The following is a 72,089-nucleotide window of genomic DNA, read 5'->3' as shown; positions in this document are numbered from 1 at the left end:
TTGGATGTGGGGTATCTCTTCACGGCTGCTCCAGCAAAGCGCAGCCAATGCTGCTTACCTTGGATGTGGGGTATCCCCTCACGGCTGCTGCCACTGACTCTTTATGTGGGGTAGCTACTCTCGGCCGCCACCCTTGATCCTGGGCATGGGAGAAACACTGGGCTGGATAAAGCACAAGCTGTAATCAAGATTTCCTGGAGAAATATTAATAACCTCAGATATGCAGATGACAATACCCTTGTGGCAGAAAGTGAAGAAAAAGTAAAGAGCCTCTTGATGAAAGTGAAAGAGGAGAGTGAAAACATTGGTTTAAAGCTCAATATTCAGAAAAGTAAGATCATGGCATCCGGTCCTATCACTTCACAGCAAAAAGATGGGGAAACAGTGGCTGACTTTATTTTTCTGGGCTCCAAAATCACTGAAGATGGTGATTGAAGCCATGAAATTAAAAGATGCTTACTCCTTAGAAGGAAAGTTATGACCAACCTGGACAGCATATTAAAAAGCTGAGACATCACTTTGTTGACAAAGGCCTGGTAGTCAAAGCTATGGTTTTTCCAGCAATCATGTATGGATATGAGAGTTGGATTATAAAGAAAGCTGAGCACTAAAGAATTGATGCTTTTGAACTGTGGTGTTGGAGAAGACTCTTGCAAGTCCTTTGGACTGCAAGAAGATCCAACCAGTCCATCCAAAGGAGATCAGTCCTGGGTGTTCATTGGAAGGACTGATGCTGAAGCTGAAACTCCAATACTTTGGCCACCTCATGCAAAGAGCTGACTCATTTGAAAAAACCCTGATGCTGGGAAAGATTGAGGGCAGGAGGAGAAGGGGATGACAGAGGATGAGATGGTTGGATGGCATCACTGACTCAATGGACATGAGTTTGGGTGGACTCCAGGAGTTGGTGATGGACAGGGAGGCCTGGCGTGCTGCAGTTCATGGGATCACAAAGAGTTGGACATGACTGAGCAACTGAACTGAACTGAACTGTATATTGTGGAGAGAACAGCATCAGGCCTAAAATGAACAATAGAAAATCAATATCTTTTCAGAGTCTAATTTTGCTGAGAGTTTAGTACTGGAATTAGTAATGTTATCTCTCCTTGTTCTCATAGTATTAATGTCATTAACAGTTTGCTTTTGGAGATTTTTTTATTGAATTTCTGCCTATAAAGATTGGTCTCCCAGAACTATCTTTGTTGTTGTCCAGTGCCAACAGCATATTCTTATCTTTGCAATTTTATTTTTATAAATTTATTTTTTTATATTATTATTATTTTTTACACACCGAGGAAACCAGTGCACCCCAATGTTCATCGCAGCACTGTTTATAATAGCCAGGACATGGAAGCAACCTAGGTGCCCATCAGCAGACTAATGGATGAGGAAGCTGTGGTACATATACACCATGGAATATTACTCAGCCATTAAAAAGAATTCATTTGACTCAGTTCTAATGAGATGGATGAAACTGGAGCCCATTATACAGAGCGAAGTAAGCCAGAAAGATATTTTTATAAATTTAAAACACACATTCTTCTCAAATTAAAGAGACCTTTTCTTTTCCACCCTCTTACTCTCTGAAAGAATAAAGAGAAGGATAATGAAATTAATTAATATGTAATGGAAAAATGTGTCAGTCTCATCTGCAAGCATATCTAATATCTCTATGGTTAGGCATGATTTTTGAAGCTTGTACAAATAACTTTCATTCACTACCTCCAAACACAGATAATAAAATGCATGCAAATGTTTAGATAACATGCCAATGCTGGCCATCCAACCATACTAGGAATAAGTATGTGTTCATGCTGAGGAACATGAGAACATGTACTGTTTCCACTAATTTAAAAATGAAATGATGCTTTCATGAACAAAATTCCCTCCTAGTATATTAAAATATTTTAGACATGTCAGCCTTATCCATAACTGTCAGTGAAGTAATACATACAGAAAACAAGTTCTTTAAGAAAAATCTGCTTGAGATAGATGTAGCAATGAGCTCAGTCTCAAGGCAACCAGTGGTGCCCCAAGGCTCTTTGCATAGCCTCAGAAAATTGAAATATATGCTAAATACAGAAGAATTTGATGTATCTTTATGATGCTCTGGAGTTTCTGGGCTGTCAAAAGGCTGGTGTTAAAATACCAGAGCCTATCAAGTTTAGAGAATAAGTTCAAGCATTTGCATTAACGACCTCATCAATGCATCTGCATTGTTTACTTTTCCTGTCTTTCTTTTCTCTCTATTTACATGCAAACATTGCATTTTTATTCCAGGAGAGAAGATACGAATATTAAGGATACAGAATACAACTCATGGGAGTTTATGACACGTGCTACTAGTTTCTCCCTGAAAATCTAAGAGTCACATTTCAAACCTTTGCATTTGAGATGCAAGCAGAATAAAATTCTAATAGCAAAGGAATTCCTAACTGTATGATGTGGAAATACATACAGTGCTATGCTTTAAGGGCTCATTGCCTGCATTATAGTTTTCTTTGCTTAATTATCATCACCATAAAATTTTTGATAGTGCAAGATTTTAATGTATATTTTGCATCTTGGTGTGTGAAGCTTTAATTGTTTGGCTTGATTTTTTGTTGACAATACTAATCTCATTATTTAGTAGCATCGGCATGTGATTTTAAAGACAAATAGTTGTGAAATCATTGTTACCATCCTATCACAATCTTTGACTTCAATCCAGCTGAGTCAGTCTGCGGTCAGAGTATCTTGTGTTTTTTTTTTTTTTTTTTTGAAACACATTAAAGTGTGTAGTCATATTTTGAAGCATCTGGGTCAAATTTTTCTTTTAAATTAATACATTGCAGTTTTTAGAAAAAAATTTAGGTTTACAGAAAATTCAGCAGATGGTACAGAGAGATAAGATACACTTTCTTTTACTCCCACCATTTCTCCTATTATTAACATCTTCTATTAGCATGGTATATTTGTAACAATTGGCAAACTAATATTACTTACATTAGTGTTAACTGATACATTAGTATTAACTGAAGTTGAAAGTTTAATAGTAGAGATCACTCATATTGGACAATTAGTTCTATAGATGTTAACAAACGCACTATGTCACTTAACCAGCAGTAGGGTTAAGAATGGCTTCACTGCACTTCTACCCCTCTACTGTCATCCATCTTCTTTCCTTCTTCCCACTAAGTTCCTGGCAACCACTGATCATTTACAGTCTTCATAATTTTGCCTTTCTGGAATGTCATCTAGTTGGAATAACACAGTATGCCACAGTCTTTTCTTTCACTTAGAAATAAGGTTTCTCTACATCTTTTCATGGCTTGATAACAAATTTCTTTTTATCACTGAATTGCAGCTCATTCCATGAATATTGTCACAGTTCTTTAGCCATTCACTTTTCAAAGGACATCTTGGTCACTGTCAGTTTTTGACAATTATAAATAAAGCTGCTGTAAACTTTTATGTGTAGGTTTTCGTGGAGACATAAGGTTTCAGCTCATCTGGGTAAATACTTAGGAGTGTAATTGCCGAATGACATGGTAAGACTATATTTAATTATGCAAGAAACTGTCACACTGTCTTCCAAAGTGGCTGTAACCATTTTGTATTCCCACAAGCAATGAATGGGTTTCTGTTGCCCCACATCCCCACTGGCATTTGGTATAGTTTTAATCAAAATTTTGAATATATAGTTAAAATTTTGAATTTTAACTGTTCAATAGGTATATAATGATATCTCATTTAATTTTGAATTCCTCAGTGACTTACAATGTTGAGCACATTTTCATATGCTTAGTTCCCATCAGTACATTTCTCTTCAGTAAGGTGTCTACTCAGATCTTTTGTATAATTTAAAAATGGAAAAAAATAAAAAATAAAAATGTGTTACTTGTTTTCTTATTATTGTCTTAAGCATTTGTTGTATATTTTGGATACAAGTCCTTTATCAGAAATGTGTTTTATAAGTATTTTTTCCTAGCCTATGATTTATCTTATATTATTTTTTAAAAAATATCTTTCACAGAAATTTTTAATTTTAGTAAAATTTGACATCAATTTTTCTCTCATGGAGTATGTTTTGTATTATATCTAAAAATTCTCCACTAAATCATCTAGATTTTCTATTTTTCTATGAATTTTATAGTTATGTTTTAGTCAGGTCTTTTATTTATATGCACCTTGAGTTAATTTTTATGAAATGTGTAAGACCAGTGCCAGTATTTATTGTTTTTCAGGTACTGTCCAGTTTCATTTATTGAAAAGACTACCTTTTCCCCATTGAACTGTCACTGCTTTGTTGTCAAAAATCATTGACTGTATTTGTGTGCATCTATTTTTAAACCTTTATTCTGCTCCATTGATTTGCTTGTCTATTCTGTTGCCAGTACCATGCTTTCTGGATGACTGCAGCTCTATAGTAAGTCTTGAAGCCAGGCAATGTCAGTCCTGCTACCTTGTTCTTCTTAAGTAGAATGTTGACTTGAGCCACCCTTTTTGTCATTTGTACTGCACTTCCCTAGGTGTAGGTTAACCTACTTATCAGAAAAAAATCTGACATTGACACAACAGAAATGGAAACCTGAACCATCTCATGATATGACTTTGTCATCAAAAATAGCAATAGAAAGATATATTTATTTTTTATCTACTATGTGCCAGGACCTGGGCAAATAACTTTTGGAAACATGTGTAAAAACAGTCTAAAGAGGACTGTCCACAAATTGTTCACTGTCAGACAAGTGCCTAATAGTTTGGCAGTAGGGTTATATGCACACTCAGATCTGTCATGAGCTCAGACTTTAAGCTAAAAGCTGCTTTTCTGATCAAAAGTTTTCAAAGCCTATATCTTCCAGCAACAAAAATGACTATATTCAAATTAATGTTGATGAGATAATTTAGGTAAGAAAGAAATATTTCTACAAGATTTAACATTTAAAGATGTTTTTAAGCCCTAAAAGCTTCTGGGGAAAAAGCAGCTGACCAACCTAGAGATAAGATTTGTTCTGGCTTTGAACATTTTCTCCACAATTCTATATGCCAACAATCATTTGGGAAATATGTCTACAAAGTACTGAGTCAATAGAAAGAGTATGTAATGTTTGTATTTCTCCCATGTTTGCATAGCTGTATAAAAAGTCTTCTCTTATAACTTCAATTTCCTCCACATCACTTGTTTTATTCCTTAGAGAAAGACAAATATTGTATGACATCGCTTATCTGTGGAATCTAAAAAATGGTAAAAACAAACATATTTACAAAACAGAAATACAGTCACAGACATATAAAACAAACTTGTGGTTACCAAAAGAGAACCGGGGTGGAGGGGGGGAGGATAAACTGGGAATTGAGACATACACACTACTATATACAAAGTGGAAAACTAATAAAAATCTACTGTTATAGCTCCGGGGACTCTACTCAACATTCTTTAATAGCCTACATGGGAAAATAATCTAAGAAAGAGTGAATACATGCATATGCATAACTGACTCACTTTACTGTACAGCAGAACTTAACACAAATTAACTAAACTCCAATAAAATTAATCTTAAAATATTCTTTCTTTGTCTAATAGTTTTTTGTGTCATTAGTCAATTTTCTAACTGGGTACTCCTGCCTTTCTTCCATATATATGATCTGCATAAATATTAAGGATACAATTATCCTGTTTCTTTTTTTGCTTGTTTTTCTTTCCAAATTGTAACTTCTCAAAAGCTATATTACAGAAATTTTATATTTCCATGTATTTTATCTATTGATTACTTTCCTGTATAATTGTTTATTTCTGTTCCTTTATGCTTAATTTTTCCACCAGTTTTTTCTTTTTTCCCACATAATTGTCTAATCCACAATTTAATTGTCTAATATTCATTGATTCATGGTGAACAGTGAATATGCAACCACCTTTCAATAAAATTGCAATTATTGATTGAATAATTTCACTTTCCCAGTTGCTTGTTCATATTGCCTTTATCATATATTATTTTTTATACACACTTGAGTACTTTCTGCAACATTCATTATGTTCCACTTATCTTCCTGTCAATATTTGGACCCAAACTACCTTATTTTAAATATCATGCTTTCATTATCTGGGAGGTTAACTCTCCATTCATTACTCTTTAAATATTTTCTTTGGCTATTTTCCCTCATTCCTTCTCCAAAATTAAGCTTAAAGTAATTTGGCAAAATTCCAAAACACAAACATAAAACAAACAAACAAACAAACAAAAAACCCAAACAATAGCTAGGATATGTTTGAAAATGTACAGCTTTGGGAAGGACTTTCCCCTTTATAAAAAGTCATTCTGAAACATGGTATGCTTTCCTATGATTAATTTTCTTTTGTCCCTTCAGTATTTTTTTTTTTCCTTTCAAGTTTGCTTCATTTAGCTTTGGTATCTTTGTGGATATTGTTACTCTTGATTTGTGTCTGTTCACAAGGTGAATGCATTTCTTTTCCACTATGTTTTTCTAGCTGGCATAGAGCAAAGTTCATGCTGTCCAAGTATGTTAACATGCATCTATTATATTATGGTTAATCACTAGCCCTAAGCTCAGATAGTTCAGTCAGTAGAACATCAGATGTTTAATCTGAGGGTCCAGGGTTCACGTCTCTGTTTGGGTGCTCTGGTTTTGGGGCTTCCCTGGTGGCTCAGATGGTAAAGAATCTACCTGCAATGCAGGAGACCCAGGTTCAATCCCTGGGTCAGGAAGATCCCCTGAAGAAGGGAAATGGCAACCCACTCCAGTATTCCAGCCAGAAAGACCCTAGCAGATGGCAGTCCAAGGGGTCAGAAAGAGTCAGACATGACTGAGCAACTAGGCATGCACTAGCCCCAAAATATATCAGTATACCCTCTTATGGTTTTTCAGCAGATAATTATTTACCTGAAAATTATATGTAGTATTCTTTCCATTTTTTGTTTCTTATTTTCATATCATCAAAAATTATACAAAATTAGCGGTTCAATTTCACAATTTTTTTTAAAGAATTTTGAACTTCATTAAATATTTATCATCTGTAGAGGTGATCATTATTTTCTTAGATATACTATAATCTTATATTACATTGCCTTATTTCATCTTATATTAACACATACTCTTGGGTTCAGTGACTGGGGCTTCCACACAAAAAGACTGTTCTGGCTGCCACTCTGCCAAGGGCCCAACTTGCCTATAGTAGAAACCAGTGTTGAACCCCTGACATGGCACTATTTCCAGGAAAATCTAAACAGTAGTAGGCTGATTACACTGGATTCTTTCCATTACAGAAAGGATACCATTCATTCTGTGTAGAATATACTAGCATTCTGTCCATGGGTTTTCTTCCTTTGGCACTATCATCCCAACACTGACTTTGATTAAGGAATCATTCCACAGCAGAAGTGTGCCAAGGGATATACACCCATAGAATTCACCAATGTTACTACACACCTCATCACCAAGAAACAACTTAACTAGAGAAAGACAGGGTCTATTGAAGACTCAGTTATACCGCAATTGGTATCAATGTGTGCATGCTCAGTTGCTCAGTCATGTTGGACTCTTTGGGATCCCATGGACTGCAGCCCACCAGGCTCCTCTGTCCATGGGATTCTCCAGGCAAGAATATTGGAGTGGGTTGCCATTTCCTCCTCCAGGGGATCTTCCTGACCCAGGAACCGAACCCAAGTCTCTTGTATCTCCTGCACTGGCAGGTGGATTGTTTACCACCAAGCCACCTGGGAAACTCAGTAGGTATCAATACCCAGAAAAATAATGTATGGTTTGAATCAACATCTGATGCATGATGTTAATTTTCCAAAGCCAGATTATGTGGGTCCAGGAGCCAAGGCTGGAAGTGAAAGTGGTTGCTCATACTGTTATACATAATTACCCACTGACAAAAGTTTTGTTTTCTGTCCCTTTCCACATCTGTTCATTTGGCAATTTTGGTTCTTCAGGGAAGTATGCCTCCATCAGTTGACAGACAGTGCTTTCCTTGAATTGGAGGTTGAGGTTACCAGTCATCAGCTGGAATTTTTTATGCCTCTGAACCTACTATGGATTATCATTTACATATATGTTATAGTCTTGGATTATTTTTAATGTCTTACTTTTTGTTATAAATCTTAAGATTTTATTTTCTTCCAGGTTTTTCGAATCTGTCAAACTTTCTATCTGTTCTTTAAATTATTTTTACTACACTATTAATTATTTTTGTGTTTATCTTGTTTATTTCTTCTAATCTTTTGTGGTTTATTCAAATAGTAATTTTCACCTTCTTAGGCTGAGGATATACTTTATTCAATTTCTTGTTTTATAATAAAATATTTAAGAATATCCATTTTTCTCAAATTCAGATTTAAGTTTACAAAGTATTGGTCTTGCTATCATTTTCTTCTACTTTAGTGAGATTCAGCATTTTCATGTATATTTGCTATTTATATTGCTTCTCTTGAAAAATTTCAAAACAATTTTGAACTATTTTTCCTTTGCTTACTGAGTTAAGATGAAAGACATGGAAATAATATTGATTTGTGCATGTCATATAAGTTGAAGTCTTTTTTCCCTTCTTTCTTCTTTTGAGTTTCTACCTACATAAATTTTGTTTTATATTGCCCTTAATTTATTATTTCCTCACTTTAATTTGCTTGAAATTTTGTCCAAAGAGTTGATCAGTTATTCCAAGATTGTTTATAGAACTTTCCCCAGTTGATTAGGAAGGTTGTTCTTATCATCTATGTATTCATAATATATGTAAAACATGCATATATACAATTTTTATTGTCAAGGATCTGCTGTTGGATATTTCAAGTCAAATTTTGTATATTCTCTATATATCTTAAAAGAAGAGGATTTTCTGGAAAAATTATTCAAAGTCAAATTTAAAGTTTTTTTTGTTTATGGGGAACTAATTCTTCAGGACACTATAACATGGGTTGATAGAGGATTGATGGCATGTCATAAATAGGGATACTAAGGGTGTGACATTTTTATGCAGTTATTTGTACCTTTCAGACCTTCTTAGATATTGTCTTACTTCTGCTTAATGGAACTATTGTGGTGTCCTGGACTTTATAGAAACCACTAAGTCCTGATAGACAGTTTAACTGCTTGGTGTTCCAACTTTCTTTAATCTCTACTAGGGAACAGTGGTAAATGGTTTCTTAAAAGCAGTGACTTGCCGCAGAAAGGATGGCTTTCTTACAAAATTCTGATGGCATTAATAATAATTCTCCTAGAAAGATTTTTAGCAGGCCCCAAAGAGCGTCCTGAAACTAATGAGACACTTAAAACACTCTGGGCCCTACGAGGCTATAAGGGGCAGTGGGTAAAGCTACTTCTATCATGGCCTGGACCAGGTAAATGGTACAGTCTTCCTCTGGCTTACACTTAAACCTGGCGAACTTTCAGGTCACTGAATAAGTTAATCAGAGCACACCAGACTGTAGAGTGTGTTGTTTTCAAAATCCAAACAGGACCATGAAACATGGGCTCTTTCTTAGTGTTGGGAGGGACAAAGTGTGACAAATCTCTCCATTCTGGAGGAAATGTTCCAGCACATTTCAGACAGTGATTCACCTTTACTTATTCTTGAATTTTGTATGAATAGAATCCTGCTGTATGTATCCCCTTATGTCTTCAATCAATCAAGTATCAATTACTGCTTTAAGATTCACCCATAACGCTGTAAATAGCCCTGGTTGATTTATTAGTTGTCCAGTGCATCCTTTTATGGGGCTTCCCAGGTGGTGCAGTGGTAGAGAATCCACTTGCCAATGTAGGAGACACAAGAGAGGCGGATTCGATCCCTGGATCGGGAAGATTCCCTGGAGTAGGAAATGGCGAACCACTCCAGTATTCTTGCCTGTAAAATTCCATAGACAAAGGAACCTGGCAGGTTACAGCCAGTCCATGGGGTCACAAGGGTTGGACACAACTGAACACACACCCACTATATCCTTTCATGAACATACCATTTATTTATATATTCTGTTATTAGTGGTCTTTTGTGTTCTTTCCAATTGTGGATCGTTAAAATGCTTCTAAGAACAGTCTTGTCTGGTAGATATATATCAGCTTCCCATTTCCAACTATAAAGGGAAACTATTCAGGGTCATAATTGAGTATGGTGTTTGCTACAAAGATTTTGAAAATACTCATTATTAGGGTAAGGAAGGACTGATTTATTCCTAGTGTTCTGAGAGTTTTAAATAATGAACAGATGTTGAATTTCGTCAAATGCCTTTCTTTCATCTACTGAGATAAATGCATCTTTTCTCTTTTTCTGCTACTGCTGCAGCAGGAGCTGGTGTGGTCCACATCAGATGAACCTCAGCACTTCAGTGTATTCAAGCATATGTCTCATTGCCAGTACTTGCAGTCCTTTTCCTGAAGATTGTGATGAAAGGTGCAGAGGCTGTTCTGCTTGTGCACAAAGCAGGCTCCAATGAACCCCACTGGGAATGAACCCCATTACCCTCTTTCTCCACTAGGGACAGCCACACTCAACTGATTGCTGGCAGGTCTGGTATTTATTCCAGCGTCTCCTTTGCATGAGGGTAACTCTGAGGTGTGTCTCATACCACTTGCTTCGTTTCCCCATCGGATTGACCTCTGGTTCCCACCGTGGTAGCTGACTTGCTGACATAGACTGCCTTCCCTTCTTTGTCTTACCTCCTCCTTCTCTAATCATGATCCAAGAGTACCCCAGACAAATCAATTAGACCTGAATCCTGGTCTTACTTACGTTTCTGGAGACAGCAATCCAAGACCACTGGTCGCTTTTCCAACTTTGCATTCCTAATATAAGCTATGTTCATTCCATATGATGTATTATATATTACACATTGATGAATTTGTTTTTATTCTATGGGTGACTTTTGAATCCACATTCACTAGAGCCTGTAATGGCCCTTTCTCTCACTGTCACTGTTGGGTTTTCTAGGAAGGTAATGCTTGTCTTATTTAATGAGTTGAGAGCAAGCTATATTTTTCCATTTTACTGAAATACTTTGTGGAAGATTGAGATTATTACTTCCTTGCATGTTTGAAGCCATCGTTGCCCTACTTTTTTTTTTTTTTTTTATAGAGTTTATCTTTCACCCTATAGGATATATTATTAAGGCCTCCAGGGTGCTGTTTCTTCCTGAGCTCCAAATTGCATCACATGCTGCCTTCACAGTAGCACAGCCAACAGGATATCTGAGGGGCTGGTGAGGGGCTAGCTGAGGCCCAGACCTGGAGAATCAATGTAACTTTGAGGCAAGGCAGTAAAGGAGTATTTTCATCCCTTTCATGTTTAAAAAAAAAAAAAAAATCCCTTTATTCTAATTGCAGTAAAGTAGAAAATTACTACATTTTTTAACTGGAGCTCTGCCAATTTGTTTTCCAGTAAGTGCTCAAGAAGGCTGTCCTTCTGGTTCCCTCCTGGAGATCTCACAATCAACCAACTATCCAAAACCAGGTTAGATGGTTCTCATCATCTTCCTGGAGTTGCTTCTTATCTTTGTCACCGCACATGCCTTTCCTCTAGTGGTTAAATACCACTGCTGGCATGTTCTCTGTCATTCCCTTCATCTCTGGGGATGACTGGGAGGGGATTTCCATGTGCTAGCATGCCACTCTCCAAGGTACTTCTCAGCTTTGAAGAAGGAAATGTCTCCTGGAGGACCACAGCAGTTGTAACTTGGAGTGGGGGATATCTCAAATATAGGAGGGGGTTTCAGATGATGATAAACCAGAAAAGAAAAAGACAGGAACCTAAAACAGAACAGGAAGACCACAGACACAACAGCCTAATCACTCTCCTGTCCCCAAAGTGATTCATGCCATGCTACTTTTTTTTTTTCCCTTGGATCACCTCTTAACATTTTTTTTTTTTTAAGTATAATAAGAGTTCAGAAACTCAATTTATTGTTTCACAGTATTTACTGTCATTTAATTAGCTCATCATTTGTATTAAATTTTGGAATAAAGTACACCTGTGATCCTGTTTTCTTCAAACTTTGTATTGTAAAATCAATTTAATATTTTATGGCATGTGCTAACAAAACAGAAACAGAAAAACACAGAAAATACTAGCGTGCATTTCATTACATGCACAAAATAAGGATAAATACTGTTTTGTGAAATTTTTGTTTCATCCACATACAGTGAAATGCAATAAAATACGCAATGATTCTTTGGATTTAACACTTTCAACACTCATATGGTAGACAGCTTATATTTATTTATTTTTAAATTTATATTGTTTTTTTGCCTACTTATTTTTAACATCATATTTGATTCCTATCTTGGTTGGAGAATTCAAGAGTACATATATGCTATTTTTCTCTGACCCTTGACTATTTCAGAAAATTTTATTCCTTTAACAATGAAAATAAAATTTAAGTATAAAGTTATTTTGTTACAATATTTTCACCATTATACTCTTTAATCCATTGTCTTCTGAGATTTGTATTATAGAGAATTATAAACTCCTATTTTCTATTTTTTTTTTCCTAATTTTTTGATCACTCTTTTATTTTTGGTGCACATGTAGATTTTCCACCTCTCTCTACTGTTTTACCATAAAATTACAATATTTTACCAAGTGCTTAGGAGTGAGTCTCGTTTCTTTCAATCTGTCTGCACTTTCAATTTATATACACATGCTTTTAATTCAAATAACATTTGTAATTATTGTTATTATCAGTGCTACACAAAAAGCAGTCCCGATCCTCGTTCAATCTTTATTTCCTCCTCAAAATCCTCAATTTTAAATTAGCATTAAATTGTTGAGTTCAATTTTGTCATGCTTAATATAACCCTGCAGCTTCTATACAAAAGTATAACTTAACTGACTACTTGAAAGACTCAGTTTTGTTCCCAAGGAAGTCTTGCTTACAAGCTAAAATCAACACCAAAAGAAGTGGGCTCCAGAGAGCAGAATAAAACCTCACACTGGGATTTTCTGACCTCCTGCCACTGTCCCCTGACTTCCCACACTCCAACCCTCCCTCCAGCCCACAAGCCTGGATGCACTCACAGCAGGAATTTTGCACAAGTAGTCCCCTCTCTCTGAAGCCTCTTCTTCCAGATCCTCTCTTGGCTGGCCTGTCATCATTCAACTTTTGCACAAATGTCACCTCCTCAGAACAATCTCCCTTGACCACACCTAGTCAAACTCCTTAAGAAAAACCTACTGGGCTTTTCTTCTTAGAATTTTCCAATGTCTTATATTTTCTTGATTATGAATGTTTATTGTCTCTCTAGCAGATACAGGAAAGGATCTTATCTATTTCATCCCTGAAACTCTGAGGTCTACAACACTTCCTGATTAATAGACTGCTTTCCTCATAAATAAGCAGTTCTAAAATTAAAGTTATTTGGGTTTAATATTTGAAATCATGTACCTACACATTTTGTAGCTTCACAGACTTAATTCGAAGATGCAGTCATCAGAATTTGTTATCTAAGACAGACTGCATTTGCCCTTCCCAATTATTTTTCTCATAGAAATTACCATTAATTTAATATTTTGCCTTTTATAAAGGATCAATGCCAGAACCCCACATATTTGAATAGTATCTTTTGTGTATATTTTGTAAAGTTATATTTTAAGATTTTAACGTTGATCCTAAAAATTCAACAGATATCATGCCATAGCTATTCATCCATGCTGTGTATCATAAATTTGATAAAAATTTCCTGGTCTTAAAAATGTATGTTTTCTTTGCCAATACAGATGTACTATTTCCCTTAACATGTCCTGCTTCCAAGAACTTTAAGGTAAACTAGTTCAAAATTATAATAAGGCCCTTTCAGGGGCTTCCCTGGTGGTTCAGCAGTAAAGAGTCTGCCTGCAATGAAGGAATCAGAGACATGGGTTTGATCCTGGGGTTGGGAAGATCCCCTGGAGGAAGGCATGGCAACCCACTCCAGTATTCTTACCTGGAGAATCCTATGGACAAAGAAGCCTGGCAGGCTACAGTCCATTATGTCACAAAGAGTCAGATATGATTTAGCACACATGCATGCAGGTCCTTTTAGGTGCTCAGAAGTATCTAACCTTACTTTGAGGTCAGCAAATCATAATCTAATCACTTTCAGAATCAATGAATGTGAAGGACAACCTCCATTAAACAAATACACATGTGGAAAAATATGCGTATGATTTCAGTGGGTTCATGGACTCTAATTTTATTTACTAACTCAGATTAAGAGCTCCTGCCTTATATGATTTTTGTTTATTTTATGTTCTAGCATTTTCATTTGCACTTCCTCATTTGTAAGCAGTTTGTAAATTTTTAAGAAAGAACTCAAGAATTTGACTTAAATTCATGTAAGCAATTTGAGCTTTTTGTGACTTGTTCTTATAAAAATATTTATCATATAACCTTGGAAGTCAAGGTCGAGAAAGTCAAATAACTTATTTCTCAATCTTTATTTGCTTCTATAGTCATAGTTACATACCAAGTAATTAGTCTCAGAGAGACACGATATATGGTGAAACTAGATATCTCTTTGTTATAGTTTTTGTTCCAATATTTAAGATTCACATTAAAATTTCCAGCTTGGAGAAATAGATTCTATGCCATGTTCTTTCTCAAAGAAGTCAGTAAGTCAGATTCTTGGTAGCACACTGACAAAAAACTCTGTCATTTTGTACCTGATGCAATGAGTGTAATGAGAGTTCTTTCCAACCAGCATAATGTTCTTTATTACAAGGAGCATGGTAAACATCACTGATACAGATACATATCCATCTTGCCTTAGAACTGACCAATCTCATGACCTGAACTTTGTGTAAAAGTAAATTACATGGTGGATTTTCCCAGTCTGACTGAATTTGAAAATGTATACTTATTTATGCTTGAATGTATACAAACTTTAGAGTCCAGATAGACTTAACAAATAATATTTATCTTGTCATTTTATTCATTTTAAGCATTAATCTTGAAAGAAAATAAATTTCTAAGTTAATAAAATAGTGCAACCAAATCTTTTATTTATTTTTTCTCATTAGACTGAAATAATAAGCCAAGTGAACAAAAAATGTCAATAAAAGATTTAGCATGAAACATAATTTCTCAGAAGATAATGTTAAGGATATTATGGAAATATCACATTGCTTGTAACTGAATTGCAGAAAATCAATGCATTTACCTTTGAAAAGCAGAGGTATTCATTGCTTCAAGCTCCAGTTTAGGACCTTAGGCTTGGTGTTGCTGGTCCTATAGAGATGATCTTCTGGTTTATTATGAATGAAAATGGAAGAATCCCTCTGGAAGGAAAACTCAGGTAATTTCTATCTCAACCATATCTATTCCATAGTGTATATGGAACACAATGCTAGTTCTGCCTATCATTCTTTGCCAGAGTAAAACACAGGTTCCAAATAAAACAGTCATAAAGCCCAAAATAAGAATGAAATATTTAAAATTATAATTCACTTAACTAGTGAAAACTGAACACATTATCTTCTTTAGTTGGGGATTTGTAGTCATCTTTTGCATACTATATTTAGCCAACAACCAAATTTTAATTTTAATTAGCAGACATTAAAATATAATTAGCAAGTAACAGGGTAACAAAGCTACAAAAATTCATACAGATCAAAGGAAGCAACATTTTTTTAGCCATAGCAAAAGGTGTTCTTTCATGAATTTAGGGACTCATGATGACCACTTTCCCTTCCCCATATCCACTTCCCAGGCAAATTTTATAGAGACAACATTGCTTTTTGACAAAAATGATGGTGATACAGGAATGGCTGTCAAAATGAGAGCACATACATTCTCAGAGTCAAAAGATCCTCAAACCCCAATAAACACCTTATATAAAAGAACATAGCAAATTCCAACACAGCATACACATAACAAAATTAATTCATTTATCAGAGAACAATACAATTTTGAATATGCATTTTCCAGAAGGAAGCAGGGGGCAACAGAAGCCACCTGCCACTGTCAAGCCTGTGGAAGTGAAACAATGCATTACAAAATCCCCACTATATAGGAATTGTAAGTGAAAAACAAATGTTTTATCCAAAAAGAAAGTTGGTTGATGGTCCAACATATAGATATTTATTTGTATATATTTATATAGAGAATGATAAAAATCAGCTTTCATGAGGCTCAGAGTCTATCTACTTTGAAGTTGTATCACACATACTATAAGCAATTTACAGAATTTGTCATTTGCGTATACAAGAATTGCAAAATGACTTAAAATGCACTGGAATATAGAATGCTTAAAATGTCTTCATATAAACCTCCCAGGATTTACAGGGATTGGCCATAATCAGCATTTGCCAGCATGGAATAAGAACTACAATCAAGAAAAAGCAGACAAACCCAAGAAAACGGGGAAAGTTTAAAAAAAAATCTCTTTTATTGTTTCTTATTTAAAATTTTTATTTCTTATTTAAAATAATGTTGTTGACTCGCAGTGTTGAAAATCTTGTTCTTGCCCCCAGCCAGGGGTTTTGTTTGATGATAGTTTATGTTCTGTAGCCTTTTGATCTCTGCTTACTTTGCGCAGATAATGGGCTGTAGTAGAAAATCAGTGGTGTCTGTGGTAAATATTCACTATACCGAGGACGGTCAGGCCAACCCCTGAGCAGTCAGTGAGATGATGCTTTGAGTAGCCGAAAGAAAAGGAAAAATATAGATCTTGCTATTAGAAAATGTTCTATCACTTCACACTAATTCTCTTGAAATGAAAGATCAGCGATTTGCCCAAGAAAATGTTATGAACAAAGCGTGAGATAGCCTCTTCGTTTATGCTTCCGAAAGCAGGCGCTCCTTGTGTACGTAATTAGAGTACAGTGGGTGCAGAGTGGTGCTTGGAGTTTAGGGTCAACTTTGCTGTCCGCTCCGTAGATTTTACAGGCGATTTGCTCTTTGCTTTAAGAAGAGAAAGTGATATTGGAAAAAAGTCAGCACTTTAGACTAAAGCAAAGCACCCTTCACAAAGCCACAGACAAGAAGCAGGACAGAAAGTCCATGGCTTGTAGCTATCCTCGCACCTGCGGAAGAAGTTATAAGATATTCGCTCATCTCGAAGATTTCCAATGCTCCTTATTAGGCTGTTTTAAACACATACATATATATATTTAATTAGCTCGCCAGCTTGGCTCTGGTGCCCATGAATGTCTTGGCATGCACTGCAAATAACAACACATACAAAGTATTTCAGTCCCAGGAAGTGGTCTTGTTTGCTCTGTCTGTTTTCAAACCACGCCATTTCACGGTTGGGAACACTGAGAGGAACAAATGCAGATGCTTTTTCCTCAAGCAATTCTGTGAGGATTATTCCCTACAGTCATTTGGTTGTTCCTAAATGGGTGTCTAAAAACACGCCCCCTGTCGTACCACTGTAATCATAAAAACCACAGGAGGTGAAAACCAAACCAAGGGCAGCAGGCTTCTCAAGGGTAAGGAGAACAGGTTCTGAAGTGTGTGCATTTGGACATCTGCTTTTAGAAGAAGAGCTTTCTCAACTTTTTATCCTTAAAATCTGAAGAAAATTTAGCATTATCAAGAACTGGACATGTTTGACAACTCTCTGAAACTACATAAGGGAGGGAATGAAATTGTCCTTTTGCATTTTTTCTTCACATATTTTATGCATGAATGTAAATGATACACCATTACTAGTAATAATCATTATTGGTAAGAAAACAAAAATGTGATGGACCTTAAAGCATTTATTTTCTTTCTTCCTTTATTTTAATTCAAGAAAATTTAAAAGGGTTTGAAGGGAGTGAAGGTAGGCAAATTCAATCGTTTGAATATTTCAGCTAAATCATGTTCAAGTCTACATTCGTAGTGATAGAAATTAAGGTGAAAGCACACACTCTCAAAAAGTGACTGGAGTAAATACTTAGGGTTGGTTCTAAAGGGGTGGTTTAGCAGACTCACATTAATGTTTCCAGTTAGGTTACTTAAGTGTCACCATTGATTTGCCTTTGTTTAGGGGGTGAGTCATGTACTTAACAAAGAAACCTGATGACTCAAAACCCAAAGTCAGTGGTGGGTCTCTGGAGTGTGTTGCTTCACTCAAGCTGGGTGACAAATTTCAAAAATGCAAAAGTAAAGGTACAGTCCACATGTGGCTCTAAATATAAAGATTATGCAAGGGAAATATATACAATCCATGTAGAATCACTTGCATCAGAAACAAAATTAAATATGTGCCCTTGTTATCTTTGAAGGGAGAGCTTTGACAGGAATTCATTTAATTAAAAGAAAGAAAGAAACAAAATGATTACATGACTCCTTAAATTGCCAGTAGTACTTGACACAAAGTATGTCTGATAGTGAATAACGTTTTAAAAAATGCTAAAAACACTAAAACCAAGGAAAATGATTCACACTTCAAAAATGATATTTTGTGAAATAATGTTTCCTTTTCAGTATAAGCATTGCAGATTGGCTCAAACTTGCTGAAACTGTGAATTATGTGCTTCCTTTCTCAACTAATCAACCCTTCACAGGAGATGTCCATCATTCCTGAGAATGATACAATTCCAAGAGAACAGCTACCACTCTGACACATTTTCTTATTATACTGTGTCCAGTATGTGCAAATTGAAACAAAATTTACATGGGCAGTATAACCGCAAACAAACCCAATTATATACTGTAAAGAATATGTTAAGATTAATATTTTGAATTGCCATCAGATATGCAATAAAGCATCGCAACACATACCATTTTTTCAGACTGTAATCATTCATCCACTTCAGGCACTTGCATTACTAGCACATTGTTCATTAAGTGAAATTTATTTCTGTCAAGCCAATTATTTTTTTTTCTCTATACAGTAAATTCTAGAATAAATCTGTTTTGTCATCAAATCACAGATTGTTTCTCTCTTCTTTCTAAAGGTTTTATTCATGGCTGGAAAGACGGGGTATGTGCTTCTTCATCTTTGTAACCCCAAAGATTTCAACAGTGAAATCTGAGAGTCTAAAATGCTATACTGTGTCCTATGTAATTTTAACAAATAATCATCATAGTCAATTTCATTCAGATGCACACTATTCTGAATATAGGGCTTCCCAAGTGGCGCTAGTGGTAAAGCCAATGCAGGAGATATAAGACATCTGGGTTCAGTCCTTAGGTGGGGAAGACCCCCTGGCTGAGGGCATGGCAACAGACTCCAGTGCCTGGAGAGTCCCGTGGACAGAGGAGCCCAGAAATCTACGGTCCCAAGAAGTCAGACACAACTGAAGCGACTTGTCACACACAAACACACATTCTGAACATAATATTACTGTTTCACCAAACATGCTGTGGTTTACTCCAAAGAAATTAAAAAACAATACTTTTTTTTGTAAAGAGCAAACTTCGGCTACTCATCACTCTCTATTGTTGTTGTTGTTTTGGAATGATGAGATTCAGGATTGCAATCAGGAGCCCTGACTTCTAATTTGCTTTGCAGCCACTCACTTCTGAAATCTCAAAAAATGTGTTTATTGCTTTGATGTTTCCTAAAATGAGCATAACAACTGTTTGCATTTTATTGTTTTGTATGTATTTTCTCATGAGGATGCCAGAAATTGTTTGGTCATCTGTTTTGCTTTATTTGGTTTCCTTTTGCTGTGTGCTCAAACCAAGCTAGATAACCTGTTTTTCCCTAAAAATGATCATTCATTTAAGCAACTCTTCCTCTCAGATAATCTGTATTCTGCCGTGTCTGTTCCCATCAAGTAGCTGTAAGCTCTCTTTCCTCTAATCTTCCTGATGATTCTGCTTTTGCCTCTCTTATGGCCTCAACAGGGCTCACACTGACTTATAACTCATTATATTTGTATCTTACCCCACTGATTACACTATAAACTCATTAAAGGCAAGGATAAAATTTTAGCAGTTTTTTTGATTATTCTCAAACTGTAAAGCAATGTCTTGAGTTTTTAAACTTTTGCCCTAACACAAAACACCCTGTGAAGAAGAAACGGAAATGCTTTATCTAAATTCTGTGGAAAATGCTGAAAGAGATGGGAATACCAGACCACTTGGTCTGCCTCTTGAGAAACATGTATGCAGGTCAGGAAGCAACAGTTAGAACTGGACATGGAAAAACAGACTGGTTCCAAATAGGAAAAGGAGTACGTCAAGGCTGTATATTGTTACCCTGCTTATTTAACTTCTATGCAGAGTACATCATGAGAAACACTGGGCTGGAAGAAGCACAAGCTGGAATCAAGATTGCCGGGAGAAATATCAATAACCTCAGATATGCAGATGACACTACCCTTATGGCAGAAAGTGAAGAGGAACTAAAAAGCCTCTTGATGAAAGTGAAAGAGGAGAGTGAAAATGTTGGCCTAAAGCTTAACATTCAGAAAACTAAGATCATGGCATCTGGTCCCATCACCTCATGGGAAATAGATGGAGAGACAGTAGAAACAGTGTCAGGCTTTATTTTTTTGGGCTCCAAAATCACTGCAGATGGTGACTGCAGCCATGAAATTAAAAGACACTTACTCTTTGGAAGGAAAGTTATGATCAACCTAGATAGCATATTAAAAACCAGAGACATCACTTTGCCAACAAAGGTCTGTCTGGTCAGGGCTATGTTTTTTCCAGTGGTCATGTATGGATGTGAGAGTTGAACTGTGAAGAAAGCTGAGCGCTGAAAAAATTGATGCTTTTGAACTGTGGTGTTGGAGAAGACTCTTGAGAGTCCCTTGGACTACAAGGAGATCCAACCAGTCCATCCTAAAGGAGATCAGTCCTGGGTGTTCATTGGAAGGACTGATGCTAAAGCTGAAACTCCAATACTTTGGCCACCTCATGCAAAGAGTTGGACTCATTGGAAAAGACCCTGATGCTGGGAGGGATTGGGGGCAGGAGGAGAAGGGGACAACAGAGGATGAGATGGTTGGATGGCATCACTGACTCAATGGACATGAGTTTGAGTAAACTCCGGGAGTTTGTGATGGACAGGGAGGCCTGGCGTGCTGCGATTCATGGGGTTGCAAAGAGTCGGACACGACTGAGCAACTGAACTGAACTGAACTGAACTGAAATTCTGGCTAGAAAATGTGCAGATAACATGCTTCAATGAGGAACAGTCTAACAGAATCTGAAGATTTTTCTCTGATTCAGAATGTGATTTAATGATGTCCTTTGACTTCAGTGTAATAATGATGCCTTTCATTTGTTTCCATGTTTAAAGATTCCTCAGTGCTCTCTCAGGTGCAATTTCTCATGCCTTTGTAAGGTAGGGGAGGAAGGATTTGCTCCATTTTGCAAATGGAAAAGTCTTAGAAGTCTTCTTAGAAGTCTCGTGAGTACAGGCACTTAGCTTTCTTCTTCAGCCCTTTTTGTTTCTCATGATAGTGCATCACACTGCCCTCACTGGGATGCGGATAAACAAGACCGCTCCCCAAGACTGTGTCTGTGACAAATGAGTTTGGCCAATGAGAAATAGGAAAGAAAAAAGCTTAAATATTTTATCTTCACTATGTATAATAATTATTTCGGAGAATAACAGAAAATTCCATCTACTTCTTTTATCAGAAACAAGACAAAATAAGAACCTATCACAACAACAGAGAGTTGTGTCCTTGGAGTCCTTGGAGATCAGGTGGAGAAGGAACCATTTACCCACATTCTCAGTCACTGCCTTCCTCCTGCCTTGATTAACTCAGCACAGCCTCCCAGCTGGAAAGCCTGCCTTGCCCTCATCTGTTTGCCAGATGGAAGGACTTGGCTCCCTTTTTGCACCTTCCTTTTTAGATGGTTCCATCTAAACTGCCTCCCCCCACCCCCCCGCATCTATAGCCATGAGGATGGAAGACACTGGGCAGATTGAACAAAGCTGCACCCTCTCCTTCTCACCAACCTGGAAGATTCAGTACCTACTATGTGTCAGGGAATACGTATACATGTGACATATAAATATTATCTTAGTTTATCCTCTCATTAGGCCCATATAGTGAACACACGGATTAGGAAAATGTAACTCAGTGGCATGGAATAACTCAATCTGGGTTACAGTTACTAGATAATTAAGCAAAGGTACAGAAATGTGGACACAACAATGCAGTCAGATCAACTCAGGGTCTGGACATGCTTTTTTCTGAAACTCCCTCAGGCATTGCAACCTTGCCTCCACATGTTAGGTTAAGGTGTGAAGCTATTATTTAAATGTACAATACTCTTTTCAGAGAAAATGCAACTGGCTTTAGGGAAAAAATAAACTTCTTTCCCCAAGACTGAACTGATAAATATTGGATATGAAAACATCAGCTTCTTTGTTTCCTAAACATTAATAAATAAAGTTTGTTTTGTGTCTTATAGTATGCCAAATGTCTGATGATATAATATTATTTTGAAATTTTCATATTATAGTCTTTTAGATCTTAAAGGTTCCTCCAAATTCTTTTGTATATTTGAATGAGACATGGTTCCACCCTTATTGTTACATGTCCTCTTCTTTCTATGAACTCTTTTCTATACTTTTAAGCCAAATTTGATAGTCTGGAACCAGGAAAAGTTAAGTTGATGTTCAAAGTACCATCACTAGTGATGGGAAGAGAAAGACAACCAAAGCTTCTGGCCACCAGGAAAGCTATGGGATATGGATATTTAATTCAAAGAACTAAGTAGAACACTGAGACAAATATCTAGATAATTTATCACATCTAAATCTTGCCAGCTTTTAAAATATCCTCTTTCTCTGGGCTGAGATTGTTTTGATGGATTTATTTCCTATGTGAGGACAACTCTTGGTTTTGATATGGGGAAGAGTCACAATTCAGGGCACTGATCTACAGATTTAGGTATAATCCTCAAAGGTTTTTCTTCTTGTTTGAGTATCTAGTGGGATTAAAAGAAGCAAGAGAAGAGAAAGGACACAACTTCTGTCCCCTGCTCTGGCTCTCTGATCTGGCTCCAGAATCTTAATTTTCTCAAAGTGAATATTAGTGATGCTTATCCTATGAACAAACTTAAAATGGAAATTTTCCAATAATAAAAGAAGTAACACTGAAATAACTGTTTTGCCTGTGAAGAGGCCTAGGTTACAGCTCTAGAGACAGACATGCCTTGACTAACCTCTTTTTTATTATAGGTGTCAACTTTATAATATGAAATTAGCTGTGAGAAAATTTGAGCTATCTTTTAATGCAATTTTTATTCAGGTTTGCACATACTAAATCATGATTTAAGGGGAAGGGTCAAATAATAGGATGATTTTATCCTATAATTTTTTGAAAATGATATCTTTTTATTAGATTCCTATGGAACTAGTGCCAATTTCTTATAGAGATCCATTTTTTAGAAGAAATGTGCTTCATTTTGACCTAATACATAAATCGCCTATTTTGCCCAGGCATGTTGGCCAGCTGTTTATATGTCCTTTCCTGCTTGCCTTCAGTCAGCAGATTCACACCTCTATCCGAGCTATGAGGCCTTGCAGCTGAGGGAGACCAGCGCAGCTGCCCATGTGCACAAAGGGCCAAGTGACCGGGTGGGGCAGCGACACCCCACTCACCACAGGAGGTTCCAGACTTTCTTGCTTAAGCAGCCTTTTGGGGTTCCTACTTTCTACAGCAAGTCAAGAATGGGCACATAAAAGTGAAACTGCCTTCCACCTGCTAGGACCACAGTGCATCTCAAAACAGCACATTTCCATTGTAATTGACTCATCCAAGTAAGAACTGATCCTGGTGCAGACAGGGTGATGATTAGGACAATAGCAGCTAATATTTCTTTACCTCTGACTGTGGTCCCAGGAGGCTGTCATGATCATTCTGCTGATTAAGGAACTGAAACTGAGAGGGGTTATACAATACACTGCTTGCTAAAAGAGTAGGTGAAGGACTGCTACTCAGGAGTTCTGTCTGAGGCTAGAAACTGATATGCATCTAAACAAATGTTTGTCTGAGCACTTAAATAAGCACATTCAACTCAAGAATAATCTATGAGGACAATTGGTGCCAAGGTGGGATGGCTTTGCTGAGGGCCTGTGGGCCAGAGTTCTGATCCCATCACAAGTAAGGACAGTGTCCTAAGGGTGTCCCTAGCTTTTGCAATTTGCTTTATTTCAAGCACTGAGAGTTTAACCTATATTGGATCTTTTAATGCAGATAGGATTCTGAATTCATACAGAAATGCTCTCTGGGACTTTTTTGAAGCGGTCATATGAAACAAAACACAGTTAACAAGTATAAAATCTCCTAGAGTATTGACTTTCCTTGGCGTCCCTGGGGACCATACCACTGCTCATCACTTTGATCTCCCTCCAAACTGGGGGCTCAGTCAGTCACATTACAGAGAGGAAAAGTAATTGCATGACATTTTATTTAAAGACTTTATATGTGCTTGGCTTATTTTATCAATATAACACCCATTATGTTTAGACAAATAAGAATAATTTGATGGTCAGATTCTCCAACCAGCTCCCAGGAAATAAGATATAATGCTATTAATTTCAACGTTACCAGCAATTTCTAGGGACACTACTTTCACCATAGTGCTTTTAATATACATACACACATATGTGTACATGCATGTGAGATTTTTTGTCATAAGCTTCACAATTACACAAAACTTTTACTTTGCCTTTATTTGTTAAATGTATTTTCTCTCTCAAGAGCTGTCTGACATTGGCTTATTTTTAAATTTGGGCAATTTAAAATATCTTTTTCTTATGACAAAAGTAATAAATTATCAATGTACAAATGTTATCAATACAAACAAAATAATCAAATAATTTGATGGGCATTTTCCTATTATTTCTTGTCATTTTCTATGTGAATATCTCAGACTGACTTAAAATTTAGTATTCTTTATGTTTTCACTTTAAAGTTCTTAGTCCTATATTTTTTCACATTATATTACATATTGGTTCTTTTCTAATTTCATTAAACTTTCTTTGCCGACATGATTCTAGAAGGTGCTTACTGTCCATTGTATGGTTTTTGTCATGCTCACTGGGACACTTCCCTCCTATTGGTCCTCTGAGTATTTCCCACTGTGGGCAGAGCTCTGTGATATGCATTCCTGTTCACAGGTCAGGGTCTGCCTCACTCCTGAGCTCCTTGGATTTTCCTCCCAGGGCATCATCTCAGGGCTAGTCTCAAGCCCTGAGACGGATCTTTCTTGCCAATTTTCCTCCAGAAGGGAAGTATCAATTCACCCTGCAAGCAATGATACAGCAGAATACCTGAGTCATGGTAGCCTTGCTGACATGCGTTGATTATTAAGTGAAAGTGAAAGTTGCTCAGTCATGTCTGACTCTTTGCAACCCCATGGACTGTATAGTCCATGGAATTCTCCAGGCCAGAATACTGGAGTGGGTAGCCTTTCCTTTCTCCAGGGGATCTTCCCAACCCAGGGATCGAACCCAGGTCTTCCACATTGCAGGCAGATTCTTTACCAGCTGAGCCACATCTTTGCCAAATTATGTGTCAAATTTTCAAAATTGACTATGGATTTGACTGGGAATACAACGAATCTACAAATACCTTTGAAAAACTTGACATATTTCTAGTACTGAGATTGTTCATCCAAAAACAGCATATTTTCTCATTTATTCAAACCTAAACTCTTCTAACAAAGTTTTCTAATTGTTTTCATATTTATACTGCTTATTTGCTATTCCCTTAAAAAATTAGATATGTTATACCCTTTTCTTGTTACTATTGAGGATTATATATTATGCTGCAAATATTTTCTATTTGGCTATTGCTACCATATGGAGTCTGATTTAAGTTTATATCTTTGCCTTGAGCTTATCAATATTACAAGATCACTTTTGATGTCTCTAAGTCATTTGGAATGGATTACATAATCATTTGCATCTCTAAAATGGGCATTTTCCCTTCTTTCCCTGAGTATTAGACACAAATATTTCCTTGTCTGTTACACCACTTATTAGTTACACTTGATTTAATCAAACAAATGTTTTAAATTATTTATAGCATATAATGATATTTTCATTTGTATATTTTGCAACTTTAAACTTTCTTTAGTAACTTTAAACTGTCAGGGCTCTGATTTTTATGCTAATCTTCCTGTGTCAAATTTTTATTTTCTGCTCAGCTCTTTATTTAATTGAAGTTCATTTGGATATGCAGCCTAAATTGTAATGTCTTTTTTTTTTGTTATTTATTAAATAAATTCACCTCTAATTATACTTTAATTCATCAGATATTATTGTATTTTACTTTTTAGAGCCTTCTCTGTTTATATTTATGTTACTTTATTGCCCTCTTTATACATGATTATTTCAGAGAACCAAAAAGTGACGACCTCACTTACATGCCAGGTATACTCTGCTAGATGTTTAAAATATATCATGACACAATGCTAAAATGTTATGTGGGGCACATATGTCACTAACTCTTTTATGGATAATGACTCTGAGGTTCAGAGAGATTTGTATGCAGCTCACTAAACAAACAAGGTATCTAGGAAACAATCTGTTATCTACTACTATTATGTCATTCTTATAAGGTTCTAAATCCATTTTGCTTTTCTTTATTTTTAAAGCTTTTAATAATATTCTTGTTTATGTTTTCAGATGCACCTATGGGGTTGCAAAGAGTCGGACACGACTGAGAGACTTTCATTTTCACTTTCCATAGTTATTTTGTGATTTAAAAAAATTCTGAGGCCTTTTCTGAAAGCTTGAATTTAATTACAATAGCAGACAGTGTGTATAACTTCAGCTTCCAAAAACACATTGCTTATTCAGCTCACAGTTCAAAGTCCTAAAAATCCTTTGAAATTTTATTATTTTGTAACCAATAAAGTCAACCATCTAGTTATAACCTTGGTCAAGACAGTTGATGGCTAATGTGGTATGGTTATGTAGGGGATGATTTATCATTAATTAACGTCATTGTGACAGAAGAAAAAAGGAAGCTCTGAAATTACGAACAATAAAATGTAGTCAGGAATGAAGACCCATTCTCCCTTCTTTAGCTCATCTCCTACACACAGCCAACTACTTGTCACGTATGGAGAGTTGATCAGTGACACGGTCTCTATGTATATAATTTCATGTAATTCTCAAAACCGTGAGGATCATTCCTATTTAATAACTGAGGAAACAGAGATACATGCAGCTGTGAGTGATGGACATGAGATGAGAACAGTCTAACAACTGTGCCCACCACCTCCCCTGGTGAGAGAACCAGCTGGTCTAAGAGGCATGTTCCCCTGGTTTTCTGCCTATTTGGCGCAGATGTAAAGAATCTCTCTGCCAATGCCGGAGACGCAGGAAATGCCGGCTCGATCCCTGGGTCAGGAAGATCCCATGGAATAGGAAATGACAACCTACTTTAGTATTCTTGCCTGGAAAATCCCATGGACAGACGAGTCTGGCAGGCTGCAGTCCATGGGATCACAGACACGACTGAGCAACTGAGCACGCGCAGCTGAAATGCGTACACCTGTGTCAGCCTATAGGTGGCAGCAGTGTTCCTTGGAAGAAGGAGCCCTGGCCTTTCTTGAGAATTCGCTCTATTATGACCAACAGAGTGAGGTCTTTCCCGCAACTTCTCAACCCTTTGGTCATCTATCCACATAAAACTCCTCTGGCAGCTTCCTGAAACCTTAAGGAGAATGAAATCATTCGTGACAAGATCTTAAAACACTGGCAAATTCTGTTTCGTGGCTCCTCAATCACAGAGCCCTAGTAATCACAAATGAACCTCGCAGAACCCTTAAGTGTCCATGCATTGAAAAACCCTTACAGCAGAAAAAGGAGCCTTGGTTTTGAAGACCCAGCTAGTTACTGAATTTCAACCACTCAAGTTAAATACAGTTTACAGGAGAAGTTAGCCAGTACAGACTCCTACTCTGCATAATTCGAGCTCAAACATAGCTCCAGCAGGTTCTTTGACCTGTATTATCCAAAGCATTGCCTCAAATCTATTTTTCATCTTATTCATGGCTGCTTGATTTACATAGCAGCCATTTAACTGATAGAATTACAGTGATCAAATTAATTTAACCTGTGTAAGCAGCCAAGTTGGATCATTAAACCAAAATCAACATTGAGGTCTGGATTATACATGTGGCTCTCTACCTGGATGTCGTGCACCATTTCCTCATATTTTAACTCAGGAAAATAATCTCCAGCAAGACACTGAGCCCCTCATCTACCTCCCCTCACCAGCAGTGAAATCTGTTGTAAGATAACTTCTCTAACTGTGACCACCTTTGGAAAGCTCCTCCATTTGTAAGCCAGAGAGGAGCTTCTGGAGCCCTTGGATTCTAGCAGCTGGAGCAGCAGCTGCCTTTCAATGCTCAGGTTCACATCATGTTGAAAACACAACAATCATACTTCTGAGTTCAGAGAGTCAGTATTCCTGCTGAGCAGCCACACATGGAGACATAACTACACCTTAACCATGGCCAGTTTTCTTATGAGTGCCAGCTTGAAGAGAACAGCTTCACAAAAGTCCAAAACAATACTGGAAAAAACAATAACAAAACACCAGTTTCTAAAAGTGTCTTTTTTAGTATCTTACACATGTACACACATCTCATAGTACATAATAAATTTTTTTCTCTCACTCATAAGTCATAAGAACTTTTTAGAGGGAATGAGTCTCATAATTAACTGCACATAAAACTGGATATTTCTGCTTCTACACTCAGACATTTGTTCTGGGATATGAACTTTTTAATAAGCTTCCTTGTAAGTCTGGCACAGGACATCTGCGCTTTGAAAAACACTGTTTAGGAGTCTTGATAGTTTTTGAAACAGAGGCAATGTAATTGATTTATGCAAATATAAGATAAAAGAAGACAAAAGCAAAGTTATATCTGCCCTCTCTCCCTTCCTTTTCTCCCCAAACAAGACGTCCACTTGTCCTAGGCACTTACAGGAAGGCAAAAGAAGTGGTGATCTCTGTAGCCAAAAAGTCATCTTTAAGGTGACTACTATTTTGTCTGTGTGTCAGGTTTCCCAGAAGATGGGACTTCTAGCACCAAAAGGAGGAATGCCCCAGGAAAAGGATACAATGAGGAAAGTAAGTGTAAACAAGTTGCTGTGGGGACCTGAATGAGGAAACAGCCAATTCTGACTAAGACAACAGGAGAAAGTTTATAAAAGAATCTGCATTTGATTATGAGTCCAGCAAAGAGGGAAAGAAAATATCATTTTCAAATTCATAGAGGTAAGAAATATCTGAAAACATTCCGGAAAGAGCAATTTAGAAGATTATGTGTGAGGGTTAGGAAATCAGGAGAGACAGCTGGAAATGAGACCTTGAAAATCTGTGATGGTGCTTTGGAAATGATAATTATTTAATATTTATGTTCTGTTGTGATGTGTTCCACAGATTGAGATATGAGCATATTCAAGATTTCTTCATTAGCTGTGATGGTGTTATTAAGAGAACTGGGGAACACCAGAGGAAGAACATTTCTTTTTGGTGAGAAAGCTAAAACAATAAATTCAATTTTTTAATATTTAGGGACCTGATCTAAATATTTATTTCTGTGAAACAAGGCACCCTAAAACCTAGCACCTTAAAACAACAATTTCTTATTATGCCCCCCAGGTCTGGGGGATGGTCAGCCGGGTTCAAGTCAAAGGCTGACTGCCTTCAGTCAGCACCATGTCTCGCGGCAGCTGCACTTGGTCTCAATGGCTGGCTCCAAGGCCACAGCAGAGGCTGCCTATCCTCTTGCAGGAAAGGCCTGGAGTTGGCTGCTGAGGCAGTACTCCTTCCTATCTCATCGTCACGGTATTCACAGTCCAGTCCAGACTCACGGTGGGCACAAGGGGCACATGTGTCAACAGCTGCTGTCAACCACTGTGCAGAGGCTCTGCTCTGCTCAGGGCTCCTGGGACAGACCTGGCCGTGGCGGAGGGGGGGTTCTTGGGGACAGTAGGAGCCCTGGTCTGGCTCTCCAGAGAGAAGTCAGGATCAGACTGTCAATTTGTTAGGGGAACCACCGACCAAAACCACCTGCCTTGGCCAGGCACAACAGTAATCACTTGCATGAGTTATCTTCCAACAGGAAGTTCTGGTAAGGAACATGGAACTAACAAGCTACCACCGACAGGAAGGATTTGGGAAAGGTCAAAAGAAGAGAGGAGATATCAGTTCATATGTCCGACCTGTGAGGTCCTGCTACCTCCCAGAATCCTCCTCGCTGGAACCCATCTTGGCTGAGCGATGCACAAGCCACCAGCAAGGACCCCAAGTCACCAAATATGGGCCCAACAGGATGATCGGCCACAGACAAGCTGGCAACTAACCCCATTACTATAAGCCCAAGACTGCAAGTCACGTGGCAGACTTTCTCCTGGGTTCTCATACCCTGCTGCTCTCCACCCAGGTGCCCCTTCCCAATAAAGTCTCTTGCTCTGTCAGCACATGTGTCTCCTCAGACAATTCATTTCCGAGTGTTAGACAAAAGCCCACTCTCAGGCCCTGGAAGGGGTTCCCCTTTTGGTAACAGACTGAGAAATTTTCTAAGAAAAACTTAGTAGTTGAAACCATAGAAATGGATGAGATTGGAGCACTGAGAATGGGAAAAGAGCTACATTTAAGAGAGGAATTTAGTTGGAGAAGTCCACAGAGAGAAAGGGGGATGCTAACAGTCAACTTGAAGGGACCAGAGCGGAGTTCGGGAGATCAGCAGCTGAGGGAGGGGCTATGGGTGTGACCTTTGGGGTGTAGCTGCCAGGCTGGGTGGGACTGGGCCAGGCTGCATTCACAGCTTCACCAGCTTGTTGGCAAGGGTGTGGAGAGGGGATCCATAGAAGGGAGTATAGACTGGGTGGGGAAGGACCAAAGTAGGAAGCTGGGCTGGTGGTGGATGGAGGGGATGTTTGGCTTCTGTATGAAGCAGATGTTCTCCATGAGACAGAAAGAAATGAGTCGAGAATGGTGTAGTTTATTGAGGTACTTGGGGATCTGTTCTCGGTGCAGATGGAACTAAACCAGTTCATGCTAGAATCAAGACTTGCTACCCTCAGAACACCTATAGGACATTCTAGATGTTAGTTATGGCTACAAAGATTGGAGAAAAGAAGAACCTAAGGTAGTGCAAAAGCCAAGTTCTACTTATTTGCTTTATGATTTTTCTTCAGTATTTTGGTTCTAATTGTGGATTATCAAATGTAGGTAGAATTAAAAGAATTAAAAATAAATACCATAAAGATACAGCTCAATTGGATAGTTACATGCTCATTAGCTTTTGAAAAATATCTGGTAAAGTAGCTATATATTTTGTGACAGACAGATAATAAAAGACTATTTTTCCATATTTTTAACATAAATTTCTGCTCTAGGAAAACTGAGTAATTTGAATGTTATAATATATATTCAGAGTTATTTTCAGCTAATACTTTTCCTTCAAATAGAGACAGAACTATTTGACAGAAAGAAGCACGAATTAGGAACTGAATATTTCAAACTAAACAGTTCAGTCAACTAAGTAAAAACTGTGATGAAAATAAAAAGCCAACAGCCCAGCTTTTGGTAACAGGTTGGTATTATAGTGTCACACACACCATGAATGACACATGCCTCCCTATATCAAGTGAAAAAACTAAAGGCTAATATAACTCTTGGTCTGTAAAGGCAAGATTTCAATTATTTTGTCTTCATCACGTCTTGCTTTTAATAAAACAGGAAAACAAAGATGCATGGTCAGTGTAATTTACAAATATTTTGTTTTCTCACAAATTAAAATATAAAAATGATTGATTCTTTGAATAATGGAAGTATGTCTTCCATTTTTGTATCATTGTGCTTGGCATACAAGCTCTCGAAAGGATGGAGAGTGAATAAGTGAAGCATGGGTATTGAAATCAGCTTTATTTGAATATAACCTGAAAAATCATAAAGCAAATTACAAGTCAGGATGTGGGTATTAGAGGAAATATTATATAGATATCTAACCCAAATACTGTATCTTATGCAATAATTGTGCAAGCACATAGACTCACACATGAATAAAATGAGTGGCTGGGCCCCCATAGCTTCTGCACTAGAACTCAGAAAGCATTAAATGTATATAAAACATTTTCCAGTATTCAATGGTAGAAGAAAATAGAAATGAAAATTTTTATATGTTTCAGATTAACCTTTGCTATTGAAGATAATTTTTAGTGGAAATGACTTTGGATGGATACAGGCTCCCATGAGCAGTACACCCCGTTCCTTTAGAAGAAGCAATGGGTGAGGCTGGTGATGGGTGGAAAATGAGTGGGGATTTCTCTTTGAAAATTATTAGATTTGTACAGCCTTTACCATTTAGCACCAATCACAAGACTAAGAAAAGATATTAAAATAAAATGAATCTTTTTAGAGTACATTATTCAATCTAAAATGTAAAGAATTTAGAAATAGAACTTTTCATCCTATGCTTAGAATCCTTCATCTGGGATAAGTAATCTGATTCCACAAAATGGATTTATTGATTTCTAGCTTGGAATATTCTATTTAGGCTAATAACTTCTACTTAGGCTAATAATGATTTGGAGTCCTCATCAATAAGGTTGTAAATTGTCTGGTGAGTGGTCTCTGTAATTTTGCATATAGCATTTAGGTTCTTCTTTTGACAGTGAGAAAGGGAGGAAGACAATGTCTCCAAAAGTATAAAATCTTTACCAAATAATGGCTACAAAAATTATAGCTGTTAGGGGTGTGTGTGACACACATATATATACACATATATATGTGTATTTATATACATTTATTTTAGCTATGTTTTTTTCTTTTGGGGAACAAAAGAGATGATAAAGAGGAAAATGAGGCAAAGTCACACTAATCTGGCTTCAGAGAAGCTGTCTCCTTTCAGCCTGGCATAAGGTGCCATAAGCAAGACATGCTGGGATAGCTGCTTACCTACATCACAGGGACCCTTAGTCAAGCTCACAACAAATAGTCTCCATTAGCACATGAAGCCTAAGGAGGAATCTAGGGTGGCACATATTATTTTTCAAATACTGTTTATAAATAAGGATTTAAAGGAATACATGTAAATCCATGGCTAATTCATTTCAATGTATGACAAAAACCACTACAATATTGTAAAGTAATTAGCCTCCAACTAATAAAAATAAATGAAAACAAAAAAAAATAAAGATATACACATGTACACTCACATGGGCTTCCCAGGTGCCTCAGGGGTAAAGAATCCACCTGCCAATGCAGGAGGTACAGGAGACACAAATTTGATCCCGGGGCTGGGAAAATCCCCCAGAGAAAGGGAAGAAACAGCAACCCACTCCAGTATTCTTGCCTGGAAAATTCCATGGGCAGGAGCCCGGCAGGCTACAATCCATGGGGTCTCAAGAGTTGGACGCAACTGGTAAATATATATATAAATATATATATATATGTACTTTTTTACATATAAATGTAAAAATATATTTATATGTTTATTTATATATAAATCATCCTGATAAAATGATGAAATTTAAAAAATCTAGTAGCTAAAAAGAATTTGAATGTTAACAATATAATTTTCTATTACAATAGTAGTATCATTCTTCAATGATAAACTATAAAGAGACAAACTCAAAAATGAGAAATTCAATATTTTATGCTCCCTTCATCCTATAATACTGCATCAAGCATTTGAGCAGGATGCAGAACAGTCTAGGGTAGTGTAAGGTACTGCTCATTCCATGCCAAGGTTAAAACTTCAGTGAGTTTCCATTGGCTGAATCATTGCATAAATTAATGCTATTCAGAACAGCTTTAACTTGCACAGCTGACTTAGGAAATGTGTGACTAAGCTTCTAAATTGGCATCGAAGCCACACTGACAGGAGCTGCCTTATCACTGTACCACTTTCTGCCTTTCACCCTCCTTACTTCCTCCCATTACCATAATTACTTTCATCACAGGCAGCTGAAATTTCTCCTTCAAAATCAGAAGCCCTTGGTAACTGGTCCTGCTTAAAGCTATGGGTCCCTGAAAATGTGGTTTGTCTCTTTCAATTACATGTTGATGAAGTGAAAGTCTCTTAATTTGGGTCATTATCGATACATAAATCTGTAGAGAAAATGAACATGCATTTATAATGCAACCAAATGCACATGATTTATTGGGCTTTTAGGGTGTAAATACAGAAGGAAAAGAAGTCCAGCCCTCAGATTCCCTGGACATGAAGCACTGCCAGTGACTAATGGGGCAATTCACACCGTCAGGGAAGGTCAGCCTCTGGCTCTCATAGCTCACCCTCATTTTAACTGAACTAGCTCTCCAGTTTTAGAGAAACCGTCATACATGAATCTGTCTACACTGACCCATCTTCCTGTGGAGGGTTTGTGAGTGGTAAAATGGGTTTCCATACCTGATTGTGGACTTTGTTTGGGGATTTTGGCTACCTCTTGAGGGCTGGAAGTAGAGGGCACTCGCTGGTTGGCAGAGCTGTGCATGCTGCTGGGAGCTGCCACGGAGACATTCTTGCGAGGCTTCATATCCTGCAGCCACATGGGCGAGGCCTCGAAGGCCTGCATCCTCCGGGCGTGGCTGTTGGCGTTGACTTTTAGGTAGGCCTGGGCTTTGTGTTCCTGAAGCTCTCCATAATTGGCGTCGGTCACCCTGCACTCATATAAGCCTTCATCCTTTTTCCTCACTTTGGAAATCTGAAGCTTGTGAGAGATGTCATTGCCTTGGACTTTCACTGTCTGAAAAATTGCGGGTAAAAAAAATAAAGTGCTACATCAAGTGATTTGGTTCCCATATCTTGTCCTGAGCTTGCTAAGGTTGGAAAATTAAAAGGTCTTATTGGCCTCACAGCCACAGTCAGAAAGTTTTTTATTTCCTCAGCAGTCTAATTAGAAGATCTTATTTATCTTATTCTATTAACACCTAGATTCACAAGATCATGGAAACATGAGTTCAGTCCAGCTAGACCAGATTCCATCAGCCATGTGGTTTGCATTTGGAACCAGCTTCACCATGATCTCATCATGGGACAGGCCTCTGCCAGGTTAGCTCAGCTGAATGAAGCCGGACCTAACGCATGCATAGTTTACAAAGCCTCTCTTCTTCTCTGAGGGCTAGCTACCACTCTGAGAGATCACAAACACATGCTGTTGGTCACAGCTGAGTTTAAGTGAGAACGTGCTTTTAATCCCCACTTCAGGATGATTACTAAATCGACTAACAAAATAGACTTGGATAGTAAAGTTTGACTCCAGCTGTTGGTGCAGTCTGACCTATAGTTATGGGGTGGCAGGACTCAGGGAGCAAATTAATATCACCTGAAATCCTATGATTCAGAGTACATGCCCCTGCTACCACAGGGTCTGTGTGCTGCTGGAACTTGAGATGCCAGTAATTAAACACTGCTTTGATTTTCAAAATAGAAACTGATTCTCACTTCTGATATTGTTTATACCAGATTAACACCAAGAATATATATACGGTTATATACAATACATAAAATCCTACATAACATGCAATACATCTGTAAGCATCTTTATCAGAAGAGGCAGATTCGATATAGATCATATTATCATATTATCCATGACTGACAATGATGGGCTTCATATGACATTCAAGATCTGGATTTGGATAATTTCCAAATTAATTTCAAAAGACAAAGAAGAGAAGTGAGAAGGCAGAAAGTTATTCCTGTACTGGGCATTACACTTTGAAACAGCCATAAATAATTTAGAAAATTTGGGAAGCATTCATCTGGTTTTTACATAGAGTTGTATATATAAACAGTTTTCAACATCTGAACCATATCCATAAGCATGCATTTATATACATGAAAATTACATACAAATATTATTAAGACTGTAAAACTAATGGGAGACAGTAGTTTCAAATATATTTTCAACTGAGTCTCCTGATAATGTTGGGGTAGTCAGAGTGCGTATATATTGTTATCCCATTTTATAGAAAACTTAGGCTTAATGGGTTTGGGTCAGTGCTTGTCAATGTTGACTGTACACTAAAATCATCTTAGGAGGTTTAAAAAATACTCTCATTTGGATTAATGCAGAAACACTCTACATCTCTCCAGGGCAAAGCTCGTACTGTATTTTGTAAAAATACACCTGGGAATCCAAATTAACTGCTGGCTTAGGTCACACACCAGGTGAACTGCGAACACACAGCTTTCTGCCTCTGTGTTTAGAGCTCTTTGCAGTTGACTAGATTGTACAAACTCTGGGCTTTGACAATGCTGTGAGCAGCTGTGCGCATGACTATGCAAATAACTGCATGCTTCCCTAGGTCAAGGTGTGTGAGGCTGCTTTACCACCGGTCTTTGGAGGATTGGGGTATGGGTGAAGAATGAAAGATGAATAGGAAACAAACAATATATCTAATTATATGTGTATATATAAATGAAATATTTAAGAAAAACATTAATAACTGATCTTACTAATAAAGCTTTTCTAGCATTGTTGGAAAACAACAGATTCTGTGATACAAGAATAATTAAAATTGAAAGAGTCAGTGAGTTTATGAAAAGAAATTGGGAGGTTCTGGTTTATATCTTATTTTTGATACTTTCTTCCATGCTGACATTATATATTTAGGTTAGAGAACTTGATTTTATTAGCATATTTTTACACTTTTACTTATGATGTAACCCTAATATTCTATCACTTTATATGCTCTTAAAATAGCCTCAGAATAAACTTCTTTTCAAAATGTGATTTTTAGATTCCTTATACACATATTACTTCTAGTAATGGAAACTTGTTTACTAATTATCAACAAACCGAGCAATTCTATTAGTATAAAGTGATTCTAGATGACTTCCTCTGAGATATAGTAAAATTTTTTTTTTCTAATTTCAGACGATCATGAGTAGTAATAACCAGCAGAGTAGAAACACATCTCTGTATTTTCAACAGGTTAACCTCCTCTAATAATGCTTTTATATTTATATTGACTTTTGGTCTCATATTACATGATTTTGAACACTGGCATTAGAAATGCATTATATGAATTATGAATGACATTGAAAGTTCAGTTATTTTCATTACAACTTCAACACCCTGTTGGGTGCTTTAATTTTTTTTTCTGCCTGGGAAGATTTTCGTCTTTTACTTGCTATTGAAGGATAATTATTGGTATAAATTTGAATGTATATTATTAGTATTGCTGACTTTTACTCTTATAGTTAATAAGAGCAAGAAAGCAACATTCCTCTTTGGGTGCAAAATGATTCCCAAGTAGTTTTTCACATATTTACGCCATTAAGATAAATAATTTTATGCTATGAATTCTAAATCTTTTTCAATGTGTCTGTACCCAGTGAGGTAAGGTAAGACAGAGCCAGAGGGCTCTGGTACTGCGTGTGCAAATTTCCTCTATTGGGGACAGTAAGTAAAAACACTTTGGAAAACCGAAATTCACTAACTGGCGCCCTGGGCCCGAGTGCAGCGGTCGCGTTGACACTCACGCTGATCTTGGTCCCATCTCCGTCAGGGTCCCGGTCTGGCAGCAGCTCAGCCTGCGGGGAGGGACGGGGTAGGGGGCACACGGATGCTCAGACCTCGCCCAGCCGGAGCCCTCCGCTGCGCAAACGGGGAGGGAGGGGCGCTGTCCCAGCCACCCGCCAGGGGACCAATCCCTGCGGCTGCGCCCGGGGATTCGGGGCCAGGGAACTGGGGCGGGAGGGGGCGTGGTGGGGAATCGGCGTGGGCGTGCTCGGCTTCGGGGACCGGGGCTCGGGAGCTCGGGGAGCTGCATTCGGGTCAGCGGCCGGGGTGCGCGAGTCTGCGGAGGATGGGGCACCTGGGAACTCGGGGGACTGCATTCTGTCATTCCCTGCTGTCACTCCTACAGACCTTCACTCGCCCCCGCACATCCGCAGCCTCTTTTGCAGAACTACCTCCTTCGCGGTTCAGACCGTCGTTTCCCTCCCCGCCCCCTCTTCTCTCCTCCCCTCCCCGCCCCCTGTCCACTCGAGTCGCCTCGGGTCCCTCCGTCATTCCCCATTCCCTTTTTTCCGCCGTCGCCCCGTCTCTCCTTCTTTCCCCATCTCCCGCCTCCCTCCTCGGTCTCCTCCCACCTCCTCTCTCCCCTTCCATTCCCCCTCCTACGTCTCTCCGCCTCCGGTTCAGTCTCCCCCTCCTCTCCATCTCTCTCCCCGCTCCCTCCCTCTGCGTCTGGCAGAGGTGGTAAGAACCCAAGGGGGTGGGGGTGATGGAAAAACCGACATAATGTGTCCCCATCCCACCATACTGAAGGGATAGCGAGTGTCCGGGGACGTATCAAGGCAGCAGTGCCATCACGGGCTGCTGACAATGTCCAGTACTCAAAGGAGGAGTCTATTCCCAGTTCTTAACCGGGAAAGACTGGACAACCTGCTTTCCCTCGGTTTTAACGCGGTGTGGCCAGGACAGAGTTCACCCCCTGGCATCCCTAGGCGTCATCCTTGCCGCCAGGAGAGCCAGAGGTGTTCCCACGGGCGCCCCAACACTATCTTGGTCAAGATCCTGGCTGGACAGTCAGGAGTCTAAGTCAGTGAGTGGGCCGGACGCGAAACCGGTAATTCGGGCGACGCGACTCCGCTACCTGTGCCCCGGCCACATCGGCCCCAGGCTCCAGGTCCTCCGGCCCCCGCAGGAACCACCACTGGATCTCCAGGTACACCGAGGCGGAGCCGCTCTGGAAAGCGCAGGACATCTCCACATTCTGCCCCTCTGTTGCTGTCACGTTCCGCGGAAACTCGGTAAATTTTGCTGCAAAACAGAAACGCACCCTTTTGGAATAGGTACTCCACTCTTGACAGTATCTCTTGTGAGCTCACTACATTTTCCTGGGTCTTAAAAAAAAGGCAACAAAACCCCCCTCTATGACATCCCTGAGTTTCCCCCCAACGCTTTCCTTGGCCTCTTTCTTATTTTTGGTATCATGCCTAAATCATTTTGTTGTTGATCAAATCCAGATAATAGAAAGGTTAACAAGCTTGCCAATAACTCCCCTCTGCTAGTCAGGCTGCTCACAGTTAGATACAAATACCTTTTGTCAGACTGCAGTATTCCCCAAAACTTACCAAGGGATTCAGGGAAGTACATTTTACACAAATCTGTCAAGCTGATACATGAAGAGAGCCTCTTATGTCCAAGTTTCTAAACAATCTGTGACTAACTGGATGTTCCATGTAATAGAGAAAAGATCACGATTATCTGTCAAAATTTACATTCCTGATATATATCACAACACATCACAGTTGTGATTGGAGGGCTACAGAATTGAAACAAGCTGCACACTTTTTAAGCTGTGGATATTTCTTTCTCTCTTTCCAAATTAACCTTCATATCTGTTCCCAACAAGCTATTGTATTGTAAATTGTCATACATCATGGGATGAAAGAATCACACACCTGGGCTTGGTTCAGATTAAAGATTGTTCTAAAGTCACTAGAGACTTTTTTTTTTGGAGCCTTTTCATTACAAATCTTGACAGTGCTAGTTTGCAAGATTCATGGAGTCATGGTGAAACTCACAAAAATATGTTTCCTCTCTCCCAAAGGCACTTCCCTGACACATTAGATGGTTGTTCTTATCTTGTCTAAGAGACACTCTGAGAAAGGCTGATGATGCCTTAAAAGTCTAGGAGAGATTTGTAGCTTAAGGGAGTGCAAAGCTACAATGCGTACTCATTGGGAGTAGGACTGGGGGGCTGCAGGGTCGATTCAGGGAGGATACACTTTGCCCCCACTTTTTAAAGCAAGGCTCCATCAGTGTCTGTTTTAAAAAAAAAAATTATAAAATCCCAACATGATCTCTACTGAAATTGAACTGTATTTATACTTAGAGGAAACGGGAGGTGTTAAGACGACGTTCTGATCTGAAAAGGACTTTTCGGTTGATAGCATTTCTGTCTGCAGAAGTGATGCAGTCTTCTGGCAGCAGAGATGTGATCTGTTCATGGTGCTGAAATGATCACTGCAGCCTGCGAACTCCTCAACAACTGGATTCAGCAGGCTGCTGCTGCTTGTAATGCAAGTCGTGCCTTTTTATGGGTCCTCAGAGGAGTCTGTCCTTTAATAAACACACACGCAAACGAAGTCACACGGACACAGAAAAAGGAAACTCTAAGCCCATACTGCCTACATAGAGGAGGGCTCGCCATGGAGAGACCCCATCCCTAGCTCTGTTGGCGATGATAATGTATGCAAGAGTGGTTACCCTGTGCATGCACACAGATAGAAGGAACACACACACACACACACACACACACACACACACACACTCATAGCTCTGTGTTTGTGCTCACCGAGGAAGCCACCTCGTTGTCAGGAACCAACTGGATTTGCTCTCAAATCTAGCTGGGCTACTATTAATAAACTTTAAAGAAAAATACCACAGAATACTATTCTTCCTTACTTGCTAAGAACCTGCCTGCATCTGCCTGGCCGTTCTTTGAACGCAAAGACACACACACACCGCGAGCAAATGTATATTTGCCAGTGAGCAAAGACTTACCTTGAGAAGAAAGCCCTTGCTGTACATATAAAACGGAAAAGAAAACAAATCCAACATATGCCAAAAAGATCCCCATCATTCCAAAAAGTGTAAGGTGGGGGGGGGTCACATCGGTGTATCCAACAGCCAAAAAGCTTCAAAAGAAAGGAATGCCACTGTCCAGCAGGCTTGGTCTCAGCGCCCAGGGTGCGGCGCCGCGAGCATCCCGCCGTTCGCCGGCTCGGACTGCTCTGGGGACCCGGAGCGGAGACTGGGAGCCGGCGGCGCGGTCGAGGGCTGGGTACCGGGCTCAGCTCTGGCCGGCTGCGCTTGCACACCCGGACCTCGGCGCGGAGTACTGCTCGCCGCTCGGCTGCCCGCCTTCCGCTTCCTGCGGCGGGTCCGGCGTCAGTCCGCGGTGCGGGGCGCGCGGCGCCGGGCGCGGGGACGACGCGGGGCGGGGGCCTCGCGGGCTCGCGCCGTCTCCGCTCTTCGCGCCGCGGCGCCGTTAACTCCGTGCGCGCCGGGCCGCGTTCGGTCTACGCCGGAGTCGCGGAGCGGCGGCAGCGGTCCTTCCCCACGCACTGCTTCCAGCCGACTGAGCCTCTCCCGCCTCGGCGGGTCCCGGCGCGCGGACTGCGGCGGGGCTGCGAGGACCGGGCCGGGGCCGCGGGCGGGAGAGGGAGGATGGTGCTCGCCAGAAAGGAGCGGGACGGGACTGGGCGAAGACTGCTCCGGGGCGACGAAAACAGCCATTGGAGGGAGATGTCGTTTAACCAGTTATTAACTGCTGTAACTAGGAAGAGCGCAAGCTATTATTTCACACGGATTTATTGCTGAGCAACCTCGCGCGGAAGAGAAGCGGTTCCTGCAGGGACCTTATCACTCTTGCTGGTGAATGGAGGAGAGGAAAAGTACAAAAAGTCACGTATTGAGGGAATTTTCCAGAAAGAAAAGTCGTACCACTTTTACGCTTTCATGTATTTGTTTTTGCTAATTCATATACTAGTTTGCTTTCCCAGCCTCCCATCTCACGTGTATTTTGGCGGTGGGGGAGGGTTCTCAAACACCATTAGGGTCTTTATTGCACGGTCTATTTTTATTTCGTTTTTCTTTTGGCTAACACAGTAATGATTTAATGTTCCCTAAGATTCTATTAATAAGAAATACTGTTTTAGGAAGAAACAGTGCAGTAAGTTTTAGGATTTGGAACAAATCTAGCTGTCTTCCATGGAGAAGATTTGAGATGTGTATTCTATTTCTTATTAAGAATCTAAAAACAATATCTGTCGCTTTAAAGACTCTGTCCACCGTTAGGCAGTGAATATAAATCTTCTTAATAAAATTAAAATTATTTGCCCTTTAAGTACAGGGCCAGGTATTTTATTCTCACTGTTACTTCTATGCAACTCGACCACAGATTTTCAGTATTACTTGGAAATATGACTAAGTGTTAACAATGCTGTCAGGAAACCAATGCAGTATATGCATTTTCATTTTATTGCTAAAAATGTGTAGGTGGCTAATTCCTTCACAGACCAGAAAAAAATTACTGTCGGATTATTAAACTACTTATCTGCTGAATACAGCAGTAACTTTAATGTTCAGAAAATTAAGGCACAATAACTTCAGAACAATATTATTTTCTGGAGATATATTTTTCACTGTGGTTTGGCAGACTGTAAGACTTGGAGAAAGTCATGAGGGTCGTTTTATATTTGTTCATGTTTAGGCTGACATGAGTCCTTATCCTTCCTCTATTGAGCAAAGAATTCTGAAGGATGTCTTTTCAAGAAAATAAATTTTTTTACCTCGAAACACTCTCTTATGGAGAATGTGTTCACAATATAGAAAAAACAATTCCAAGTTAATCCGGCTACTCAATATAATATTATCTGAAAAATAAAAGTATGAAGATACTCGACCCTCAAAGGTTAGTCACCTCCAGCTTTAAATTATATGCCTAACAAGATGTGTGCGGTATTTAATCACAAGGTTTTAGCTTTCTTTTAATATTTCACGTAAACCTGAGATTAATATGTCATGCAAATGACCTGATTGAAGGTTATCTACTGTTAGAACTGCTTCTAATATAAAGAAAAGGGCGTCCATTTTAAGCAAAGGCAGTTCTGAATTAATTTAGCAAAGCATATCAGCTCTTTTTAAGGGTAACTTGGTCAATGTAACTGCAGAAGTACAATACAAATAAGTTGAAAATGTGAAAAAGTAGAGTGAGAAACGTTTTTATAGGACAAACTATCAAGCTTCTTTAAATAGAAAGTTATAAGCATTTAAGCAGTGAAAGAAGGAAAATGATGGAAAGGAAAGAAAGAAGAAAGGAAAAAGTAAGTAAGAAATGAAGAAAGAAGGGAGATAAAATTGGGAAAAAATTTATGCTCTTTTCCTTGTGAAAATTGCCTGATATATATTTTATTTTCAGTCTTGCTAGTGAGACCAAAGTGTTTTCTTAATGCTTGGTACATCATCACAAGGACATTTGCATTACCTCTTTTAGAGCATTTGCCTTGTTAAAGACAAAATGTCTCTATATGAATAGCTTGAAATTAAATAAATAAAATAAATTAAATTAAATTAAAACCCAAATATACCCAGTATACCAAATGACACAGTCCTAAGTCCCATTATTTTAAATAAGTCCTTGTAAAACATTATATTCTCCTATAAGATTGGAAGGAACTTCAAGGAAAGACAACCTGTCTTCATCCAGTTGTGGGAGAGATATTTCCCGCTCATTGCTATGCCTTATCTTATAGAATGATTGTATATCTCTTCTTTGAAAATACTTATGAATTAGATGCTACAAAAAATTATGATCTCATTTTTATTATTGTGTTCTTGCTCTTTGAATTAGCTTTTGATCTTTTATTTTTTCTTTTAAAAGTTTAAATATCAAAGGACACGTGTATGCTAAGTCGTTTCAGTCTTGTCCAGCTATTCAGGACTCTATGGGCTGTAGCTTGCCAGGTTCCAATGTCCATGGGCTTCTCCAGGCAAGAATACTGCAGTGGGTTGGCATACCCACCTCCAGGGGATCTTCCGACCCAGGGATCTCTGAAGTCTCATGCATTGGCAGGCAGGTTCTCTACCAGTAGTGCCACCTGGGAAGCCCATCAGTGGACATGAATTTGTGCAAATTTCAGGAGATAGTGGAGGACAGAGGAGCCAGGCATGCTACAGTCTCTGGGATCACAAAGAGTCAGACACAACTTAGTGACTGAACATTGTCACAGATGTTTAACCTTAAAATTTATAATAGAAATGTTTATATGCTTCTTTCTCGGCTTGAGTTCATTCCATTGTCTTCCTTTGGTTTTTATTTTTCCTTCTTTTCTTTTTTTTTCTTTTCCTTTTCTTTGTTCCTTTCTTTTCCTTCCTTCCTTCTTTCTTATTTTCATTGGAATTTTTTCTGTATGTGTATAAAAAAAACTTGTTTAACTTTTGTCTTTCAAACACTGTTCCCTTATGAGTCTGTAGGCCTTTACAAATGCTTTCAGAGCCATCCATCCATCCAAGAGTTGACCGGAGAGGCTCATCAAGTTCGGTGATTATAGACTGTATCATTTCTTTCTCCTAGGAAGACTTTTAGGCATTTTTGCATCTTGGACTTAATGGCAAATCACCACATTTCACTGCTATAGGCTTGTGATAGAGTGATATTTTATATTACATTTCCATCTTCTCTCCTAAATTGGGGCTTAAGTGCCCAGTGTAAACAATTTTAATTTTCTGAGTAAGTGGAAGTCACAAAATTATGTATTTTATTTATAAATAATCATTAAAGCCAATTCTGGAATAGGAAGATCACTCTTAGAAGCTGGAGGCATAAACTTCATCTCTTCATCTCTCTTGCAGATATCTCACAGTGCTGTGGAGTGAACAGTTTTCCATTCCTGCGCCCAAAGAGCCTCCCCCCATGGTCTTGAACACATTCTTTGGAGAAGCTCAAGACTGAGTAAGAGAGAATATTTCAGGGTATTGAAGAAATTTTTCATTTGTAACCTCATGCCTGCATTATTTTTTTTCATTTGGGAAAATAAGAGGAATTAAATATTAAATAATCAATATTAATTATTAATAAGTAAACATTAATATTTAAATAAAGAATAATAAAACAGAGTCTTTAAATATGGAAGCAGTATTGACAATTCAAAGAAGCTGTTTCAACTAAAGAAAATATGTGTCAAAAGAAAGACATTAACTTCTGTCAACTAAAGTTGAGCTTTTAAAATTTGTTTTCCTCTGAATTCTAGAAGCTTTGGTAATGCTGGGTTTACCAGTATCCTCCACATTGTCAAATTTCCAAAGATTGACAGAGTCAAAGACGCACAATGATGACAAAAAAAAGTATGAATAATATTCTTTCCAGACATATACACAGCATATCTTCACAAAATAAGTGAGTTTCAGAACCAGAATGGAACTTGGTAAGGAATGAATCCAAACCATTCTACATATGAGGGATTAGGGCTGCTAGTGATAGTCATTTGTATCACACACACACACACACACACACACAAACAAAACCAAGTCAAGGCCTTATTTCTTTAGGCTCTTAGCTACAAAATGCTTAAAATGTAGGGCAGAGGATTAAACATTTTAAGACACACAAACGAACAAACAAAAGTTTGTTGTTCATGCTCTTAGTTCTGTTTGTACTGAAAAAAGTGAGCATTGAAAATACAATTAACTCCACCCAAACTCTTTCCTAGGCTTGAGTGCACAAGTCATTTGTATTTTCAGACTCTGAAATCTTTGAATCTTTGAACTGAGTCTTTGAATCTTCTCTATACAACTTGTTGCTTCATATCTCGTCTTATAAATGATTTTGAGAGTGACGTTACTGACGGTTGTTGGAAATGAACAGCAATATCAAAGAGCCATATGGCCTACATGGACTCTAATTGTCCATCATACAACTGTTCATCTTAAACTTCTGCACCGCATTTCTCCCTTTATCTTTTCCTTCTGTACATGACTAAACTATAAATTACCTAGATCTAAATTATTCTGTGGAGCTCTATGTAACTTTGGAATTGAAGTTCATGAAGTTAGAACTCTTAATTATTCATGAGGTCTTGTTATGTCATTTTGAAAGTGTAACGTCTGGCCTGGCGGTGGCCCCTGGAAACAGCAAAGGGAAGTGTCACATTTTCTGTAAAAGTTAATATCATGATTCGCTTGGATACCCTCTACAAACCTATGGACCCTTTTTTTTAATAAGATTGTGATAGTTGATGTACATTATTATATAAATTACAGGTGTACAACAAAGTAATTTACAGTTTTATTCTCCACTTATTATAAACTATTGGTTATATTCCTGTGTTGTACAATGTATCCTTGCAGCTTATTTATTCTATACACGATAGTTTTAATTAGTTAATTAGGGCATGCCATGTCTTAGTTGTGTCACGTGGGATCTCTCCTCCAGTGCAGACTCTCTAGGTGTGGTGTGCCAACTCAGTAGCTGCACTGCATGGGCTGACTTGCTCTGTGGCATGTGGGATCTTAGTTCCCTGACCAGGATCAAACCTGTATCCCCTGCATTGCAAGGCAGATTCTTAACCACTGGACCACCAGGGAAGTTCCCCAAAGTAGTTTGTCCTTAATCCCCCACCCCTATCTTACCCCTCCCAGAACTCATTGACTCTATACCCACAAGTTATTTCTGTTAAGTTCTTCATTAGAAAAAGGTTAACATGAATAGTGTATGTCAATCCCATAGTAAAATATCTATGACTAGAAACCATGAGGTAAGGAAAGCTGAGGATCTTGTAACTGAATCTGCTATCTCCAGTCTATTTCTTCTTATTTCAAAGTCAAAATGCAGCTTTTGAGATATTTATTAATTTTAGCATATGCTTTTTATTCATTAAAAATCTTGTGAGGTTGATTAGACATGAATAACTACTTTCTACACATCTATTTTTGTACAGTGGGTAATTATTTGGGGAAAGAAACCCGAAATACAATAAAACCGGCAATTTTTGGTAGAGTCTATAATTTCCATGGTTCTTTGCCTATATTTATAAAATAAATAATAACATAAAGTGCTGTAGAAAATCTTTCAAGAAACAAAAGAAATTTATAAACATTTAACTAGCCTTACATTTTTAAATATACATGTTTCCTAATTATTTACTATTGCAGACTGAGTTCAAGTTTCTCCACAGTATTTATTGCTATATCCTCAAGCAAGTGACATCCTCCCTAGATGTCACCCAGTTTCCCCATAAATAGGGTTTTATATCTTGTGAGGAAAATATCAGGGGTCCCTAACTCCAGGGCATAATGCTTGATGATCTGAGGAGAAGCTGATGTAATAATAGTAGAAGTTAAGCACTCAATAAATGTAATTCACTGACCATCTCAAAATCTGCCCCCAACCTTGTGCCACCATCTGTGGAAAAACCGGCTTCCACAAAACCCATCCCTGATGCTAAAAATATTGAGGACCAATGTACAGTAAAGTCTCAGTGAAAGCTCATTATTACTTTATTGTCATTTACCCCTAATTTTGACTCATGAGCCTTTTCATGAAAATCAGACTGAATGAAAAACAAAGTCTAGTGAAATCTTACAATGAGTTGTTAGGAGGAAAGTATAGGAGTCTTCTCAGCTTCTCCAAAGGCAAGCAGTGGTAAATTATAACTATTTCTGAAATAAAGATCCTGAAGTCTGAGAGAAACACTGGAGTTCAAAACATCAAAGCTAAATAAAAACCTGTATTCATGAGATGTGTATTAGGAGGTGCCAAGGAAACAGTTCCGAGATCTAGAATTGGTTTAGCCCTGTTATACCACAGAGGAGGAAAAGGGCTTTGGCCTGACTCCAGTATGTATGAGGTTTCAGCAAACCAAACCAGATATATTAATAGTGACTACTAATAAATCTTTATGGCAATGAACTTAATTGGAATCAGTCCAGCTATAGTAGAAAGGATTCAGTGAGTTAGATAAGGGATCACTGTCATCATAATTACTCTGTGTCTTCCCAACTCAACCCCAAGCCTTTTAAGGTAGTGTCCCAGAAGTCCTGTGATGGTTAAAGACATAGTGACCACACTGGAATGGTCCTGGTTCTCGTCAGTTGTCTCACCATAGTTGTTTATAGCACATACTTTTGTTTTAAGAAACCAGCTCCTTTTGGATGATAAATGATGTGACCATTCTAGTTAAAGAGGAAAATGAAGCTTTTAGATTTCTATCAGCTTCAGGATTGTGACTGGGTAACTTGCAACATACAAGATGAAAGACTAATACTTCTTTATTTTTTTTTAATTTTTCTAACTCTTTATACATACCATATATATATATATATATATATATATATACACACACACACACACACATATATATATATATGTGTGTATATGTATATAAGCTTTTTTACTATACTTGATAAAGGCTTGAGAAAGACTATATAAAAAAGAAAGAAGAGATGGAGAAATTGGAAAACATAAACTAAATGAAATGGGAGCACTGAATATGAAATAGAAAAAGTGAAACAAACTAGATAAAAGTAAAAGATCATCATATAGTCCAGTTGTTTTTAAACATGGCTGCTCATTAGAAACATATCTGGAGCTTTGGAGAAAAAAAGCAATACCTGGGCATTTGTATTTTTCAAAAAATTCCAAGATAATTCTGATATGCATCTGGATTTTAAAAGTGATTACAGGTTTTTCTATTAAATGGTAGTTTGGTGATATAGAATTCTGTTATTTTTCTGTTGACCAATCATGATACAATGGTATTTTTTTAATCACAAAAATTACCATTTAATAGAAGATCCTGTAATCACTTTTGAAAATCCAGATGCATATCATAATTATCTTGGAATTTTTTTAAAACTACAGATGCCCAGGTATTGTTTTTTTTCCACCAGAGCTTTATATATGTTTGTAATGAGCAGTCATGTTTAAAAACAACTGGACTATATGATGATCTTTTATTTTATCTAGTTTGTTTCACTTTTTCTATTTCATATTCAGTGCTTCCATTTCATTTAGTTTGTTTTCCAATTTCTCCATCTCTTCTTTTTTTTTCTTTTTTTTCTTTTTCCCTCAATCATTTTACAATGGTGTTATGTGAGTAATAGTTACATGATCACAATAGTAAAAGATGTTTATCAGTTTTTACATCAATAACCAGACCAAAAAAAAAAATCACAATTGCAAGTCACAATGGGAACATGATTAACTTAATGTAAAAATATATAATTACAATATAAAATAATTATATACAACTTGAGGGGTCCAGCAGAGTGATGTGGTAAGTGAAAGTGCATGTATGCACATGTTTTCATCCACCTCGCAAATCTATGTCTTTTGGTTGGTGCATTTTAATCCATTTACATTTAAGGTAATTATTGATATGTATGATCCTATTACCATTTTCATTAATTGTTTTGGGTTTATTTTCTGTAGGTCTTTTCCTTCTCTTGTGTTTCCTGCCTAGAGAAATTCCTTTAGCATTTGTTGTAAAGCTGGTTTGGTGGTGCTGAATTCTCTTAACTTTTGCTTGTCTGGAAAACCTTTTATTTCTCCATCAAATTTGAATGAGGCTTGTTGGGTAGAGTACTCTTGGTTGTAGGTTCTTCCCTTTCATCACCTTGACTATATTATGCCATTCCTTTCTGGATTAGAGAGTTTCTGCTGAGAAATCAGGTAGGAGTTCCCTTGTATGTTGTCATTTTTCCCTTGTGGCTTTTAATATTTTATTCCTGTCTTTAATTTTTGTCAGTTTGATTACTATGCATATTGGGGTATTCCTCCTTTGGTTTATCATGCCTGGGATTCTCTGTGCTTTCTGGATTTGGTTGAATATTTCCTTTGCCATTTTAGGAAGTTTTCATCTATTATCTCTTCAAATATTTTCTTGGGTTCTTTCTTTCTCCACCTTCTGAGATTCCTATAATGTAAAAACAAACAAACAAACAAAAACCATCTACTTCTGCTTTATTGACCATGCCAAAGCCTTTGACCATGTGGATCACAAAAAACTGTGGAAAAATTCTTAAAGAGTTGGAAATACCAGACCACCTTACCTGCCTCCTGAGAAATCTGTATGCAGGTCAAGAAGCAAAAGTTGGAACCAGACATGGAACAAGAGACTGGTTCTGAATTGGGAAAGGAGTACATCAAGAATGTGTATTGTCACCCTGCTTATTTAACTAATATGCAGAGTACGTCAAGCAAAATGCCGGGAGGGATGAAGCACAAGCTAGAATCAAGATTGCCAGGAGAAATATCAATAACCTCAGATATGCAGATGACACGACCCTTATGGCAGAAAGCGAAGAAGTACTGAAGTTCCTTTTGGTGACAGTGAATGAGGAGAATGAAAAAGTTGGGTTAAAACTCAACATTCAAAAAACTAAAATCATGGCATCTGGTCCCTTCATCTATGGCAAATAGATGGGGAAACAATGGAAACAGTGAGAGACTTTCTTTTCTTAGGCTCCAAAATCACTGCAGATGGGGACTGCAGCCATGAAATTAAAAGATGCTTACTCCTTGAAAGAAAAGCTGTGACCAACCTAGACAGCATATTAAAAAGTAGAGACATTGCTGACAAAGGTCAGTCTAGTCAAAGCTATGGGTTTTCTGGTAGTCATGAATAGATTGAGAGTTGGAATATAAAGAAAGCTGAATGCTGATGAATTGATGTTTTTGAACTGCAGTGTTGGGGGAGACTCTTGAGAGTCCCTTGGACTGCAAAGAGATCAAACCAGTCAATCCTAAAGGAAATCAGTCCTGAATATTCATTAGAAGGACTGATGCTGAAGCTAAAACTGTAATAATTTGGCCAGCTGATGAGAAGAACTGACTCATTGGAAAAGACCCTGATACTGGGAAAGATTGAAGGCAGTAGAAGAAGGGGATGACAGAGGATAAGATGGTTGGATGGCATCAACTGACTCGATGGACATGAGCTTGAGCAAGCTCTGGGAGTTGGTGATGGACAGGGAAGCTTGGCATGTTCTGTTCCATGGAGTCACAAGGATTCAGACACAACTGAGCAACTGAACTGATAATGAATGTTCGTGGTTTAATGTTGCCTCAGAGGTCTCTAGTTCAGTTTGTAAGTTGTGTCCGACTCTCTGTGACCTCCTCCCACCCCGCCCACCCAGAAACTGCAGCACACCAGACTTACCTGTCCTTCACTGTCAAACTCAAGTCCATTGAGTCAGTGATGCTATCCAGCCATCTCATCCTCTGTCTCCCCCTTCTCCTCTTGCACTCAATCTTTCTCAGCATCAGGGTCTTTTTCAATGAGTTGGCTCTTCACTTCAGGTGGCCAAAGTATTGGAGCTTCAGCTTCAGCACCAGTCCTTCCAATAAATATTCAGGGTTGATTTCTTTTAGGATTGACTGGTTTGATTTTCTTGCTGTCCAAGGGACTCTCAAGAGACTTCTCTAGCAGTACAGGTTTCTTAGGCTGTCTTCATTTTTTTTTTTCCATTCATTTTTTTTCTATATTCTGTTTTGTGGCAGTGATTTCCACCATTCTGTCCTCCAGGTCACTTATCTGTTCTTCTGCTTCAGTTATTCTGCTATTGATTCTTTCTAGTGTAACCATTCATCTCTGTTTGTTTGTTTTTTAGGTCTTTGGTAAATAGTTCTTGCATCTTCTCCATTCTGTTTTTGAAATTCTGGATCATCTTCACTATCATTATTCTGAACTCTTTTTCTGAAAAGTTGATTTATTTAGTTGTTTTTCATTTAGATGTTTTTCTAGGGGTGTATATTGTCCCTTCATCCTGGACATAACTCTCTACACTTTCATCCTGATTAACTTTCTGTATACATATATATATATATATTTTTTCCTAGCCAAGGTGGGATTGTGGTTCTTCTTGCTTCTCTGTCTGCCCTGTGATGGATGAGGCTAAGAGGCTTCTGTAAACTTCTTGATGGGAGGGACAGGATAGGAAAAACTGGCTCTTGCTTTGGTGGACAGGGCCTTTCTCAGTAAAGCTTTAATCTAATTATCTTCTGATGGATGGGGTTGTGCTGCCTCTCTGTGAGTTATTTGGCTTTAGATGGACCCAGCCCTGGGATCCATAGGATCTCTAGTAGGGCTAATGGTGAATTCCAAGAGTACTTACACCAACGAGGGTCCTCCATGACTGCTGCCGCTAGTGCCCGCATGCCTGTTCTGAGCCCCTGGCAAACCCCGCCTCCACAGTAGACCCTGTAACACTAGCAGGTGGCTTTGGTTCAGTCTCCTTTAGGGTTGCTGCTCCCTTTCTCTGGGTCTTGGTACATGGAAAATTTTGTCTGTACCCTCCAAGTTTGGAGCCTCTGTTTCCCTGAGTCCTGTGGAAGGCCTGTAATCAAATTGCACTGGCTTTCAAGGTCAGACTCCCTGGAGATTTCCCGGTCCCTTTGTTGGATTCTCAGAATGGGAAGCTTGGCATGGGGCTCAGAATCTTCACAACTGTGGGAAAACTTCTTTGGTATTATTTTTCTACAGTGTGTGGGTCACCCACCCAGTGGGTATGGGATTTGAGTTAATTGTGATTTTGCCCCTCCTACCATCTCACTGTGGCTTCTTCTTTGTCTTTGCACATGGGATTCCAGTGTCCTCCTGTCGATGTTTTTTTCTATAGCTAGTTGTGATTTTGGTGCTCTCATAAGAGGCGATGAATGCACATCCTTCTACTCTGCCATCCTGAACCAAAAAGAGACAAGGTAAGACTTATTTAAAAGGCTTGGATTTAGTAGTGAGTTTTTTTGAGGTTGGATGAAAGGAAATTTTGATTCGAAGTCAGACTGGTATAAATTCTGAGAGTAAAAATCATCTTATATTCTCTTTGGACAGACCCATAGGCCCTGTGGGAGTAGCCCCCAGTGGCTAGACTGAATCATCAATTAGTCTTGGTAATTGCTAAGAAAGAGCAAAAAGGCTTTGGGTTTAAAGAAATATGAGTACAGGAAACTGTACATTGAAAAAATACCTTGCAACTTAAGAAAGAAAGAAACAGATAAAGGAGGTCTTTAGAATTTCCTGGAATTTGTTCTGTATTTGGAGGACAGGTTTACTAAGTCATGAAATGTGCATTCATGACTCCATTTTGAGAGTAGAGGGCTGTGTGTGTGTGTGTGTGTGAGCGTGCATGTGAGTGTGCATGCATGCATAAAGGGTGCACTGCAGCAGTGAAATACAGGGAAGGAATGCAACAGGGCAAAGGGTGGTATATATAAGAGTAAAGGGAAAACGGCAACTGGCACTCATATAATTTTTTTGCCAGATGACTATATTAAACCACACGTGCTTGTCCCAGCATGCTATATTCTCCATGGAAGAGGTACACCAACCTTTTTAATTTATTGAGGATTAAGCACTTCATCTCTTTATCTCTAACCTATGACCTATCCTTGTCCTCTCATCCCTTAGTTACTTCAACCTTCATTTGGATGGTGCTTTCCAAATACTGGTATCTCATAAGTGTAGTTTCATACAAAATAAAAATATTGTTTACCCTACTAAAATTACCTGATTTCATTGTCTCATTATGAACTATGCCATTGTCTAGAACAGTTGTGCCTTGGAAATGGTAAATTCTGGCATATCATCACTTACAAAACCCTTTATTCTTTCAATCATTTTACTCCACTATCCCAGCAATGTTTGTTGGTCAACTATCTTGCAAAATCTATCCAAAATTCCTCTTCTGACCCTTACACATGCATCATTTTCTCCAGTCTTCCCTGCCTTCCCTCACAAATTTAGATTCAGCATGTTACCACTTTAACCAGTCTTGGCCTCACTTGTTATATAAAGAAGCCAATATAAAAATTCTGCAAGTTTCTGAGTATGTCTAGTTTAATGTTTATTCAGAAACAAGGGAAATAGCCATAGGATTGGTTAATAGACTCACCAGATCCAAGATTCCATTTATGACCTGATTTCCATGAGTTACTAAACTGGTGAACTATGGTGGCATTTTAGGTCTCAAGGTATAGGTATGTAAGGAAGCTTCTTTAAGGAGACCCAGAGAATTCTATAATCAAAGGGTTTTTGTAGTGGTTTATAATTTGAAGGAATGAAGATATACATACATTTATACTGTACATATTATAGGAGAGAAATTACAGTTGGTAGTGTTAAGCACATCTTAGATTTAATAGACACATCAATCTGTTTAAGAATGGTAGAACTATTTTGCTACTGCTCCTACTAAACAGCATGAGCTTTCCTATGTTGCTTTATAGGCAGCTAACATTTGGCAACATCAACTTTTTTTTCAGTTGTAGCAATGCTAATATTAAAATAGGAATGTGTGTAGATGTGTTCTAAGAAACTTGTACCAGCATATTTATAATAGCACTACTTTTAATAACTCAGATCTAGAAATAAATGATGTTTATCTACAGTAGAATGGATAAATTGTTTATTCATATATCAAACATCAAAGAAAATTGACAAACACAGCTATAAACAACAAAATTGAGACACCTCATACACATATTGAGCACAAGAAGTCAGAAACAGAAGAATAATGTGCTGTATCATACTATTCAATACAATTACAAAAAAAAAACAAAAAACAACAAAAAAAAAAAACCGCTGAAGTCAATATTGAAATTGTAGAAAGAGACTTGAAGGGGGCTGGTCATATCTGTTTTTTTGTCCTGGAAACTGGTTTTGTGTGTATTCTCAGTGTGATAATTTATTGATTTGAGCATTTATGTTTTCTGTAGTTCCCTTTAATGAAAAGTTAACAAGAAATTCAAAATCATTACCATTAAACTGACATCATTAAACATTCATTTTCACCAGCCTCAAATGGCCCCTCAGTGAAGCCTGTAACTCTACTATTTTCACTGCAGTAATAGCAAATATATTATTTTCCTAGTTGGTTTATTCCCATTCCCCACAGCTACTATTTCAGACTTTTGCCAGCTTCTTCAATCATCAACTTCAGAGCTCCTCTTTTATGATGTGCGAACACCCTACTCTCACTCCAAATATTAAATAGAATCTCTCAATCATAAGAAAAGTTCACCCAATTTTCTGTCATCATACACACAATCTTCCTTCAGGATTGAAGTTAATTATTTAAAGAGGGCAACTTTATTGGTAAGAATTAAGTTTTGCTCAGAGTGATAAAAAGCAAACAAATAACAATACTCTTAAGCAAGATTGAACTTCAACTCTCTGTCCTGTAGACAATATAGTGAGTGGATATCAGTGGTTCAGGGCCCATCAGGTTTTCTACTCTTGGGAGCCTCAGAAAGGCAGAATGTTCCTTTTGTCCTCATGGTTCAACACAGCCATATCTTCATTCCAGACAGCAGCATAGAAGAAAGGAAAACACACAGGGCAAATATAAGGATGGGCAGAGGACTTATTATGGACAATGCACATTCCTCTAGGTCTGCTTTTCCTGATTTTCTGTTCTTTACAGCACACACACTCTAATGGAATCACATTATTCCCAGACCATGCTCATGGGCTCTCTCTCCCATTTGTAATACATTTTATTTATAAGAACTTCTATGAAGTGCAGCAAGCTCCAGTGCAACAAACCCATCTATGTGCACATGCGAAAGATGACTTATACCCACTTTCATTCACTATTTAATCCAGTGTAATCTGGGTTTTGCTAACAAAAATTCCCTGGAATTATTTCACTGCAATGACTTAAATCTCTCTTGCAAAATAAGACTCATAGACATTTTCCATGCCTTATCTATTTTGACTTCTTAACATCATTTCATTCTGAAGACTAGCCCATTCTTCACAGATGGTCTTTTCCCTTGATTTCTGAACATATTTCTCTTGATTTCTTACCCCCAGTCGACAGACATTGAGAGTTTTCAGGGAACCATTTTTAAAGGCATTATTTGGGGAGAGGGCTGCAAGGTGCATGACTATCTTGTGCTTGACTAGTGGTGAGGTGACAGGAATCTTAAATTCTCAACCTTCTGGTTCCAACCAGTCGGGGGTCTAGTGTTTGTGCTCAGCAGACAGTCACCAAATCTCCTATCCAAGTAACGTGGGTAGAAGTCTTCTTAGTTTCTGCAGAACAACTCAAAGATACGCATCAGATTGTTGTTTATCCCTTTAGGAAGAACTCGGACTCTGATTTATCACTGGGTATTGTTTAAGCTACCATTTGTTTTCTTGCTGGACTGCTTTTCCTTTGTTTCTGAATTCCCTCACTTCCCTAATCAGTAACTGCTTAAGGAGCTTTGGGTTCCCCAGGCAAGCAAAGAATCTGCCTGCCAATGCAGGAGACACAGAGACATGGGTTCAATCCTTGGGTCAGGAAGATCCCCTGGAGGAGGAAATGGCAGCCCACTCTAGTATTTTTGCATGGGGCAATCCCATGAACAGAGGAGTCTGATGGGCTACATCCATGGGGTGGCAAAGAGTCAGACACAACTGAGCAGACAGATAAGTCTACTCTTTGGAGCTAAGGGAAGGCCGAAGAGACCTTTTGGCACAAACAAGAAGTACCTATGAGGACCTTTCAGGATTCTTCTTAATTTGATTTGCCAACGTCCGTTGGATCACTGAAAAAGCAAGAGAGTTCCAGAAAAATATCTACTTCTGCTTTATTGAGTATGCCAAAGCCTTTGACTATGTGGATCACAATAAACTGTGGAAAATTCTTAAAGAGATAGGAATACCAGACCACCTGACCTGCCTCCTGAGAAATCTGTGTGCAGGTCAAGAAGCAACAGTTAGAACTGGACATGGAACAACAGACTGGTTCCAAATCAGGAAAGGAGTACGTCAAGGCTGTATATTGTCACCCTGCTTATTTAACTTATATGCAGAGTACATCATGAGAAACGCTGGGCTGGATGAAGCACAAGCTGGAATCAGATCACCAGGAGAAATATCAATAACCTCAGATATGCGGATGACACCACACTTAGAGCAGAAAAGTGAAGAAGAACTAAAGAGCCTCTTTATGAAAGTGAAAGAAGAGAGTGAAAAAGTTGGCTTAAAATTCAACATTCAGAAAACTAAGATCATGGCATCTGGTCCCATCACTTCATGGCAAATAGATGGGGAAACAATGGAAACAGTGACAGACTTTCTTTTCTTGGACTCCAAAATCACTGCAGATGGTGACTGCAGTCATGAAATTAAAAGACGGCTGCTCCTTGGAAGAAAAGCTATGATAAACCTAGACAGCATATTAAAAAACAGAGACATCACTTTGCCAACAAAGGTCCATATAGTCAAAGCTATGGTTTTTCCAGTAGCCATGTATGGATGTGAGAGTTGGACTATAAAGAAAGCTGAGAGCTGAAGAATTGATGCTTTTGAATTGTGTTGGAGAAGACTCTTGAGAGTCCCTTGGACTGCAAGGTGATCAAACCAGTCAATCCTAAAGGAAATCATTCCTGAATATTCATTGGAAGGACTGATGCTGAAGCTGAAACTCCAATAATTTGGCCATCTGATGCAAAGAACTGACTCATTTAAGAAGACCCTGATTCTGGGAAAGATTGAAAGATGGAGGAGAAGGGGATGACAGAGGATGAGATGGCTGGATGACATCACTGACTCAGTGGACATGAGTTTGAGTAAGCTCTGGGAGTTGGTGATGGACAGGGAAGCCTGGCATGCTGCAGTCCATGGGGTCTCAAAGAGTCAGACATGACTGAGAGACTGAGAGACTGAAGTGAACATTTTTTCAAGGCCCCCTTTTCCACCCTGCTGAGTACTGCTAAGCGCTCTGTCCTATGCCACGTTCTGTTCATTCTTTACCTAATTCTTAACAACCTCAGCTCTTTCAGTTTCATTACACTACAGGCAGCTCCCAGGCCTGTAATTTTATCTAAAGCATCTCTACTGAGATCTAAGATTACCTGATTATTGAAAATATCTCCCAGCACACCAAACTCACATCTTCCCAAATTTGTACTATCTTATTTTCTAAGTCAGGAATGGCCTTATACTGTAAATCACTCTGCAATTAAAAGAGCTCCAAGCCTTATGCTTTTTTTCTTTCTTTCTTTCCCTTTGTTCACTGAGCTACAATTGCTGCTGATTTTACCTGCTTAAATTACTTGAATTTCAATTCTTAGCTTCAACACCAGGGCACTATAATAGCTTACCTGAATCACATAAACTTTTGAATCTGGTTGTCTCCTTCCACTCTTCACTACCCTGTGTCTTTTCCACTCTGTAAAAATAAGGATTTTCTGAAAGTGCAAATCAGATATTGTCACTATTTTAACATGATCATTGGAATAATTGCTGCAGTCTTAGTGTTATTTCTACTACCAGATTCCTGCTTACTGCTTTAGTCTTCTCTCTTGCCACTGATACATTTAAATTTTGTGTTCCTGCTCATACTTGGTGATGAACCGTGCTTTGTCAGCACACACTGTTCTCTGAACAGCATCTTCCCCACCAGGACCCCCGACATTCCCAGTCCCCACCCCTAGCCTGTGACTCTAAATCAACATAACACGAATGCACTCCAGATCCTGTCATACTGGAATACCCTTGTCCTATCATTCTCAATCACTCTCTGTTTCTCTTATAAAACTTACCATACTGTTTGGCAATTGCTTCTCTAATATTATGCTTTTCCTGACAGGCTATTGGCTCTGTTTGTGTACAATTTGAGTTGTTTTGCTCAAAGTTTTTTCTTCAGTACTTAACTTGGTGTCTAATAATAAAAATGTCCTTGGGAAGGAATAACAAATACAATTTAGTAAAATGTTATATACCTAGGAGCTGGATATATTTTTGTTCAATTCCTGAGATAAATAATTGCTTGTTAAATGATGAAGCTAATCTAAATCCATTACCCCTATTTCAAGAGATTTTGGAAATGTGTCCACATCAGTGATTAAAAATACATGAAGAGACAAAGGCACAAAGACCACTCAACAGAGAAAATATAGTATTCAACAAGCAGTGATTTAATAATTGGACTTCTGTGTTTATTGAAAAAATAGTGCACTTAAACATATATGGTACACTTTTCACAAAAATTATCTCAAGAAAGGATGATAGACACAAATCTAGAATGCAAAGCTGTATAACTTCTGAGCCTGGCAGGCTTAGTCCATGGAATTGCAAAGCATAGGACACAACTGAGTGACTGAGCATGCATGCACTGTAGCATCCCTCAGCATCTAATTCTCTGTATTATGTTGATTACAGCTGCAAAACTTAAAGTGATGTCTGTATGACTGATCATTCTATAACTTAAAATACTGAGTAAAGTAAGTAAGGTTAAAAACAACTGTATAACTTCTAGAAGAAAACAGGATAAAATCAACATTACTTTGGGTTTTGTAATGGTGTTTTTTTTTTTTGTTGTTGTTTGTTTGTTTTTTTTAGATACAATGCCAAAAGCACAGTTCATGAAAGAAAAATGGTTAGGTTGGAATTCATGAAAGTTAAAAATATCTGCCATGTGAATGACATTATTAAGAGGATAAATATACAAGCTACAGACTTAAAGACAATATTTTAAAAACATATTTGATAAGGAACTTACAATATTTTATCTCACACATACAAAGAACTCAAATGTCAACAGCAAGAAAACAACAATATTAAATTATAGCAAAACATTTGAACAGATACCTCACCAAAGAGGGGAGGATATTCAAAGAGGATATCTGTAGAGAAAACATGAAGATCAGCTCGTGAGAGGCATTCAGTGTATTTGTCATTGGAGAAGTGAAGCTATAAAACTACAATACCTATAGGAATAACTAAAATCCCAAAATCTAACAATACCAAGTACTGATGGGGATGCAGAGCAAGAATGCTCATTCATTGCTTGTGGGAATGCAATATGGTACAACCACTTTACAAGACATGCTTACAGCTCTTTGCAGAGCTAATCATTGCCTTAATGTATGATAAGCAATAGTGCTTCCAGATATTTACCAAACTTACTTGAATACATATATCCACACAAAACCCATAATGTACAATTATTGTAGAAACCTTCATTTATAGTGTCTAGATGCAACTAGGACATCTTACAATAGGTGAATGAATAAATAAACTACAGGACATCCTTATAATGGAATATTCTTAAGCAATGAAAAGGAATTAACTATCAAATATGTATGGCAACATAGATGAATCTTAAATGCATATTATCAAATGAAAAATAATTAAGCTGTAAAGACTGTATACAGTTTGATTCCAGTTATATATTATTCTGTAAACAAAACAGTGGTTTCCAGGGGCTCAAAGAGGGTGAGAATGTTTTTTAGGGTAATGTAACTACATTGTTATGATACTGTAGTGGTTGATATAAAATATTATTTTTTCAGAACTCATAGAACTTTTTAGTACATAGTATGAACCTTTGTACTATAACTTTGTACTATAACCTTTAGCATATGCACATTTAAAGCCTCGATTGAAGTTTTCACATTCCAAGATAAAATGCAGACTATAACAAAAGGATCTAACTCTATCACATTTGTGTGAAACAAAGTTGCTGAATGTAGTGGGGGAAAGGTGTTGAGCTCAGTAACTTTGGAATTGAGTAGAGTCTATAGAAAAGTCTAAAGGGGAGAGGAAATGATCTCAAGCACTGTGTTCCAGCTAACAGAGTTGTTTTTTTCTGAGGGCATGAATTAACATTTCATAAGCCACTGCATATTACGCTGGAATTAGTGTAAACAGGTGCGGGTGACTGGGAGACAATCTTTCACTGTTGGAATAGAAAATTTCAGACAAACAACAAGAGGAGGCTAGAAAAACCATGAAGAACTATGTGGTCATGGGTTAGAGTTGGAGACATTAGTATGAACTCATGAGTAACATAATGAAGATGCAATTGATTACCCAAAGAAATATATGTGTGTATATACACGGTTCAGATCAGATCAGTCGCTCAGTCGTGTCTGACTCTTTGCAACCCCATGAATCGCAGCACGCCAGGCCTCCCTGTTAGTGCATACTAATTTATATTTCCATTTTCATCATCTGAGAAGGCCTAGGTGCACTAGCAATGAGCACACCTTCTCTAAGAACTTGTTTTCTAACACCCTTCTCCAGTAAACATAACCAGAAATCCTTGAAGAAATGGCTCATTCTAGGACAGTGGCAGGAAGTACACAAAGCATGCCAGGAACACTGTATGGTGCCAGAGAGTAAGCAGGTGCTCAAAACAATAATAGACAGTGAATGCGACAAAGCAAAGAGGCTCCAGAGCCAACAAAGAATTCTGTGTCAAGGCTGGGACAGTTTGAACATAAAGTAAGTGAAGTATTATTTATTATAACCCAAAGCATAAAATAAATATATGTGAACCTATACTTCTCAGATGGCAGAACCTGTCTGCCAACAATGCAGGAGGGGCAAGAGACATGGGTTCAACTCTTGGGTCAGGAAGATCACTTGGAGTAGGAAATGGTAACTGGCTCCAGAATTCTTGCCTGGAAAATTCCATGGACAGAGGAGCCTAGTGGGCTACATGGGGTCACAAAGAATCAGACACAATGAGTGACTAAGCACACATACTTATATAGATCCTTGGTGCAGAGTAATGAAATGGTATTTAACCTTTGACGTCTACCTCCCCCAAACCCATAACCAAAGTCTAGTTATGAAAAAGAAAAAGTCATCAGATGAATTGCAGTTGAGGGTCATTTTACACAACAACTTGGCAACACTCTCCAAAATTGTCAAAACTATGAAAAATAAAGCCTGAAAAAGTGTCACAGTCAAGAGGAACCTAAGGACAAATGATGGCTAAATGTATTGTGATAAATTGAATGGAATCCTGGAACAGGAACGTTGGGTAAAAACCAAGGAAATGTGAATAAATTATCAACTTTAGGTAATAATAATTTATCCTCATTTGTTTATTATTTGTAATAAATATACCATACCATGCAGATGCTAATAACTGGGGAAACTGAGTATGAAGTGTACAATAAAGGATTTCTCTGTATACTCTTTCAATCTTCCTGTAAATCTACATCTCTTCTAAAATTAAAAAGTTTATTTAAAAATACATGAAAAAATATTACTTTCAAAAATTATATATCCATTGTCAAAATTCAGAGAATTATTGACAGACAAAAATGAATTTAACTGCTAGTAATTTTTTTAAAATATTATTTATCTTGAATAAATTATATTGAATATGATTATATTGAATAAATAATATTTTATATTATTTATCTTGAATTTGATGGGCCATTTTACCCTACATCATTTTTCTTCAACTAAATTTTCATTTTTAACTTTGATTATCGATTCAGATCCATTTGATTTGTACCTTTTACACTGTTTATCACTCTTCTTCTGTCTTCCCTATTACCTCTTTCATTATATCCTTTTCTGACTTTTCTGCTCCATTTTTAATAGCTTCTTAATATCCACTTGCAATTACTAACTCAGTTCTCCAAAATGCCTCATAGGCTGTCCTCAGTACCTAGTGAGATCTTCAGTTCTGCTTTGATATTCAATGTTATCACAGGCTACTCTTGTTTTCATCTCAGGCTGTGTTGTCTTATACTCTAGTTTTTTATGTTTCACCCATTTTCTTTAGTTTGTCATTTAAATTGACTATACAGAGTGTAACAACATAAAAATTGTTCATTTCTCTTGTTATATATCTCAAGCTCTATATTCTTTTATGAGTTGGAATTTTGGGGATATCTCCATAGTTTTTCTATAGATGTCCCAATATGTTTTGCTAGTTTTCTGTTTATTCAATCTGTTTTCAGATAAATTTGACAGATATAACTGTCCCATAATTGTGTGATTGCTTTCTTTACAGACACTTGGGGCTAATTTGTGTGGCACAGTTTAGATCTCTTGTTATAAACACTCTGTGTCCCATGTATTTCCAGAGTCTATTGCAATGTCAGATAAACAATTACTCATTTAGTAGATCTAATGTTTTTCTTTCATACTTCCTAGTTGGTGCTAGTGGTAAAACCTCCCTGGCCAATGCAGGAGATGTAAGGGATGCAGTTTTGATCCTTTGGTTGGGAAGGTTCCCTGGAGGAGGAAATAGAAACCCACTCCAATGTTCTTGCCTGGAGAATCCCATGGACAGAGGATCCTAGTGGGCTATGGTCCACAGGGTCACAAAGAGTTGGGCACAACTAAAGTGACTTAGCACACAGATCTAATGCTTTTCTTTCGTGCTAGACTATAAGACCCAAGAGGGCTTCAACCACATCTCTCTAATTAAACTCTGAATTCACTGCTGCCACCTCGATGGCTACAGCAGACTCTCAACATTGTTTGCAGAATGAATGGAATTGAGCAGTGAGCAGAAAGCTAAGACTAATAGGAAACCCCAGATAGACTGTAGTCCACATGTGGAGTCAACTATTTTAGGTATCTTTTATTGGAAATATCTAAAGTGTATATTCTTTTGATTCATAAAATTAAATATTATTGATAGTACTCTATTATTGATGAACTTAACATTATGTAGTGTCCTTCTTTGTCTCTTTTCACAGCCTTTATTTGAAAGTCTATTTTATCTGATATGAGTATTGCGACTCCTGCTTTCTTTTGGTCTCCGTTTGCATGAAATATTTTTTTCCAGCCCTTCACTTTTAGTCTGTATGTGTCCCTTGTTTTGAGGTGGGTCTCTTGTAGACAGCATATATAAGGGCCTTCTTTTTCTATCCATTCAGTCAGGATCAATCCAAGAAGAAGATGTAACAATTATAAATATATATGCACCCAACATAGGAGCACCGCAATATGTAAGGCAAATAGTAATGAGTATGAAAGAGGAAATTAATAGTAACACAATAATAGTGGGAAACTTTAATACCCCATTCACAACTATGGATAGATCAACTTAACAGAAAATTAACAAGGAAACAGAAACTTTAAAGGACACAATGGACCAGCTAGACCTTATTAACATCTATAGGACGTTTCACCCCAAAACAATCAACTTCACCTTTTTCTCAAGTGCACACGGAACCTTCTCCAGAATAGATCACATCCTGGGCCATAAATCTAGTCTTGGTAAATTCAAAAAAATTGAAATCATTCCAGTCATCTTTTCTGACCACAGTGCAGTAAGATTAGATCTCAATTACAGGAAAAAAAAATTATTAAAAATTCAAACATATGGAGGCTAAACAACACACTTCTGAATAACCAACAAATCATAGAAGAAATCAAAAAAGAAATCAAAATATTCATAGAAATGAATGAAAATGAAAACACAACAACCCAAAACCTATGGGACACTGTAAAAGCAGTGCTAAGGGGAAGATTCATAGCATTACAGGCCTACCTCAAGAAACCAGAAAAAAGTCAAATAAATAACCTAACTCTACACCTAAAGCAACTAGAGAAGGAAGAAATGAAGAACCCGAGGATTAGTAGAAGGAAAGAAATCTTAAAAATTAGGGTAGAAATAAATGCAAAAAGAAACTAAAGAGACCGTAGCAAAAATCAACAAAGCTAAAAGCTGGTTTTTTGAAAAAATAAACAAAATTGACAAACCATTAGCAAGACTCATTAAGAAACAAAGGGAGAAGAACCAAATTAACAAAATTAGAAATGAAAATGGAGAGATCACAAGAGACAACACTGAAATACAAAGGATCATAAGAGACTACTACCAGCAGCTCTATGCCAATAAAATGGACAACTTGGAAGAAATGGACAAGTTCTTAGAGAAGTATAACTTTCCAAAACCAAACCAGGAAGAAATAGAAGATCTTAACAAACCCATCACAAGCAAGGAAATCAAAACTGTAATCAGAAATCTTCCAGCAAACAAAAGCCCAGGACCAGATGGCTTCACAGCTGAATTCTACCAAAAATTTAGAGAAGAGCTAACACCTATCTTACTCAAATTATTCCAGAAAATTGCAGAAGAAGGTAAACTTCCAAACTCATTCTATAAGGCCACCATCACCCTAATACCAAAACCAAACAAAGATGCCACAAAAAAAAAGAAAACTACAGGCCAATATCACTGATGAACATAGATGCAAAAATCCTTAACAAAATTCTAGCAAACAGAATCCAACAACATATTTAAAAAATCATACACCATGACCAAGTGGGCTTTATCCCAGGAATGCAAGGATTCTTTAATATCTGAAAATCAATAAATGTAATACACCACATTAACAAATTGAAAGATAAAAACCATATGATTATCTCAATAGATGCAGAAAAAGCCTTTGACAAAATTCAACATCCATTTATGATTAAAACTCTCCAGAAAGCAGGAATAGAAGGAACATACCTCAACATAATAAAAGCTATATATGACAAACCCACAGCAAGCATCACCCTCAATGGTGAAAAATTGAAAGCATTTCCCCTGAAATCAGGAACAAGACAAGGGTGCCCACTCTCACCACTACTATTCAACATAGTTTTGGAAGTTTTGGTCACAGCAATCAGGGCAGAAAAAGAAGTGAAAGGAATCCAGATAGGAAAAGAAGAAGTGAAACTTTCTCTGTTTGCAGATGACATTATCCTTTACATAGAAAACCCTAAAGACTCTACCAGAAAATTACTAGAGGTAATCAACAAATACAGTAAAGTTGCAGGATATAAAATTAACACACACAAATCCCTTGCATTCCTATACTCTAACAATGAGAAAACAGAAAGAGAAATTAAGGAAATGATTCCATTCACCATTGCAATGAAAACAGTAAAATACTTAGGAGTATAGCTCCCTAAAGAGACAAAAGACCTATACATAGAAAACTATTAAACAGTGATGAAAGAAATCAAAGAGGACACAAACAGATGGAGAAATATACCATGTTCATTGATTGGAAGAATCAATATTGTCAAAATGGCTATACTACCCAAAGAAATCTATAGATTCAATGCAATCCCTATCAAACTACCAACGGTATTTTTCACAGAACTAGAACAAATAATTTCACAATTTGCATGGAAATACAAAAAACCTCGAATAGCCAAAGTAACCTTGAGAAAGAATGGAACTGGAGGAATCAACCTGCCTGACTTCAGACTCTACTACAAAGCCACAGTCATCAAGATAGTATGGTACTGGCACAAAGACAGAAATATAGATCAATGGAACAGAATAGAAAGCCCAGAGATAAATCCACGAACCTATGGTCACCTTATCTTCGACAAAGGAGGCAAGGATATACAATGGAAAAAAGACAACCTCTTTAACAAGTGGTGCTGGGGAAACTGGTCAACCACCTGTAAAAGAATGAAACTAGAACACTTTCTAACACCATACACAAAAATAAACTCAAAATGGATTAAAGATCTAAATGTAAGACCAGAAACTATAAAGCTCCTAGAGGAGAACATAGGCAAAACACTCTCTGACATAAATCACAGCAGGATCCTCTATGACCCACATCCCAGAATTTTAGAAACAAAAGCAAAAATAAACAAATGGGGCCTAATGAAACTTGAAAGCTTTTACACAACAAAGGAAACTATAAGCAAGGTGAAAAGACAGCCCTCAGATTGGGAGAAAATAATAGCAAATGAAGCAACAGACAAAGGACTAATCTCAAAAATATGCAAGCAACTCCTCCAGCTCAACTCCAGAAAAATAAATGACCCAATCAAAAAATGGGCCAAAGAACTAAACAGACATTTCTCCAAGGAAGACATGCAGATGGCAAAAAAAACACATGAAAAGATGCTCAACATCACTCATTATCAGAGAAATGCAAATCAAAACCACAATGAGGTACCATGACACGCCAGTCAGGATGGATGCTATCCAAAAGTCTACAAGCAATAAATGCTGGAGAGGGTTTGAAGAAAATGGAACCCTTTTACACTGTTGGTGGGAATGCAAATTAGTACAACCACTGTGGAAAACAGTGTGGAGATTTCTTAAAAAGCTGGAAATAGAACTGCCATATGACCCAGCAATCCCACTTCTGGGCATACACACCGAGGAAACCAGATCGGAAAGAGAATCGGAAAGAGACACATGCACCCCAGTGTTCATCGCAGCACTGTTTATAATAGCCAGGACACAGAAGCAACCTAGATGCCCATCAGCAGACGAATGGATGAGGAAGCTGTGGTACATATACACCATGGAATATTACTGAGCCATTAAAAAGAATTCATTTGAATCAGTTCTAATGAGATGGGTGAAACTGGAGCCCATTATACAGAGCGAAGTAAGCCAGAAAGATAAAGACCATTACAGTATACTAACACATATATATGGAATTTAGAAAGATGGTAATGATAACCCTATATGCAAAACAGAAAAAGAGACTCAGATGTATAGAACAGACTTGTGGACTCTGTGGGAGAAGGTGAGGGTGGGATGTTTCAAGAGAACAGCATCAAAACATGTATATTATCTAGGGTGAAACAGATCACCAGCCCAGGTTGGATGCATGAGACAAGTGCTCAGGCCTGGTGCACTGGGAAGACCCAGAGGGATGGGGTGGAGAGGGAGGTGGGAGGGGGGACCGGGATGGGGAATACATGTAAATCCATGGCTAATTCATTTCAATGTATGACAAAAACCACTGCAATGTTGTAAAGTAATTAGCCTCCAACTAATAAAAATAAATGAAAAAAAAAAAAAAAAGGTATTGTGGAGAATATGCTAACAGTTACAAGATGATTTAAACATGTAAAAAAGTCAAATACCTTAAAAGAAGCACTTCAAAGAGTCTTCTTAGTGAGTTAACAACAAACTGGAAGATGCTATATAATTTAATTTGCTGTCTTCTTTTTTACTTGGAAAACTGATCTTGCCTACTTATGATGGTCTAGAAACAATTGTCCTGAAGGATACTTGACTGTAATAAGAATATGATAGTGAAATTGGGATTTGTTTTTAAATAACAAAAATTCCCACCTGTATTTTGCTATTTTTTAATGAGTGAGTTTTACTGTGTTTACAGGATTCCACTGACTTTTGTGTTCTGATTTTTTTTAATGTTGTAAAGAATGTTTAATATTGTAAAAAATGGTGAGGGTTACAAAAATTGTTCAACTTAAATATTTACATTAGAGTTCTCCATGAATTTGTCACATTTGGAACAAATTTTAGGTTCTATTATTTTTGGTTTTTTAAAAAATGTGTATTTTGGAATGTAGTAAGTAATTTGAAAGATATGAATATATAGTAAAGAATCTGATGACAATGATATTAGGAAATAATCAGTGTTTACTAAATGATCCAAAAGATGTAAGGTATTTTTTCAAGTATATATCTACATATTTATAATAGTGAGAATATGCCAACACACATAGAGTTTTCTAAAACTGTACTGAGAAAGATTTTTCTCAACTTAAAGATTTTTCTTACTAATCAAGAAAATTAAAAAGAAAAAACAGCATTCAAATAAAGAAGTTATCAAAAATAAAATTGCATGAAAGTAGGGGGAGGGATGGAATTTTAAGGAGGAAATTTGTTGAATTAGCAAGTAGAAAATGCAAAATTGTTAAGTATGATTAGCATCTGGTTCTTTTTTATATGCTTAATATATATTTTAAAGATAAAAATAGAATCATCCAGAAAATAATAATAAAGCAAAAGCACGCTTGTCAGCGAGGCAAAGCATACTTTATCATACTTGCTTCAACTTGCTCTCCATTTCATCCAAGAAATGTTACAGAGTTCAAAGACCCTGTATCATCAGGACACTTTTATTTCTGCCTTTCCTTAGTTAACTACTATTTGAAGGTTATAATTTTTATTTATTTAAATATATTTTCTGTACATGTATGTACCCAGAATGTAATTTAATTATCATTTTTTAATATCCTTCAGTATTATTATGTTGAACATATCTTTTTATAACTTTCTTTTTTAATCCAAATCCATAATAATATAAAATAGAATGAATATAAATATTAACTCTTTTGAAATGAGTAGACTGAATGAATATTACTGGATTAATAAATCCCTGAAACTTTAACAATGATTCTTTTCAGATGCTTAAGGTTAATAGTGACTTTTCATTTTTGTAATGTATTTTAGAATTTAGTATGATGGATTTTAATTCTCTCACAATTAAAATACATATGCAACATGTTTGAGGGCAATATGTAAAAAGCTGTGCAAAAATGGAGAAAATAATAATATAAACAATTTTTTAAATAAAATTAGGGATTACAAATTATGTGTTAAAAATCAGTAACTGCTAACTAGTTATACATTTCTGCATCTCTTTCACTTTACTTTATGGCAATACCTCACCATGTAGTTTTAGATCTGTTTTTAAGTATCAAGATTCAAAAAGTTTCTGTTGCACAGGATAGAAAAAGTTTTCAGCATAAAACTAATTTTCAAAACTAAACTAATTGCATATCTATATATGTATATCTATGTCTAATGATGATTGCTATAAATAATGCCACAAACATTGGGGTGCATTTTTTTTTGAGTTAGAATTTTCCTTTTCTTTGGGTATATATGCAAGAGTGGAATTGCTGATTCATTTACTCTCTGAGGAACCTCCATATTGTTCTCCATGGTGGCTATATCGATTTATATTCCCAGCAACAGTGTAGGATAATTCATTTTTCTCCACACACTCTCCAGGGTTTATTGTAAACATTTTGATGATAGTCACTCTGGCAGGAATGAGCTGACTATCTTCTTTGGGAAAATGTCCATTCAGGTTTTATGCCTACTTTTAAATTGAATTGTCTATTTTTGATATTGAGTTGTTTGAGCTCTTTGTATATTTTGGATATTAACCACTTAGTAGATACATCATTTGTAAATATCTTCTCCCATTCAGTGCGCTGTCTTTTTGTTTTGCTGATGGCATTCTTCACTGTGCAAAAGTTTTAAGTTTAATTAGGGTCTGTTGTTTATTTTTGTTTTTGTTTCATTTGCCTTAAGAGATAGATCCCCCTAAAAATATTGCTATAATTTATGTCAAAGAGTGTTCAGCTTTTTATCTTCTAGGGATTTTATGGTTTCAGATCTTACATTTAGGTCTTTATTCATTTGAGGGTCTTTTTTTTTTTCTATATGGTATGAGAAAATGTTCTAATTTCATTCTTTAGCATATAGTTGTCCAGTTTTCCCAGCACGACTTGTTGAAGAGACTGTCTTCTCACCATTGTATATTTTTATCTCCTTTACTGTAGACTAATTAACCATAAGGTTATGGACTTATTTCTATAAAATTTTTGAATCACTATGCTATACACTTGCAACTACTATAATATTGTAAATCATCTATAACTCAATAAAACATTTAAAAATCTCAGCTGACAGTAAAATTATGCTCAATTTACTTATATTAACTCATCAACATTATACACTATTTTGTAATTTACTTAGGCAATGAAGGTATGTTTTAAAAGAGCTTTTTAAGCTTTGTACAAGATTACTTTGTAGGCTTTATGTAATAGTAATGTTTACCTCATCTTTGATTAAACAATGTTGAACAATAAGAGAAGCAAATGGCATGTCCTGCCTTAGGAGCTGCATAATACAATTTAAGCTAGACATAATACAATTCTCAGTTGGTTTCTTTAAAATAAAACTTTATTGTAAATATCCAATCATTCTTCAATGTGGTGATGATGGTGAACCTAATTAAGAAAGGAATGTAGGTGATTTTGTAAAGTTCTGGGGGCTTGTACTGTTAAAATATTTTAGAAGCCTATTTTTTAGAACTGTTATAAGGCTCTTTTTAAAATTTATTTTAATTGGAGGCTAATAACTTTACAATATTGTGGTGGTTTTTGCCATACATTCACATGAATCAGCCATGGGTGTACATGTGTTCCCCATCCTGACCCACCCTCCCACCTCCCTCCCCATCCCATCCCTCAGGGTCATCCCAGTGCACCAGCCCTGAGCACCCTGTCTCATGCATCAAACCTGGACTGGCGATCTATTTCACATATGATAATATACATGTTTCAATGCTATTCTCTCAAATCATTCCACCCTCGCCTTCTCCCACAGAGTCCAAAAGTCTGTTCTTTACATCTGTGTCTCTTTTGCTGTCTCATATATAGGGTCATCATTACCATCTTTCTAAGTTCCACATATATGCATTAATATACTGTATTGGAGTTTTTCTTTCTGACATACTTTGCTCTGTATAATAGGCTCCAGTTTCATCCACCTCATTAGAACTGAATCAAATGCATTCTTTTTAATGGCTGAGTAATATTCCATTGTGTATATGTACCATAGCTTTCTTATCCATTTGTCTACTGATGGACATCTAGGTTGCTTCCATGTCCTGGCTATTGTAAACAGTGCTGCAATGAACACTGGGGTACATGTGTCTCTTTCAATTCTGGTTTCCTCAATGTGTATGCCCAGCAGTGGGATTGCTGGGTCATATGGCAGTTCTATTTCCAGTTTTTTAAGGAATCTCCACACTGTTCTCCATAGTGGCTGTACTAGTTTACATTCCCACCAACAGTGTAAGAGGGTTCCTTATTCTCCACACCCTCTCCAGCATTTATTGTTTGTAGACTTCTTGATAGCAGCCATTCTGACTAGCGTGAGATGGTACCCCATTTTGGTTTTGATTTGCATATCTCAGATAATGAGTGATGTTGAGCATCTTTTCATGTGTTTGTTAGCCATCTGTATGTCTTCCTTTGGAGAAATGTCTGCTTAGTTCTTTGGCCCATTTTTGTTTTTTTTTTTTTTTTTATTAGTTGGAGGCTAATTACTTTACAATATTGTAGTGGTTTTTGTCATACATTGACATGAATCAGCCATGGATTTACATGTGTTCCCCATCCTGATCCCCCCTCCCACCTCCCTCTCTACCCGATCCCTCTGGGTCTTCCCAGTGCACCAGGCCTGAGCACTTGTCTCATGCATCCAACCTGGGCTGGTGACTGGCCCATTTTTTTGATTGGGTCGCCTATTCTTCTGGAATTGAGCTGCTAGAGTTGCTTGTATATTTTAGAGATCAATTCTTTGTTAGTTCCTTCATTTGCTATTATTTTCTCCCATTCTGAAGGCTGTCTTTGCACCTTGCTTATAGTTTCCTTCGTTGTGCAAAAGCCTTTAAGTTTCATTAGGTCCCATTTGTTTATTTTTGCTTTTCTCTCCAATATTCTGGGAGGTGGGTCATAGAGTATCCTGCTATGATTTATGTCAGAGAGTGTTTTGCCTATGTTTTCCTCTAGGAATTTTATAGTTTCTGGTCTTACATTTAGATCTTTAATCCATTTTGAGTTTATTTTTGTGTATGGTGTTAGAAAGTGTTCTTGTTTCATTCTTTTACAAGTGGTTGACCAGTTTTCCCAGCACCGCTTGTTAAAGAAGTTGTCTTTTCTCCATTGTACATTCTTGCCTCCTTTGTTGAAGATAAGGTGTCCATAAGTGTGTGGATTTATCTCTGGGCTTTCTATTCTGTTTCATTGATTTATATTTCTGTCTTTGTGCCAGTACCATACTGTCTTGATGACAGTGGCTTTGTAGTAGAGCCTGAAGTCAGGCAGGTTGATTCCTCCAGTTCCATTATTCTTTCTCAAGATTGCTTTGGCTATTCGAGGTTTTCTTGTATTTCCATACAAATTGTGAAATTATTTGTTCAAGTTCTCTGAAAAGCTCCATTGGTAGCTTGATAGAGATTGCATTGACTCTATCAATTGCTTTGGGTAGTATATTCATTTTCACTATATTGATTCTTCCGATCCATGAACATGGTATATTTCTCCATTGATTTGTGTCATTTTTTTTTAATTTCTTTCATCAGTGTTTTATAGTTTTCTATATATAGGTCTTTTGCTTCTTTAGGTAGATTTATTCCTAAGTATTTTATTGTTTTCATTGCAATG

At 37.5% G+C, this 72,089-nt stretch overlaps 1 protein-coding gene across 5 annotated transcripts; it reads right to left on the bottom strand.

Moving 5' to 3' along the window:
• Positions 1–14,875: 14,875 nt before the first annotated feature.
• VSTM2A (V-set and transmembrane domain containing 2A) lies at positions 14,876–40,549 on the bottom strand. 5 transcript variants are annotated; one of them, XM_020914332.2, is made up of 5 exons: positions 40,372–40,549; positions 38,456–38,622; positions 37,338–37,388; positions 34,260–34,596; positions 14,876–16,868 (listed from the first exon to the last, which is right to left on the bottom strand). In XM_020914332.2, exons 1-5 carry the CDS (start codon positions 40,448–40,450, stop codon positions 16,780–16,782), a joined length of 723 nt encoding a protein of 240 aa, XP_020769991.1. In that variant the 5' UTR covers positions 40,451–40,549; the 3' UTR covers positions 14,876–16,779. The 5 variants fall into 5 exon arrangements, with proteins under 5 accessions (XP_020769991.1, XP_020769992.1, XP_020769993.1 ...); XM_020914333.2 differs by having other exon boundaries at positions 16,777–16,990; XM_020914334.2 differs by lacking the exon at positions 14,876–16,868 and adding an exon at positions 16,997–17,128.
• Positions 40,550–72,089: the final 31,540 nt, after the last annotated feature.

Source organism: Odocoileus virginianus, unplaced genomic scaffold (assembly GCF_023699985.2).
Source record: "Odocoileus virginianus isolate 20LAN1187 ecotype Illinois unplaced genomic scaffold, Ovbor_1.2 Unplaced_Scaffold_11, whole genome shotgun sequence".
In the NCBI taxonomy this organism is placed as follows: domain Eukaryota; kingdom Metazoa; phylum Chordata; class Mammalia; order Artiodactyla; family Cervidae; genus Odocoileus; species Odocoileus virginianus.
Note: the sequence above shows the minus strand (reverse complement) of the source record. Positions and strands in the feature narration are given on the sequence as shown.

Coding starts and splice junctions, on each gene's coding strand:
- VSTM2A (XM_020914332.2), bottom strand. CDS start 40,450: ATGATGGGGATCTTTTTGGCATATGTTGGATTTGTTTTCTTTTCCGTT. Junction 34,597..37,337: donor GAGATGGGACCAAGATCAGC/GTGAGTGTCAAC, acceptor GCAATTTTTCAG/ACAGTGAAAGTCCAAGGCAA. Junction 16,869..34,259: donor CAAACAAAGTCCACAATCAG/GTATGGAAACCC, acceptor CTCTTCTTAAAG/CAAAGAGCAAATCGCCTGTA.